The sequence below is a fragment of the Spinacia oleracea genome, chromosome 2 (assembly GCF_020520425.1).
Source record: "Spinacia oleracea cultivar Varoflay chromosome 2, BTI_SOV_V1, whole genome shotgun sequence".
Taxonomy (NCBI): domain Eukaryota; kingdom Viridiplantae; phylum Streptophyta; class Magnoliopsida; order Caryophyllales; family Amaranthaceae; genus Spinacia; species Spinacia oleracea.
The window spans coordinates 9,820,360-9,890,588 of NC_079488.1; the positions used below are offsets into that span (position 1 = coordinate 9,820,360).

The 70,229-nt window shown below is 42.7% G+C and overlaps 6 protein-coding genes across 9 annotated transcripts in view; 1 reads left to right on the top strand and 5 right to left on the bottom strand.

Moving 5' to 3' along the window:
• Positions 1-5,561: 5,561 nt before the first annotated feature.
• Positions 5,562-7,249, bottom strand: LOC130467208 (uncharacterized). Its single transcript, XM_056835646.1, has 4 exons — positions 7,210-7,249; positions 6,865-7,122; positions 6,020-6,180; positions 5,562-5,945 (listed from the first exon to the last, which is right to left on the bottom strand). The coding sequence occupies exons 1-4, from the start codon at positions 7,247-7,249 to the stop codon at positions 5,562-5,564; spliced, it is 843 nt and encodes a 280-aa protein (XP_056691624.1).
• Positions 7,250-14,210: 6,961 nt separating this feature from the next.
• LOC130467209 (uncharacterized) lies at positions 14,211-26,927 on the bottom strand. The gene is made up of 2 exons (XM_056835647.1): positions 26,592-26,927; positions 14,211-14,249 (listed from the first exon to the last, which is right to left on the bottom strand). The coding sequence occupies exons 1-2, from the start codon at positions 26,925-26,927 to the stop codon at positions 14,211-14,213; spliced, it is 375 nt and encodes a 124-aa protein (XP_056691625.1).
• A 2,457-nt stretch (positions 26,928-29,384) lies between these two features.
• Positions 29,385-34,081, top strand: LOC110803506 (12-oxophytodienoate reductase 3). Its single transcript, XM_022009020.2, has 5 exons — positions 29,385-29,542; positions 29,625-29,765; positions 31,548-31,678; positions 32,402-32,584; positions 33,316-34,081. The coding sequence occupies exons 1-5, from the start codon at positions 29,457-29,459 to the stop codon at positions 33,984-33,986; spliced, it is 1,212 nt and encodes a 403-aa protein (XP_021864712.1). The 5' UTR covers positions 29,385-29,456; the 3' UTR covers positions 33,987-34,081.
• Positions 34,082-34,759: 678 nt separating this feature from the next.
• LOC110803504 (B3 domain-containing protein REM-like 1) lies at positions 34,760-40,546 on the bottom strand. 4 transcript variants are annotated; one of them, XM_056835366.1, is made up of 7 exons: positions 40,423-40,546; positions 39,197-39,305; positions 38,239-38,608; positions 37,677-37,816; positions 36,536-36,845; positions 35,877-36,025; positions 34,760-35,297 (listed from the first exon to the last, which is right to left on the bottom strand). In XM_056835366.1, exons 2-7 carry the CDS (start codon positions 39,272-39,274, stop codon positions 34,992-34,994), a joined length of 1,353 nt encoding a protein of 450 aa, XP_056691344.1. In that variant the 5' UTR covers positions 39,275-39,305; positions 40,423-40,546; the 3' UTR covers positions 34,760-34,991. The 4 variants fall into 4 exon arrangements, with proteins under 4 accessions (XP_056691344.1, XP_021864710.2, XP_056691345.1 ...); XM_056835367.1 differs by having other exon boundaries at positions 35,142-35,320; XM_056835368.1 differs by having other exon boundaries at positions 35,174-35,315.
• An 8,202-nt stretch (positions 40,547-48,748) lies between these two features.
• LOC110803510 (B3 domain-containing protein REM10) lies at positions 48,749-53,263 on the bottom strand. The gene is made up of 7 exons (XM_022009023.2): positions 53,107-53,263; positions 51,929-52,020; positions 51,422-51,824; positions 50,982-51,118; positions 50,238-50,526; positions 49,951-50,063; positions 48,749-49,395 (listed from the first exon to the last, which is right to left on the bottom strand). The coding sequence occupies exons 1-7, from the start codon at positions 53,150-53,152 to the stop codon at positions 48,958-48,960; spliced, it is 1,518 nt and encodes a 505-aa protein (XP_021864715.1). The 5' UTR covers positions 53,153-53,263; the 3' UTR covers positions 48,749-48,957.
• Positions 53,264-66,398: 13,135 nt separating this feature from the next.
• The window catches only part of LOC110803512 (uncharacterized), a 3,957-nt gene continuing 126 nt past the window's right edge, over positions 66,399-70,229 (bottom strand). Inside the window, exons 1-8 of the mRNA XM_022009025.2 lie at positions 69,808-70,229; positions 68,386-68,446; positions 67,756-67,837; positions 67,516-67,654; positions 67,263-67,421; positions 67,072-67,192; positions 66,834-66,993; positions 66,399-66,720 (exon numbers count right to left, since the gene is read on the bottom strand). The exon at positions 69,808-70,229 is cut by the window's right edge and continues 126 nt beyond it. Of these exons, the coding sequence (XP_021864717.1) occupies positions 67,169-67,192; positions 67,263-67,421; positions 67,516-67,654; positions 67,756-67,837; positions 68,386-68,446; positions 69,808-69,828 (486 nt within the window). The 5' untranslated portion in view covers positions 69,829-70,229 and the 3' untranslated portion in view covers positions 66,399-66,720; positions 66,834-66,993; positions 67,072-67,168. The remainder of the gene's footprint in view (positions 66,721-66,833; positions 66,994-67,071; positions 67,193-67,262; positions 67,422-67,515; positions 67,655-67,755; positions 67,838-68,385; positions 68,447-69,807) is intronic.

The following is a 70,229-nucleotide window of genomic DNA, read 5'->3' on the forward strand; positions in this document are numbered from 1 at the left end:
TTGTTCAAGATTGCACATTTTCTTCTCTCTCTGCTTTTTCATTGCTTACTACTTTATTTTATGATGTATCTTCTTCATTTAGCATATGTCCTTGAAAATCTGAGGAGTTAGGTGCCTTGTTTTATTACAAAAGGTTTATATATAGTTTTGATTTCAGAATATGTTCTTTTTTGAAATTGATGTATAACTTGTACAAACTGTTGGTTGGTATTGCTGTAATCTGGTTTCTGGTATCTGATAATTCCGTTGCATGACTATGCTGTTTTGTGCATAGCAGCTCTCTTACCTTAAACTTTATCATTGAGAAACTTGGGTTTCCCATCTTGCAGATTGCCACAGTGAAGATGAAGTTTGTTGCTTGCCATAGCTAATGCTTCTACCCACTTGCTTCTCGTTTGTCGATTGCCACAGTGAAGATGAAGTTTTTTTGGTATAAATATGAGCAGCAACCTCTATACTTTGAGGGGCAAGCAAAAAGGATCACATTCGACAGCCATGCTTTATCTTTGTTATTGGTTTTATTTTTTACTTTCTCCTGGTTTAAATTTTAATTAATAAGTTATGTTTCTACTTTATGAAAAACGATGTGGTATTTTCATAGTTGATGTATTGGATATTGACATTTAGACCTGGTGTATGTACTAGAGACATGCTCATTTTGGATTACAGTATTAGATACTCTACAAACAAACTCTCAGTTCCGACTTGTGGAAGTTTTTGTGATGATATTTTATTTACTCGTAGAATTTGCATCTAATCTACAAAATTACAAATGCAAAACGGGTCATTAGATGAAATTCTGATGTCTACAGCAGTCTTCTGAATTCTTTCATATTCTGATGTCAAGATTGCTTTCAAGTGACCCGCTATTGACCCTATTAGCTTTTGGTTATGACCCTGACCCGACCCTGACCCTTATGACCCTGACCCTGACCCTGACCCTGACCCGCTTGTATTTTACTATGACCCGCAAATGACCCGCCCCGCAAATGACCCGCCCCGACCCGCCCAATAACCAGGCCTAGTTCCCGAGTAACCCTAGCACTATAAATAGTGCAAATCCCTAGGTAAAAGGGCATTCAATTCTTGCCCAACCACAAAAAACTTGTCTTTGCTCTGCCTTCTTTCTACAAATCACTTATCTCTCTAGCTTATACTTACTTAAGCATCGGAGGGAATATTCCTACGGGAATATTCTTGTTTTGCAGGTTGCCAGAAGTTCGTGCCAAGTCACACTTGATACCTCCGAGGAGCGCGTGCCACATAAGCACCGTAAAAGTTCCCACAACATTTGGCGCCGTCTGTGGGGAGGTACAGTGTCATGGCCGAACTACACCCTGACAGAGAGCATGCTAGTGAAGAAGAGAGACGGCACATTGAAGAAACGAATCGAATTGCAAACGCAGGGAACACACCAGGACGAATGCAAGCTGAGGTGGTGGTGGAAGAAGAACCAATAACCGAGGCGTCTCCGCCAGGCGGCCATCTAAGCCCTAGCGTCCGAGACGTCGTGTTGGACGAGAATCTAGATTTGCCAGTATCGGTGGGCTCCCTACGCGAGATTTTAACAGGATTCCAACAGCAAATGAATCAGACCTTCCGACAACAGATGAGCACTACACTGCAAGATGAAATTCGGAAGAACATGTTGATCTACTGCGATGAGAGGACGGCTCCGCAGAGGCCCCTCAATCTAGGCGTCAATCGGATAAGCAGAATGCCGCTCAGGTCCAACGTCTGGAGAGCTGGAGAAGGTTCTCGTCCACAAGCAAGCAGAGGAGTTAGTCATGTGCCTGAGCACTCGGAATATGGCCGTGACCCGCCCACCTTCTTACCTCGAACGGACCCGGTCCTACGACCATCACCTAGGGGAAGTCCCCCAGCCGTCCTGCGACCAGCTGCAAGGCGTCAAGAGCACTATGAGGCTGAATCTGAACTGTCAGACACCGGGTCCACCCCTGTGATGGAAGACCCGCCATTTTATCCCACTACACATGGACCAACCCAGATGACGCCCCATAGGGTAAGCATGCGCCCCCGCCTACTATCAAGCCGCCGTGAGCCAACCTATCATATTCAGCAAGGGTTCAACAACCTGACGTTAAGGCACATGAGTACCCCTTTTTCTGACGAGATTATGAACACCCCGAAGGAACCCAAAGTAAAAACCCCTACCATTGAAGCTTATGACGGGACCACTGATCCCGACATGCATCTTGTCGCATACCGCCACCACATGTACGTACAGGGAACCAATGAAGCCACCTGGTGCAAATACTTCCCAGCCACGCTTAAGGGAGTAGCGTCCAAATGGTTTGAACGGCTACCTCCAGGATCAATTGCCTCTTTTAGCGAATTACAGACTTTGTTCTCTACAAGGTTCATGGCACACAAGGAAGAAAGGAAAACTAGTATGCATTTAGGACGGATCCAGCAAGGGAAGGACGAGTCCCTAAGAAGCTACGTGAAGCGTTTCAATCTAGAGGCGTGACAGATCCCAGACTTGCCCGATGGTGTCTCTTTTGATAACTTTATCAGGGGATTAAAGAAGGGCTCCTTCAAGTTTGACCTAGTTAAGAAGAGTGTAAGGACTATGGCAAAGGTCCTGGACGAGGCTGAAGCATTTATCCATGCAACGGAAATATGCAGCGCGTCAAAGGAAGGGAGGATTGGAGAAACAACAGACTCTTCCGGGAAGAAGGGTAAGGTGGACCGAAAACCTCCACGGGTAAATGGCACATGGGCTCTCTCTAAAGAGCATGATACCAACTTTCCGGGGCACAAGAGAGAACGGCCGCAAGAGCGGGAATATTTAGAATACAACACGGACCTTCTCACCATACTAAAAGACGTACGGGCAAAGTACGACCTTGATCGACCCTTCCCCATGAAGTCCCCTGCTGAGACTCGAGATCCCAAGTTATATTGCCAGTTCCATGAAGATATAGGACATAAAACCAAGAACTGTAGAAGCTTGAAGAGGGCTTTAGATGGTCTAGCCTCCAAAGGACATCTCAAGAACTACTTACGGAAGAATGCTCAAGGCTTTGGAAAAAACCAATACAAAAGGAACAAGTCCCCTGCCTCGCCGACTAAGGGACAACATAGCGACGGAGGATTTGTAGCCGTCATATCTGGAGAACCAGCCGCTGGAGGACCTACCATGAGAGGACAGAAGGATTATGCTCGCCGCTTAGGACAGGTGCTGCTCTCAGCCAAAGCGCCCATGGACCCATTCCCAAAGATTGAAATATGTGAATCAGACGGTGGACGGATAGCCACGCCGCATGATGATTCACTCATGGTTGAATACAAGATAGCTAACATGAGAGTTAAGCGCATACTAATAGACACGGGAAGCTCGTCCGGCATAATGAGTCTAGAATGCCTCAATCGCCTAGCACACGATCCCAAAGCCATCGAAAGAATTCACTATCCCATCATTGGTTTTGGAGGGAGTATCATTCATCATGTTGGCGTTATCACTCTACCGGTTCGAATTAGAGATAGACAGAATGGGCGGAAAATGGAAGTAGACTTCTTAATCGTCAAAGACCTAACGGCATATAATGTCATCATGGGACGGCCCACCTTAAACAAGATCAAGGCTGTAGTCGTCACCCATCTGATGCTTCTGAAGTTCGTGTGCGATGATGGAGTCATGGGCACCATACATGGAGACCAACAACAGGCTAGGGATTGTTACCTGACGACCCTCAACCTGTCAGCATGGAAGCAAGATCCTGCTGAAGTCAGAGGAAAACGAAAGCATGAAGATGAATCCCAGGTCACCAAAGAAATTGGACCCGTCCGAGTAGAAGCGGTCAAAGTTGAAGAAGGTGGCTAAAAGTAGAACATCATTAGGGTAACCATTGTACTCAGAGCCTACAAAACGGCCTAGCTATTGTACTCAGAGCCCACAAAACGGCCTAGCTATTGTACTCAGAGCCCACAAAACGGCCTGTAAATACCCGTCCAAGACGCGGTGAATGTAGCAAGCAATTTAGTAAATTACCACTTATCTGACGAATACAAGTCTCTGTTGAAAGAAACTCACCAGAAAACAGTTCCTAAACTGGCGTCCCTATCCGCTAAATAAACAATACCCAGTGCTAATAAACACGAAGGGTTTTGACACCCAGCATGACGCCTTTTCTTTGAAAAGCGCCAAAAAAGACTCAAACAAAGAGCAAAACATTCAGACATAAGACCTCCTCCTTGGATGGCGTCTAAAAAGACTAATCGTTTGACGGCCTGAGAAGTGGCCTAGATTAGCACCTCAAAATAGGCTCGCGAAACATTCAGACAAAAGACCCCCTCCTGGGATGCCGTCTAGAAAAGACTAATCGTTTGACGGCCTGAGAAGTGGCCTAGATTAGCGCCTCAAATTAGGCTGATCACCTAAAACACTGAGGTTTCTGTCCAACATTTGGGCCAAAAGAAATTTTTTTAAGAAATCAGTACCGAACTGATAGAATTAAAATACAGTGCACAACGGCACAGACTGTTTATACATAGCGCCCAAAGCGCAAACAAACCAAATCAAATAAATGCCCGAAGGCACCAAAGTTTTACAAACGCCCACGGCGTCATCTAAACCAATTGCAAAGAAAACCTGCTCAAGGAAGAGGGGCAATGGAACTCCCGTCCTGGACATCCTGGCCTTCAGGGGAGTTCACCTCGTCTTCTTCGACGTCTTCCTCCCCGTCACTAACAAACTCGGGAGGATCTAAGCCCAAGCGCCTAGCCGTCGAAACAGCTATCTGGTGGAGATACGGCGTTTGAACCAGGAAAAATCCTTCCCGTCCATAGACTGATCCCATGCCTTTTGGGCACATTCCAAGATGGACTCCTCGCCCAACTTAAAAGAGCTTGCAGCCTCCTTGCGCACGGCCTCGATCTTCCCCTGCATAGCCTTGAGCTGACCTTCAAGAACGTTCACCTTGGAAGAGAAATTAGTCACTCGCTCCGAGACGGAAGAGTACTCCTCTCTCAGCACGACAAGCCGCTCCTCATGCTCCAGCAACTTCCCTTCATACTTCTCGGCGTCTACTTCGGCCTTCTTCAGCTCTTCTGTCTTCAGGGCAATCTTCTTATCCGCGTCCAAGTTGATCAACCTGGCCGTCTTCTCAGCATATTGCTCATGATTCTCGATCTGGTCCTTGTGCTTGAGCATCTCTTTGTGCATATCAAAGCGGTAGTTCCTACTCTCGGCACAGCGAATGAAAAGCTGCCAAAAAACAATATAGAATTAAAAATAACGTACACATACTCATAAACACAGGAATCCAGGGGTAAGCGTCTCACATCAAGGACGAGAGACTGAATGGACCCAAAGAATCCCAAGTCAATCCCGGGGAGTGACCTCACGTATTCCTCAGGAATGGCCACATACACATCGGCAAGGATTTTATCCTTCGCCTTTGAGCTAAAACCGGCCGAAGGAGGGATGCTCGCCACCTCGGCCCGACGCATCCGCTTGAACATCTCAACTGAACCAAACGCCAAGATTAATAAATATCGTGCAAACCCAACCTGATTATCACAAATTTAAAGAGACGCTAACCAATTGGCGAAGCTGCAAGAGGAGTAGAGGCATTATCAGTAGAAGGAGCCTCGGTCTCCTTGCCTTTACCCTTGTCCTCTCTGGACAAGGCGGGGGCGTCAGCCGCCGCAGTCTGATCGACTGTCGCCTCGTCAGTGTCTGCTCCGGCAGAACCATCCATTTCGGTGTCCATCTGGGATGGAATCTCCTTTTGCTCAGGAGGAGGAATGGGCGTCTGGATAGGAGGAACCTCCCCCTCAGCTGGGGGAGCGGACGGTTTTGGTACCGACGGCTTGGTGACAGCGTCGGCCGGACCCATCTTCTTGAAGAAGGGTCGTTTGGGCTTAGGAGCCTCCGTCGAAGATGCCGGACGCTTCTTAGTAGCCGGCACGATGGGTTCCTAAAAGAAAAAGAAATCAGCGACCAAATCATGACAAAAAAAATATAATAATAATAATATAAAGTATATATTACCTTGGCGACGTCGCCAGAGCCACCCTCACTGGACTTCTTGGAGGAGTCCTTCTTCTTGGCCTCCACAGCCTTGAGAATGTCCTCGGTATATACTTCGGACAGCCAAGCGGGTACTTCCACTACACCCTTGTCTTTGGGAGATAAGCGATCCATGGCAGAACCTACAAAGCCAAGGGTTAGTAAAAAAAAAAAAAATGTCTGAAAATCTACTGGGGAACTACCTCTACTCAAAAAAGAACAAAGACCGACGGCCGAAAGAAAGACTATATTAGTAAACGGCCGACATGGGGAAGCCAAGCATTAGGCACCCAGGCATGGCTTTTTGACGACAGCCGATACATCTCAGCCTGGAACAAGGGCTTCACTAGTCACTCCCTGGACGAGAGGCGAGGGTAGGCGTCAGCTCTGGACAAATAACGGGGCCGGCGGTTCCAACGAGAAAGACGTCTGGAAAGGGAGAGGTCTTCCATTCGGACAACAGACCACTTCTTCCCCAAACCCAACTAGATGTCTTACCCACCACCGTCTTATATCCCCGACGGCTGTAAAGGGTGAACCATCCCTGGGGAGAACGAGAAGAAGGGGCAATAACTACAAGACGAAGGAAAGCAGGAAAGGAAGGGGTGACGCCGCTCAAAGCACACTTGGCAATGAAACCAAAGACATTTGCCCAAGAGTTGGGTGTCAATTGAGCAAGGCCAATGTCATACCCCTCTAAAACGTCCATCACAAAAGGGTGCAATGGAAATCTAAGGCCCAACCTAAAGGCAGCAGTATAAACGGCTACCTCCCCTGGGAGAGTTGGTCCACGGAGTCATGAGGTCAGGGGCTCCTAAGGCTAAAACCTGGAGGCAAGAGCAGAAAAAGCTCAAAATCGCGACCCTGCTCCCTCAGGTACCGCAGCCATTTCATGCTGGGAAAGATGTCCGACGGGAACAGATTGACGTCTTCCTTCCCCCGAACCATAGGAGGAAGATTTTTTGCAAACTCCTCGTCTAAGGAGGTAGAGGAGTCATCTTCAAAATCCTCGCGGGGAATGCGGGGACGGGAAGCCACATTCTTTCTTCTCCTAGGAGAAAGTGCTGTTCTAGTGGCCCTGTCTCCTGTATCATGGGAAGGATAGACTCCACTCCTACTTCCTTGGGACGGGTTCGAAAAAGGAAACCTATCGTCCCCCTCTCGCGGTGCACCCCATGCACGCACGTTAGATGTCTGTCTAATTCGAGCCATACCGTCCTGCATAAGGGACAGGACGTCTGACTTTAGCAAAGAAGGAAAGGGATAGGTGTCATAACCCCCAAGACGCCTCCACAGAATACTATAAACAATAAATGAGAGAGGTTCCACAAACATGCAAACAACAAGGTGTTGATAGAAAACTTACCAGAAAATGATCAAACTGATGAGAAGTCTTGGCAAATCCTCTAAACCCTCAAGAACACTGGACAGCAAATCCAAGAACACTCAAGCGCACGCACCAGCAGATCTTTGGCAGAACAGAATTTACTTTCTCTCTCTAAAAGAAAAAATCGCTCTGAAGTAACAAAAGAAAAATGAAAGAGGAATTGAAGCTTTTAAAGGAAAATCTAAGCTCGGAGAGGCCCTCACACGTGGCGTTCCTCCCTATCAAGCAGCCTACCCCACAGTGACAAGGGGCATCCTCCTTGAGGGGCAAATGATGTGGCCTAAAAGAATGCCACCTAACCGCACTATCAAAACCCAGAAGAAAGAGTCCACAAGCTTGCCTACGGGCATTCTCCCAAAATTTGCACAGAGCCCAGGCCCAAACAATAAAGAGGTCTACATTGGGCCTAAACAAGCCTACAGAACCAAAGGCAAGACACGTGTCCCAATCTTGCGTAAACTCTCAATCATGCGGGACCAGTTCCCGAGTAACCCTAGCACTATAAATAGTGCAAATCCCTAGGTAAAAGGGCATTCAATTCTTGCCCAACCACAAAACACTTGTCTTTGCTCTGCCTTCTTTCTACAAATCACTTATCTCTCTAGCTTATACCTACTTAAGCATCGGAGGGAATATTCCTACGGGAATATTCTTGTTTTGCAGGTTGCCAGAAGTTCGTGCCAAGTCACACTTGATACCTCCGAGGAGCGCGTGCCACATAAGCACCGTAAAAGTTCCCACAACAGTTTTCATTTATTTTGATTCAATTAAAGGCAGAGATAAACTCCAAAGTAAAGAAAAACAAAAATAGAGCATATAAAGATGAGGTAGTTTCTAGTGGTTATTGCGTAGTATTGTTTAGGATCATGTTTTTTTTGTTTTTGTTTTACATAATTAAGGGAAGTTACACCGATTATTGTTTTTAAAAATGTGTTTTTGGAGGGATTTGATTGTTGTTTGAATTAAATAATAAGTTTTGGAGGGAGTGAATGAGAATGCTTAAATGAGGTTTTGGAGGCATCACATAAGCCACTGACATTCTTATTATTATTATATAGGATAGGATAGGATAGGATATTTTAAAATATAGGAAAATTTGTCAAAAAGGACCTTTTAAAACCAAAAAATTGTCAAAAAGGACCTTTTCAAAAAAAAAGTGGTGAAAAAAGGCCCAATTGAGATTTTTTGTTGTCAATAAGGACCAAGAGTGATTTTTCGGTGGTCAACTCTCGGATTCCGGCGTTGACTAACACGTGTCATACACGTGGATTAAAAAAAACTAAAAAAAAAAAATTAAAATTTCCCTCCAATTTACCCCAGCCCTTTACTATTCCCAACTAACCCCAAACCTAAAAAAAAAAAAAACACTCGACATTTTCTCTCTCCTGGCTCTGCTCCTCCTTCCTCACATTAATTGGAATTCAATTCTCCAGTCAGAATGCAATGAATTTGGGTGGTTGAAGACATAATTTAAGCATCTCCTCATTGAATAAGGTATGGCATCTCTCTCCTCTGTCAATTTCACTCGATTTTTTCCCATTGGCATCGAATATTTTCTGATTTTGTCGTCCTTTTTGTCTGCTTCAATGGTGAAAAGGAGTAAAGGAAAGGGAGGGGGGACCAGAAAGTCTAGGGGGAAAAGCAAGCCAGTAATATTCTCGTTCAAAAGGATCCAAAGAACAAGGTCAATAATAGTTGTTTATTCGTTTTTTTGGCTTTTAGGGTTTGTTTAATTGATAGTGGAATAATTAGATTAATTTAAGTGATTAATTAATAAATTAAAGTAATTTGTATGCTAATTAACCTATTTTGTTGAAAAGCCCCAAATTTTTGTCCCCAAATTAATCGAAAGTTGTTTTAGGGTTTATTAATTGTTGTTGTTTATATGCTTGTCATTAGTGTTTAATTCGATTTTTGTGCCTGATTAGTGTTAAAATTGTTGTGAATTAGCTTAATTTGTTTTGTAAGTGGTATTGAAATTATGGGACAATGGGACTGAAATTCTTGCTTGCTTGTTGTTTGGTAATGTGTGTGTAAAACAGAATTAACGGGAGGATACCAGTTGATTATCCCGTATATAGAATGAATGAGCCAATAGACATTAGGCTTTTCCATGGGGGTAAATTTGTGAGTCGTAATGGGAAAACAACGTACGAGAAAGGTGAAAGTAGTAAGTACGGGTTATCATTGCACCCAAATGTCCAAGAAGTTTGTTACTTTGAATTTGTGGGCTGGATTAAGGGGCATTTAGGCTATAAGGATGAGGGGACAATATGGTATAGGGAGCATGGGAAGACTCTGCATACAGGGAGGAAAAAACTTGTGAGTGATGATGACATTCCAGATTTTTTGTTTAGTAAGGAAGCAGATGGGTGGTACCATTTATATGTAATCCATGAGCCTGAGAAAGAAGTGTTTCATAGTTTAAAGTTTGGTCCAGGTGTAACATTTTACACAGATTCAGATAGTGAGAGTGAGCCTAGGGGAAGGGATTTGGGTAGCCTTAATTCTGGTGACTCATCACTGGGTTGTGAGACATCAAAGGGTGAGTCATCAGGGAGCATAAATGAGGGTGGCAGTACTAGTGGGGCCCAACAAGATGCTGGTGACAAAAACCCTAGATCTAACAACCACAACATAACATCTACTTCAGTTATCACACCTCCAAACAACTCAACTACCACCCCTCAAACTCACACAAACACAACCCAAACCTCCCCAGTTTCACTTCCCACCTCACAAATCATCCCACAAACTCACACACACACAACCCAAATCACCTCAGTTTCACTTCCCACCTCACAAACCATCCCACAAACTCACACAAACACAACCAATTCCACCTCAGTTTCACTTCCCACCTCACAAACCATACCAGAAACATCAAAAAACAAATTTGCAGCTTCACAGTCAGCTCAAAACAAAAGGAAATTTGTCAGAAATAAGGCTAGTGTGGGGCTTGATTCAATCCCAGAATCAAGTGAACCAAGTGATTTTGGATCTGAACTGGATTTTGGTTATGACAGTGGGTCTAGCACTGATGAATCTGTGTATTTGAGTGAGGGAGATTATGAGGATGACAGTGATGATGACCTGTTTGCTGAGTTTGTTGACATAGAAGTGAGGGAAGTTGTGGCAAGGGGCTTAGGTGGGGTGGGTGAGCACAGACAGTCAGTAGAGGAGGAGGTACCAGTGGAGGAAGTAGTGGAACCTAATCAAGTTATAGGGGAAGGTGATAATGGGGATGTTCAGTTACAGAGTGATGAGGATCTGAATGACAGTGATGATGAGCTTGATAGTTTAGTGGGATCTGATGATGAGGGGATAAAATATCCAGTCTTCAACCCTGATGTTGACTTTAAGCATAAGATTAAGCTAGCCGTGGGGCTTAAATTTCCTTCCAATAAAGTGTTTAGGAAAGCTTTGAGGCACCATCAGATAGATGCAAGTTATAACTATTATTTCTTGTATAACAAGAGCCACAGAGTGAGTGTGTACTGTAAACAGAGATATGGATGCCCTAGGAAAGCTGGTAGAATACTAAAATGCACTTGCACACAGAAGAGGAAGTGTCCATTTAAGGTTCATTGTAGAAAATTAAAAGGTGAGGATACTGTTCAAATTAAAAGCTGCAACCTAGTGCATATCTGTGGGCATCATCATAACAATGATAAGGTGACTGCTGAGTATTTAGCTGAGAGATACTTAGAAGATTTTAGGGATGAACCTTCAATGAACATGGAGTATTTTATAAAGAGAGTGAGAAGGGAAGTGAAGTCTGATGTGGGGTACTACAAGTGTTACAATGCAAGGAAGTTAGCTAGGGAAATGATTCATGGTAATTATGCTGATGAGTATAAGAGGGTCTGGGATTATGTAGAGGCAATTAGAACACATTATCCAGGTAGCACAGCAGTGGTGAAGCTTGAGAGCATTGAAAACCCTCCTCCCCTGTTCCAAAGGATGTACATTTGCTTGCAGCCTTGTAAAGAAGGTTATAGGGCTGGCTGTAGGCCAATTTTGGGTGTGGACGGGTGTCATCTTAGAGGTCCATACCCAGGAATTTTACTTACTGCTGTGGGGAAGGATGGGAACAACAATATTTTTCCAGTTGCTTGGGTTGTGGTTGAGACAGAGAATTCAGATACATGGGTATGGTTTTTGGAGCTCCTGGTGAAGGACCTTGGTTATGTAGCAGATGCAGTAACATGGGTTCATGAGAAAGATGAAGCAGCAGTGGAAGGAGATGATGATACAGTGGCCTTTATGTCTGATAGGCAGAAGGTATGCAATGCTTTCAAGTTATTGTATTATTTTTGCTAGTATAACACTTGATTTATGTATGTGAGTAATTACTTGTATTATGTTCCCGAGTCTAGCACTTGATTTATGTATGTGAGTAATTACTTGTATTATGTTCCCGAGTCTAGCACTTGGAATCGTTCCCGAGTCTAGCACTTGGAATCGTTCCCGAGTCTAGCACTTGGAATCGTTCCCGAGTCTAACACTTGGAATCGTCCCGAGTCAACTTAGGTCACTAATTATCTATGAAAGTCAACTTAGGTCACTTATTAACAACTGCAAGTCAACTCTGGTGACTTATTAACAACTGGAAGTCAACTTTGGTCACTTAATTATATTCTTTCAAAGTCAACATTGGTAACTTACTAATATTCTGTGAAAGTCAACTTTTGGGCACTTGTATTTAGTTGAAGTCAACTTAGATCAATTGTATTCTGCTGAAGTCAACACAACTATGCTAATGCAATTCTTGGAATATACAGGGGTTGCTTGATGCCTTCAGAACTGTTATCCCCAATGCAGAAACAAGGTTCTGTTGTAGGCATATATGGGCACACTTTAAACTGAAATTCCCGGGGGAGGTTTACAGAGAGTTCTTTTGGAAGGCAGCAAGGTCATCAACCAAGGTAAACTTATTTGACTAGTCACTGTTTTTTCTGAATGTAAGTGAGTGAAGTCTGATTGTTCTATTTCTTTCCTGTTCGTACATCATGAATTCAAAAGTGACATGGTTGAGATTCAGAAGTTGAGTGTTGAGGCATTCAATTACCTCACTGCAATTCCTGTTAGTCAATTGGTCTAGGCATGGTTTTAGTCCTAGGGCCAAATCAGGAATGTTATTGAACAACTGCTGTGAAAGCTTCAACAATGTGTTGAAGGATGCAAGGACAAAACCAATCATGTCCTTGATGGAATGGATCAGAAGGTATGTCATGATGAGATGTTGTGCAAAAAGGCAAGGGTTGAAGAACTTTGAAGGAACAATCATGCCATCTGTGGTGAAGATGATAGAGAGGGGCCAGAAGGAGATATACAACATGAGACTGATCCAAGCCGATCTACATGTGTTTGAGGTTGAGCATGGTGGGGACTACTTTGTGGTGAATCTGGAGAACAAGACATGTGGATGTTATAGGTGGACATTGATGGGGATCCCAGGTTGGCATGCCCTGGCTTGTATAGCCCAACGAAGACTTGACTACGAATACTTTGTTCACCAAGCATATCATGTGGCCACCTATGCTAGAACATATGCCCCAAAATTCAATGCAATGCCAGGACCAAAACAATGGGAAACAACTCCATATCCACAACCTCTCCCCCCAGCTTACAAAGTTATGCGTGGTAGGCCATCAAAAAGGAAGAGAAGGAAGGAGCCAGGGGAGGGAAAGAAGGGAAGCAGTAAGGGAAGCAGTTGGGTGAAGAGACCAAAGAAGCAAAATATGTGCAAGAGGTGTGGTGGACTGGACCACTACCAGAAGAGTTGTACCAGACCCCCTTTGGCTGACATTGGTGTTCAAAAGAAAGGTGGAAGGCCAAGAAAAAGGGCAGCAAACCCTACACAACCACAACCAACACCTTCACAGGCAACCCCTTCACAGCCTGCACTCCATGCACAAACAACACCTTCACAGTCTGCATTCCATGCACAACCAACACCTGCAGTTCAACCAATTCCACCTTCTAGAGCAGAAAAACAGAAGCATGTAGCAGGCAAGAAGAAGGCCCCAGCAGCAACAAAAGGGAAAGCAGCATCAACCACCTCCCAAAACAGAGGAAACACTGCATCTGTTCATGTAAATGAATTCCAAGAGTCACAACCTTCCCAAAAGAGTTGCATCTCTCAAAACAACACCTAAATTTGTAAAAGTCAACTTTGGTTTGTTTGTAACAGTCAACATTTGTCTAATTTTGTGTACTTTTGCTTAGTTTCAAACAATTGACTAGTGTTAGACATGTGGTGGGTCACTTGTAACTCAACTTTGGTAAGTCAATCTATAATTTATGGTGTTCTCGGTTTTTTATATATTTTGTGCTCGTTTTTTTTATTATATTGTTCTCGGTTTTTATATTTTGTGCTCGATTTTTTATTATATTGCATTCTCGGTTTTTTTATGTAGTTCTTGGTTATTTATATATGTTGTGCTCGGGTTTTTATTATATTGTTCTCGGTTTTTTTATGTTTTTCTCGGGTTTTTATCTTGTTCTCGTTTTGTTCACATTGTTATCGGGTTTTTTATATATGCTTTCCCAAGTCCAACTTTTAAATATTTTCCTCGGTTTTTTTACTCTTGCCTAAGTCGTCTCCTCATCGGGTTTTTAAGCAAAGTGATAACACAAGACATATTTTACGATAAATTTTCAACATTTTATTCATCAAACCACAAACGCTTATATAAAGTTATACAACAACTACTACGCACTTCAAGCTACTTCAATCTACGCTTAACCAACAAACTAAAAGAACTACAAACTTCAACCTTTTTACTCAATGCTTAACCAAAAACCTTGGCATACATTACACTGACAACAATTGAAACAATAGCACTAAAACATACAAGAATTAGGACGTGATCATTCCTAATCCCTACCTTCACACCACCTTCTGTCATCTTCTTTGTAGACACCTACTTTTGTCCTCATTCCCGAAAGGGAAGGTTCGATGATGAAAACATAAAATCTCCACTTGACAACGCATCTCCTATAAAATAACGAATCTCAAATCACCCTTCTCGTTTCACCCGAAACCTGCTAAAAATAGTAACTGTCGTAAAGGGTAGCTTCTAAAAGTGGCAAGTCATAAAAGATAGAAACCTGTCAGAATTAGGTGTTGCACTCCAACATAAATCCTAAATGAGATAGAAAACTGCGTGAATCCTATTCCTAATATGATTCGTAAATGAGAGTTACGTATTAATTAAAATCCTAACGAGCCTAGAGTTTGTAACGGGCCCAGACGCATTCCGTCATGAAATTGATACGCACTAAAAGACTCGATTAATTCTCAAACACTACGGATTTCAGGAATCCGAATCTGACTAAGAAAACAGCCCAGACCTTATTTTCCGAAATCTTCGGCGCCCAGGCCTGGGCGTTGGAATTACCTGGGTACGTGTTTTTTCCTAATTCTTTGTGGATTAGGGCTCTGCAATTCTATCTTTCCACAAACTCTTTTCTATAAATATAGCCCAAGTTCGACGTGAAATCACAACACACAATTCATATTCTGAGTATTGACCCTTACCCCTAGCCTAAGCCTCACGCTGCGAAATTGTTCACGCGTTCTGTCGCAATCGATCCATAAATCGAACAGAACGTATCCTGTCCCATAATTTGAGATTCATTAAGTAAAAAGGATAAATAGCAAAGTCAAAGTGGTTAGTTTTCTGAGAACCGTGACGCACCTCTCAAGGGTGCGTCGTAATGTGCCCCTTTTCTATGATTTAATTGCTTTCCTCGCCCTTTTTATGAACTGTTAAACTAATTCAATCTGGTTGTTCTATCACGCCTAATAAATATGATACTTTTGGGAAATTGGATTATCATGCTAGGTCCCTTAATGCAATCTAAATCAGATAATCGCGATCGATCAAGTATTATATGTTGAATATTGCTAAAATCAACTCAGATTAGTTTAATAGTTAACGCATGTCCCTTCAATTATTTATGCTGAGCTAGTAAGGATATCCTGCCTCTGGAGTTATCGACGAGCGAGTACTCCTCTCGGTAGTTACAGTCCCCCGATCCCTCAATCTCTACCTTGCGGGTGTATGTTGAGAGATCCCCACACCAGGGATCACAAGGGAACCTAGGACCGTCGTGGTCAAACATAATTGCACTCCCTTTATGTCACGATAACCGGGTTTTGTGAGTTTTTCTCATTGTCGTTAAAAACTGAATGGCGACTCCTATATTACTAGTCAATTGGGTGTAAACTCACAGGAAATCCAATTACACTTGATTGAATGAAAATAATCGTCACACCCACGAGGGACGAGGTCACGCATTAGCCTCGTGCTTTTTCGACCCCCTCACAGTGGCGACTCCACTGGGGATAGTGAAGGAAATACTCGTGCTTGTAGGTAATCAAAATAGCCGAAGGGTGAAACGATCCTACCCCGCGTTTATTTCCCCATCAAGTTGGGACGACCTGAAAATCAGCATATTAATGTGAACGGGCAGAACAACATAACGAATCTCGGCTCCCTCGGGAGTTGGGACTAAGGATACCTTTTTTCGCCAATAGGGGGGTGCATACGCCGCGCATGTTGCCCACTCGGTACTTGCGCAGGTAGTACACCTATCCCGAACCCAATCGCTCGCTCATTAGGTCCCTCTCGTCTGCATGCCCCCTTGGCTTGCATTTGCGGGTTGGCCTCTTGAGCAAAATTCGTCTGTTGAAGACACTACCTCGACCGGGGCATGTGTTGGATCTACGATAGAAGCGGTACCAAGCCAGGCGCAAATAACTACCCATATAAGCCTATCATAAACTACATGACATGTTATTATCGCCTCATGATGAATGTTAGTTATGTGTAGCGAAATATGTGATTGTGTGTGACAAACTATCCTAGAAAACCAACGACCTTAAAAATTGCCCAAACATTCATAGACTAATTTGCCAAAGTGTTTCCGCAAGCCCGAATGATCTCCACAAAAATAAGCGACGCTCGGGATGGCCTGTAACGAATCCCACAAACGCTGCACAACGCGTAAAGGACGTTATTAGGCAAGCACGCAAATCGAAGTCGCATAAACAAAAGTAGACGCAAACAGAAAACGAGAATCAGCCAGGGACGCATTTTCGACGCCCCTGGCTGGGCGCCAGAATTTCTCACGCCCGACGCTGGGCGCCGAAGTTGCTGCTTGGCCTTCTGGTCAGGCGCAGCAGCCTCAGTGCCCGCACAAAAGAAAAAAACACGTAGCACCAAAAAACGTTCGTAAAAAAGGAATTGCTACGAAGGCGTAAGAAAAAGCATTCGATTCTAGAGGCGACTCAAAAAAACAAATAATAAATAACTCTTTGTATCGTCGACAGGCCTCCTACAACGACAATGTTCGGCACCGAAACCGAACACGCTAATAACTATGAATGTCACACGGGCAAGTGTTTCGAAAATTCAAAGAATGACCAAAAAAAACCAAAAAGTGTACCAATAAAAGAAAGAGCAAAAAAACCAATAGAGAGAGTCGAAGTCTAGACTAAGTAATGCTTGAAACTTTGGGAACCTAAACTTTAGCTTATCTTATGCCTAGGACTGGTCCTGTTACTTGGTGCCGATCAGGGAATCAACGGTTAGTGCGTCTCGGAGATACACCGCCAACATCAGGTTTAGTGACTCCAAGCTCCGTCCGTCATCCCTCATTTCACGGATCTCCGCTTCCCCAACCTCGATTCGCACCTTCAAACATGTCCATCGAAGATTTGCGAGACCAGATGGTCCAAATGACCCAACTTATGGGCCAATTGAAAATGGAAAATGAAGCTTTAGCGGCTGCACAAGCCAAAAATGACCTCGATAACGAGAAGAGGATTGAAAAAAATGGTCCTACAACAAATCATGGGGAGCAAATACTTCTCCCTTGATCCTGAACCTTTTCCTGACAAACTACCAGAAAAGTTCAGTTCATCTGACTTACCAAAGTTCAAGGCCACGGACAATCCTCGTGATCATCTACTGAGCTTTGTGAATGCCATGAACTTGAAAGGCGTGGACAAGTCCATGTATTTACCTGCCTTTCCTTTGTCCTTGGAACCTGTGCCGCTCAAATGGTACTATCACCAGGACCCTAAGCTCTTCCCCACTTGGGAAGACTTTGTCAATGTCTTCATCAAGCAATACTCGTCGAACATGGATTTCCAAGTCACCATGCGCGAGCTAGAAGTTCTCTTCCAAAAGAAAAATGAGGGTTTCACAACCTACTTTGCTAGATGGAGGGACCAGGCGGCCCAGCTAATCAATAGGCCTCCCGAAACAGAATTGGTCCAAAAATTCATTGACAACCTGGACCCGGCTTACAGACAACACCTTAGGTACCTGGGACTTGACACTTTCAAAAGAGTTTATGATGTGGGAATAAAGATCGAGGACGACCTCGCCAAAACCATACAAAGCAAACCCACATATAAAAACAACACCTATAATCGGGGTAACACATCCCAAGCCCAAGAAGTCCATGCTGTAGAAGAGACTCCCGCCCGAAGAAGCCCTGGAAGATGGGTCCGAGACCGAAAGTTTGCCCCACTCGGATCGACTTTGGTACAAGCCTTTGAAAGATTAACCAATCAAGGAAAGTTGAGACCTATAGGCCCCACCCGTGACCCTCCTGTCAAAAGAAAATATTGGGTCGAAGGTACTTACTGCAAATTCCATCAAGGAAATGGGCATGACACTGAAAACTGCTGGAACCTAAAGAATACCATCCAGGACATGATAGAGGATGAAGTGATACCTCTCCCTAACGTTGGAAAACCCAACAACAACAAGAGCCCACTCGGCTCTTGTCACATCTCTCTCGACCAACCAGAAAATGAGAACTTCGACCCTACGGTGTACATTACACCTCAAGGTGCACCACTCGTTGTGGTCCCTATGGATCGAATCGAGAGAGAAGTGTGCGGTGTGTGGGATGATGATGCTGAAGATATCTACCTATCTCAAGTGTCGGGCCAGGACCTCTTTACTGAAACTTGGCCCGGGTATGCTGTCATCGACACCACCACTCAAGAACCCGAAGTCGACAACCTCACCAGATCAGGAAGAATATACCAGCCTGACAGTCGCCCACCTTCTATGGACGATATCCCAGTCAGACAAGCTCCTGAGAATGGACGGCACACCACCGTCGCAGAAGTCATTGAAAATCCTCTTTTGAAACAATTGAAAAGAACCAAGGCCGAAATTACCATCTGGGATCTCATGTGTACCTCAAAAGAACATCGCGAAAAGCTTATTCGCTCACTTGACCTCATCTCAGTGCCTACAGATATCACACCTGACTCATTGGTTAACCACGTCACGAGAGACGCTGGATAAAAGGCCATAGTTTTCACTGACAAAGATTTACCCAGAGAGGGGGGTGCCCATAACAAAGCCCTCTATCTAGTAGTTGGATGTAAAGGGAAAAACATCCCCCTAGCACTCGTAGATAACGGTTCGGCGGTTAACGTTTGCCCATTGCGAACCGCCCATTGCTTGGGACTAGGAAGCGATGACTTCCAAACCTCCACACAAGGGGTACGAGCCTATGATAACTCTCGAAGGCATGTGTTAGGAAAGATCAACCTTACCATACAAACCGGGCATGTGGCACGCACCATGGAGTTTCAAATAATCGACATCAAGCCCACTTTCAACCTCCTATTGGGGCGACCTTGGCTCCATGACTTAGGAGGTGTGGCTTCTACCCTGCACCAAATGGTTAAACTTAACCATAACGGGGTAATACTAGAAATCCGCGCCCCTCCTCTCGACATCAGTTGTCCTATGGTTGTAACGGCTGAAACTGCAGACGACCTTTATGGATTTCAAATGGAAGAAGCAATCCAGTTCATTGAAGACTATGATCCAGCATTCCTAGACCCGCATGCATCCCGGGTCATCCCTAGAATGCTGCTAGCTCAAGGTTATTTCCCAGGCACCCCATTGGGCATAAGGAAGAAGGAATGCACATTCCATCCTTTACCCAACAAATCTACTCCCTTTGGCTTAGGCTATGAACCAACGGAGGAAGATATTGCTGACCGCCTGTTTGGGCTAAGCCTTAACAAAGCCAAACAAACCACCCTCCTTCCCCCGTATCAAAGAACCCTAGCCTTAACGGGATGTTCGTTCGGGAAGGAGAAGAACACCCATGCTGCGATTTCCCTGAACCCTTCGTTCAGGATGGCTTGCTAAAACCCGGATTTGAAATTTTCCATGACTGCCACACCTTGGATGAGGCACCCCACCTCACCAAGACTAAAACAGCTGAAATATTGGACAACCAGGCTCTATGGACATTGTTTAACGAATCGAGGCCTATGGAGGACGAGACTGTGATGACTACCCTAGCTTTACAAGATGAAGGTTTCGATCCAACCCGGTTAATCTCTCCTGCATCAACACTAGAAGAGATCGAGAACGGATGGGTGAAGACATATCAGTGGGTCAATGCAAAAGGAATAGAATTCAAGATGAGTACCGGTGAAGGACCGAAGTTTTATGAGACTAAACCCCAGGCTTGAGCCACATAGAGCACCATTAGTAAAAAGCGCCTAGTAGTTCTTTAGATTGGTAGAAAAAATAATAGAGACTTTAGATGGTCCTAAGGCCCCTTAGAATATAGGTCAGTTTTATTTCAGTGTGTTTTCCTTACTTCCCAAATCAATAAAGGCGTAATAATATTTCTCCTAAAATTTTATTCTAACACTAAATAAGCACCAAATGTACTTGCAAAATACAAAAATACAGAGGCGGCCCACTCTAGGCCCAACAAACAAAGCCCACTTGGTTTTCAAATAGTGCCACGGGAGCCAATTCCCGAAACCCACAAAATAAACCGCACCATCCCATCCCCAAAACATAAAAGTCAACCAGTGTAACCATAAAAATCAACCCATACAACCCAAAGAAGTCAAAGGAAATCAAAATCCAAAACGAAAGCAAATGTTGCTTAAAAGGGGAATTAATAAAATATAACCCCCACCAATCCTTAAAAAACGACACGCACCTCAACTCACCTCAAAAGCCTACACAAAGATCTTCATAACTTCCGCACCCTAACTCCATTTTCAAAACTGGTTCGAGTCACGAATAGAAAAAATTAATCCAGACAAAAATGCATTTCACGCTAACAGTCAAAAAAGCCTCCAAAATAGCCTCAAAACTGACTTTAAATACGAGCAAAAATCAAGGCACAAAAAAGAAATAAATGCAAGAACATGTGAAGCAAAGCGTCAAAAAACGACCGCCAGAAATCATTTTCAGCGCCCAAGGCTGGGCGCCGGAATTTCTGACGCCCCAGCCTGGGCGTTGAAACTCTCTGCCTGCCAAAATTTTCTTTTCAGAAGTGCTCGTCATTTTATCCGCACACAACGGAAAAATAACGAACACTTGGGGGGTACAGTACATATCCAAATAGGCTTACCAAAATATAGCCATACAAATTAGTCGAATTTCATTTTTACGCGACCTATCGCAAAAAAACGGCAGATGAAAATAATGATAATACTTCACTCATTTGACCGATTAAGTAATATGCTTCCACCTCAGGGCATATCTACCGAAATCCGGCATACTAGAACTTATTATAAAGCTAGAACTACGCGCGACCTGATTCTGACAAGATACGTAGGCAATCCTTACCAAGGATTCGGTCCAATAAAAAAAACACATATTCTTTGTGCAAAGTGTTAGACACATAAAAACATAAAAAAGGAGGAGAAACAAGAAATGAAAATGAAAAAATAAAAATACGCCTTTATTGAAAAATAATAGGAAGGAAAACAAAGTGCTAAGAATAAAAAAAAACAAACACAACTGAAATAAATAAAGGGCACCTACACCCTAGCAAGAACTACACTACTCTAGTTCTTCCGGATCATCAAATAAAGTCTTGTAGAGGGCAATGTTCGCAGGATCCACCCCCACAGTCTTCTGCGCTGCCCCAATATCAATCTCCATAAGAACCGGCTCCCGGACACTAACTTCCAAAGATGTCAAGGCTTCAGAAACATTCTCAGTTATAGCCCGCTCAGCCTCAAGGGCACAGACAATGGTGGGAGAAGGATTATTATCATCAACTAGACTAGCCACTGTTTCTACAGGCGGCTGAGCCTTCCTAACCCATACATTGTTCCGGCGACGATCTTCGCGAGAGCTTGCATTTCTTTTAACAACAGAAGGCCCCTTCATGTTAGGCATCTTTTTAGGCCTAAAACTGGAACGGGGATGAACTTCCTTTCGCTTTCGATCAGGACGAGCTTTCACAGTCTTAATACTATAGGTACGAGGTTTGGCAGAATCAGGACCCTCATACTTAACACGAATACGAGGTATCAAAAGCTCAGCCGGTTCCCCATTTCGAGCCTCGGTCCTCACATCTTTATCATCGGAGCTCATCCACAACTTGTAGTTTTCAGAAAGAGCCACAAAGCCATTTGTAGCTACGGCCCAACGCGGGAGACCATCATAATACTTAGCCCATGCTTGAACCCGTGCTTGTGAAAAGGCCGCTACCTTAGGTGGTACCGTATCAGAAAAAGGGATAGTCTGCCTTAAACCATATTGACGCATGACTCGGTAAGGGAAAATATAAATGGGACGAGATAGCCCCAACAAAGAAACATAAACCGATACATCAGAACCCCCTGTCATAGTAGTCAAACCCCACCATGGTACCACCCACTTAATAGAACAAATGCCATAAGTAAAAAAGGAGGTCCATTCGGCCTCGTCCTGGCCTTGGTGCAAGTATTTTCGGTTACCCAAGGCTATAGGGCGATAATGTTTAGGATTGGCAGGAGCTTCCAAAAGTCTAAGCCGTTCGATGAGCCAAATCTGCAAAAAACGGGGACGATCAAAAAAATAATAAAAGAAAACGGTTCCTGGTGCGCAGTTTCAACGCCCAGGACCAGGCGCCGAAAATTCCAGCGCCCAGCCCTGGGCGCTGAAACTCATTGTGTACACAAAAAAAAAACGTGTATACGTGCGCAAGGAAAAATCGATTACCTGCAGTAATAGGGGGCTTCCCTTAAAATGTTCAGATTTGGCATCCTTCTTCAGCTCATCCGCACTCAGCAAAGTCTCGGCAACAACCAATGGCATAATAGAATAGCAACTTTCCATCTGGCTAATCAAGGGGATCAACCTTATGTCACCGAACGCGCCATTGTTATTCGACAGCAAATAGTGATTCAACAAGAAAAATACAAGGGCTCGAATATTCGATTTCTGTTCGGTCATATTATTACTAGGCCTAAAGTGATGTTTTACAAGTTTTGCCAAGTTAACCTCGTCACCTACAACAATTTCAGCAAACATGTTATCATCTAGTCCTAGGAAAGCCCCTATGGTTGTTTTACCCTCTTCAATAGTGCCAGGGGTAGCGGGAGTAGCATTAGTAGGATAACCAAGGATCGCAGCAAATTCATCTGGCAAAGGACATATTTCGTTGCCCCGAAAGGCAAAAACATGATGATCGGAGTCCTAAAAGCTTAGGGCAGCATGCAGAAAGTTATAATCAATATTAATTTGTTGTAAGCCTAAAAGTGCCTCTAAGTGGTATTCTTTTAACAAAGCCTTTTCTGTGAGAGTAAGGGCCCGTAGTCAACGCCTAACAGTCCGTTGGAGTGAGAAAGTAGGGATCGACATGACAAAAGCAATGAGTAATTAAAGCACAGCAAAAAAAGAGAGAAGGAAATTGAGAGTGGTGGAAAATAGGGACGTATCTAGCCCCTATATATAGCTGAACGCACCCAGTGACATCCTGATCCCATTCGGAAACGTGTTAGGAAATCCGAAAGTCAAATATCACCAGGAAAAGACTTCCAGCGCCCATGGCTGGGCGCCGAAATGTTTAACGCCTAGCCTTGGGCGCCGAAAATGCAGCCCAAGGCCCAGATTTCACAAAACGCGGAACAGGAAAGGACTTAAAACCGTGTTGCTAAACACGAGGCCCTATTGCAAGTAGGATCAAGCCCAAAAGCACCTTTAGCTCCCAAATAAGCGAAAATAAACATTAAAACTTGGTCGAAACTTAGACTTGTCTCAGAAAATGCTTATGTACACTTTTCAAATCAAAATAAATATTATGGTCATTCTTCGAAACACCGAAAATGTGTGTCGTTAAGTCGTTGGTTTCCCAAATAAAAAATGTTTGTCTGTCAAAGGATTAATCCGGGCCAAGCTAAAACCGGATGTCGCCTGAAAACCGAAGTCGCACTCAACGGCTTCGCTAAAGTAGCACACTACTATAAAAGGTCGCTCACACATACGAGCATGACCCCAAACATGATTACAAGATGCGAAAAACGACCGACGAGCCCCATTGCTTGGGGACTCGCGAAAAAATATACTCCAACAAGGAGCGCACAATCAAAATCACATTCCCGGACTACGCCATACACCATCTCATGTTTGGATATCTCAAAAAAAAAGCAGGTTCGACCTCAGAGAAAGGTCGTCATTGACACTTGTGCATGGTCCTCTGATCAAAGACCAAGTAGTGGCAAAAATCGAGCCGTAAAGACTAGCTCAAAACCACGAAAGCAGACGGTCGCAAGACAAAGGTCCGTCTAAACCCGTTGTCAACCCACGTTCAGGTTACAACTAAATCCGAGCATTCCTCGAAAGAATTCGCTCTTGCAAGAATGAATAAAAGAAATTCTCAAAAAAAAAAAGAAATCACGAAGAAAAAAGTAGGAGACTTGCCCATCTTAGTGGGCAGGGTCGCGTCACGAACCACGCGAGTCCCAAATTGAAAAACGAATTCAGGGGCGTCCACCCTCAGCGGACAGGGCTCGCCCACCTGCAGCGGGCGGGGTCTGCGTCACTAGCCGCGCAGGTCCTTAGTTTTCGAAAATTAGAATCTTCAAAAACAAAATGAAATAGGCTCGCCATCTTCAGCCGGCGGGGTCTACGGCGCAAACCACGTAGGTCCTTATTTTCAAAAAATAAACATAAGCAAATTTCAAAACAGATTCGTCCACTTCTATCGGACGGGGTGTCCACCCTTAGCGGACAGGCTCGCCATCTTTAGCCGGCGGGGTCTGCGTCACTAACCACGCAGGTCCTTAGTCACTGCAGCGATAACTCTTTTTGTTTTTCCGTTTTTCCCAAAAACGATGTGAGTAGCTTTTGGTTTTCCGTTTTTTCCCAAAAACGATTTGAGTAGCTTTTGGTTTTCCGTTTTTCCAAAAAAGAACGATGTGAGTAGCTTTCCTTTTTCCACAAAAAATTCAAAGAATGGTTTTCCGTTTTTTCCAAAAAAGAACGATGTGCTGGATTTTCCTTCGTTTTACGTCCCATAAAAACAAGGGGGTTTTCTCGTTTAGCTAACCCTAAAAATGAGAATCTTTAAAGACATTTTTACCTCGTGATTGGGCTTGGCCAGGCCCAATTACACTTTACAGCTTTGATTTCGAAAACATCTGTAGCTACTCCCAATGACAAAGTGAGGGAGTTTCTACGCACCTTTAGATCCTTCCAATGACAAAGTGAGGAAGTTTCTATACTATCAGTTGACAAATCCCAATGACACGTGAGGGATATGTCGACACTTCAAAGTGATGACCCTTAAGTCAAATGTTATCACTCGGGGGCTCGTGAGACCCTCGCAAAAAACAGGTCACCATGGCTTGTGTGACGCACTCCGTATAATACTTTGACCATCGTCTTACTCCAAGACTCAGTCAAAGTGGGGGCTAACTGTAGACACCTACTTTTGTCCCCATTCTCGAAAGGGAAGGTTCGATGATGAAAACATAAAATCTCCACTTGACAACGCATCTCCTATAAAATAACGAATCTCAAATCACCCTTCTCGTTTCACCCGAAACCTGCTATTTATGGAAACCTGCTAAAAATAGTAACTGCCGTAAAGGGTAGCTTCTAAAAGTGGCAAGTCATAAAAGATAGAAACCTGTCAGAATTAGGTGTTGCACTCCAACATAAATCCGAAATGAGATAGAAAACTGCGTGAATCTTATTCCTATTATGATTCATAAATGAGAGTTACGTATTAATTAAAATCCTAACGAGCCTAGAGTTCGTAACGGGCCCAGACGCATTCCGTCATGAAATTGGTACGCACTAAAAGACTCGATTAAGTCTCAAACACTACGGATTTCAGGAATCTGAATCTGACTAAGAAAACAGCCCAGACCTTATTTTCAACGCCTGGCTCTGGGCGCCGAAATCTTCGGCGCCCAGGCCTGGGCGCTGGAATTACCTGGGTACGTGTTTTTTCCTAATTCTTTGTGGACTAGAGCTCTGCAATTCTATCTTTCCACAAACTCTTTTCTATAAATATAGCCCAAGTTCGACGTGAAATCACAACACACAATTCATATTCTGAGTATTGACTTCAACCCCTAGCCTAAGCCTCACGCTGCGAAATTGTTCACGCGTTCTGTCGCAATCGATCCATAAATCGAACAGAACGTATCCTGTCCCATAATTTGAGATTCGTTAAATAAAAAGGAGAAATAGCAAAGTCAAAGTGGTTAGTTTTCTGAGAACCGTGACGCACCTCTCAAGGGTGCGTCGTAATGTGCCCCTTTTCTATGATTTAATTGCTTTCCTCGCCCTTTTTATGAACTGTTAAACTAATTCAATCTGATTGTTCTATCACGCCTAATAAATATGATACTTTTGGGAAATTAGATTATCATGCTAGGTCCCTTAATGCAATCTAAATCAAATAATCGCGATCGATCTAGTATTATATGTTGCATATTGCTAAAATCAACTCAGATTAGTTTAATAGTTAACGCATGTCCCTTCAATTATTTATGCTGAGCTAGTAAGGATATCCTGCCTCTGGAGTTATCGACGAGCGAGTACTCCTCTCGGTAGTTACAGTCCCCCGAACCCTCAATCTCTACCTTGCGGGTGTATGTTGAGAGATCCCCACACCAGGGATCACAAGGGAACCTACGGCCGTGTGGTCAAACATAATTGCACTCCCTTTATGTCACGATAACCGAGTTTTGTCAGTTTTTCTCATTGTCGTTAAAAACTGAATGGCGACTCCTATATTATTAGTCAATTGGGTGTAAACTCACAGGAAATCCAATTACACTTGATTGAATGAAAAGAATCGTCACACCCACGAGGGACGAGGTCACGCATTAGCCTCGTGCTTTTTCGACCCCCTCACATTCTTCATCTTGTCATACTTAATCTTCATCTTCTCATGCTCCTCGTGCACTCGATTATTATCACGTTGAATACAATCAATCCTTGCCTCGAGGACTTTCACTTCACCAATCAATCTCTGTTTCTCAGCAATCAGGACATTAGTCACATCTTTCTGCCATTCCAAAATTTCTTCATCCACCCAATCGAACGCATCACTACGAGCCTTACCAATTGAGAAATCATAGAATTTGCAGCCCACGAATTTTCTTCCAGGATTATCATGCGTCCATGAAGTTCTTTGAACAACAGGGAAGCCACATCCACATATCCTAACCTTTCTCTTTGTCACGTTCATCCTCAGGAACCCTAATTTCAGAAGAAGAAAAAAAATTCTCACGAACTCTAATTTCAAGAATCAACATTGTGGAGAAATTCGAGCAAAATAATTAGGGCTTTTAGTGTTACCTCTTAAGGAGTGCGCCGACAAGTGATTTGGTTGAGCGAATTTGGTTGAATTCACCTGAGGAGAAGGATGTCGTGGTTAGGGCTTGAAGATAACAATGGCTGAGGGGAAGCCACTGGCAGGAGAGAGAAAGTCGATTTTTTTTTAAAATAAGTTAATATGTTAGTTAGGGATGGGGTAAATTAGAGGGAAATTTTAATTTTTTTTTTAGTTTTTTTAATCCACGTGTATGACACGTGTTAGTCAACGCCGGAATCCGAGAGTTGACCACCGGAAAATCACTCTTGGTCCTTATTGACAACAAAAAATCTCAATTGGGCCTTTTTTTACCACTTTTTTTAAAAAAAGTCATTTTTGACAATTTTTTGGTTTTAAAATGTCCTTTTTGACAAATTTTCCTAAAATATAATATTTTGCATACTTTAATGCCACATGCCATCTCTTTTTTTATAATGAGCGATTTCCTTCAATATTGCATAAAGATCCAACAATTCCCTAAATACGTTACTTTTTAAGTTATTTCCCACCATACCGTCCACGTAAGCAAGGGAGAAAGAGAAGTAAATTTTTTTTTCCGGTTCAGCATTGAACCGCTATATGAGATAGCGGTTTCGTTTTAAAGCAAACCGCCATCTCAGATGGCGGTTCAATGTTATAAACCGCTATCTCAGATAGCGGTTCAATGTTATAAACCGCTATCTCAGATAGCGGTTTGTATTAAAACAAAACCGCTATCTCAGATGGCGGTTTACTTAATTGTAAATTATTTTTAACATGAATTACAGTTTAAATAGAAATATAATTTAGAAGTAACCTCTTATGACATCAATTGTGTCTGTAGCTCAGTGGATAGAGTGTGTTGTTTCTACGCAGGAGGTCGTGGGTTCAAATCCTACCTGATGTGTTTATTTCTTTTTAACCATTTATTAATATTAATTATAAACATTTCTAAATTTAACCTATCAACATTAGTGTCTGTAGCTCAGCGGATAGAGTGTTTATTTCCTAACCAAAAGGTCGTGGGTTCGACCCCTAGCTGATGCAGTTTTTTTTTAACCATTTATAAATAGTACTACCTACGTGATTATAAACCGCTATCTCAGATAGCGGTTTACTTAAGTCAACCGCTACCTGAGATAGCGGTTTAGTGTCGCTTCGTTAAAAAAAAAAAGACCGGTTTTAATGCTGACGTGGACGGTATGGTGGGAATTAAGTTAAAAAGTGGCGCATTTTGGGAATTTGACGTTTTTTAAACAATATTGAAGGAAATCGCTCTTTTATAATATTTTTTCTCCTTTTTATGAATGTAATTTTCCCTTAAAATTAAGAGGAAAAACACAAAGTCCATATTGCCACTAATGAAACGGAAGGTGAAGTGTACTACCCTTTTGAAAAATTCATACTCCGTAATGTATTCCCAAAATCTGTATCCAAACTAATCAAAAGGTAAAGGTTCATTGAATTCCCACCCATAAACTCATTTTCAATTTCACCCTATAATCTCTAAATTCCATTGTTGTATTCCTAAGTTCTTACGTGAAGATGATGTGGTTCGGGCCAGTCATCAGACCTAGCTCACGGGCTGTGAGACTAAACGGGCTTCGAACTGAGCTCACGAGTCGTGGGCCTAAAAGGGCTTCAGACTAAGCTCACGGGCCGTGTGCCTAAACGAGACCAACCTACGGCAAGCCCGACCACTCTGCATCGTACCGGGTAGAAAATCTCAAAATAGAGCACAGGGCCACGGGCCCTCGTGCCGGACGGGGTCGAGCCGTTGTGCCTAAGCCTAATTTCACTAATTTAGCCTATTTTATCGTGTGGGGCCATATCGTGTCTTATCATTTTTTTAAAATGTGGCCCAATCCATGACCCACGACTTCGTGCTTGTACCGGACCATGGTTTTTTGTATTCATGCCAGTGTTGGGCTTTTCCATATCGGGCTTCGGACGGCCCGGCCCAAACACCTCCTTTACTTATTCGTTTTTCCGAGGGAAATCAAAACCTCCATAGACCATAAACTTTTGAGTTTACTAAAGATGGCACATGCATATTGCGCACAGATATTTTTATCATAAAAGAAAACGCACGTGTCATTGAACAACTAATGCGTGTTGGCCCCCCAACGCAAACAATCTTTAATCCTCTACGACTCCATACACCAATAACATCTCCATCCTCCCAAAAACACCTAAATCTCACCCCTTTAAATTCCTTACAATTAACAAAACCAAATATTAACCGTGTGATTAAACTCCGATCATATCACTAATCTAGTCTCGATTACACCCGATAATTTCCCTCCTCTCCCTCCAATCAAATACGGCTGCTGCTATTTAAACCAATCTACTGTATCAAATTAAACTTCATCTTCTTTATTTCTCTCTCCTCACTGAAAATAATTCATCACTGATCAATCAAAAATGGCGAGCAGCAAAAACGAAGGAAATGAGGCAACTCCCACTCTCTTCTCGCCTTACAAACTCGGCAAATTCTCTCTCTCCCACAGGTTCGGATTTTGATCCCACATTTTTACTTACCTACAAAATTTGAATTTGAATTTGAATAATAATAATGTTAATTGTGTATAGGGTGGTATTGGCGCCGATGACGAGATGTAGGGCGATAAATGAGATACCAAACGAGGCGTTAATGGAGTATTATGTTCAACGATCTACTCCTGGTGGTTTTCTGATTTCCGAGGGCACCCTCATTTCTCCTACTTCTCCTGGGTAATTTTTTGATTTTAATTTTAATTTTATTTTTCTTATACAAAGTACTTACGGAATATATTTTAGTATGATTTATGTGATTATTGATAGTTTTGATTAGAAAATTTCGTGTTTGTGAATGCATTGTGTTTAATTAAGTTCAGAAAAAAGTGAAAATCGAGTGAATAAAATCCGAGTTGATTTCTTGATTGATTTTGGATCAATTTGTTACTGGGAGTGAATTTGGAGTTGAGAAAAGAACTACAAAAAATGTTCTAGTCTTATGAAAAGTTTATAAATTAAACAATTAACTTTGATCGCGTCAAATTTATTTTCAAGTAAAAAAAAGAGTAGAAGTTGGACAATTGGTTTGATTGAAAAGAATATTACTAATGAATTTCACAGTTACAAAAATTAAAAAATAAAAAATAATTCACAGTTTAGTTAATTTAACTGCGGGAAACACGAAATTGGACTATGTTGATGAAATGCTAATTTCGTCATTTGCAGCAAACGCATTTTATATATTTGATATTTCTAATTACATAATAGTAACAATTATAAAATTTAGAGTTGGTACTTGTTAAAAATATTTATTGAGACGAATCAAACAAGATCCAACATGACTATGTTTTTCTTTTATATTGGAAAATTTTTAGAAGATTCTGTTTCATTGTGAATAATATCAAGATTCAAAATTGGAAAAAACTTTGTGGGACGAAGGGAGTATGTTGTTGCGGTGTTGCCTGCTGCCGTAATGCGAATGACAACAACAGAAGGGCAAAGGGCAAACTAGGCTGGTATTGGTATGTATGATGCTTATGTTACTAACTGCTATAGAATAGAATGAACCCTATATTAGTTAGGAAAAGGCGAGAGGGAAATAAAAATATGCAATCTGGTGAACTCAAGTGACTTACATGTGAATTTGCAGGCTTAACTTTGTGCCAGTTTGAATAAATGATTTGCCACAAAGCTGAGCCGGGGAGCAGGATCTAGGAATTTGGAATGGGGGTACGAAATTAGAGTAAAAAAAGTTAAAGATGCAAATTGTACACAATTGCAGTATTACCATCACAAACAGTGAAAAAAGTTCACATTCCTGTTAATTTGCATAAATATTACTCTTTCAACAAATGCACCTTGAGAAATTATCAGTTTACTATGCTTGCATTCGTCAATTTCATTGATCCAACAGTCAGCTAGTCATACTGTTCTGGTTTAAGCAGCGGTTGTAGCCTGTAGGTATATGGTAGTCCCGTCACTTATATTTTATGACTAATTGATACAAATTGTACACAATTGCACAAACAGTGAAAAAAATTTCACATTCCTGTTAATTTGCATAAATATTACTCTTTCAGCAATGCACCTTGAGAAATTATCAGTTTACTACCCCAAACTAGCAGCTTTTTTAGTCCATCAACTGGTTCATGTCCCCTGCTTATGCTTTTCATTCGTCAATTTCATTGATCCAACAGTTAGTTAGTCATACTGTTCTGGTTTTAGTTCATCATCTCTGAACAAAACAGAACTATATTTTATGAGTAATTGATACAAATTGTACACAGTTGCAGGATTACCATCACAAAAAGTAAATTGTTAATTTGCATAAATATTACTCTTTCAGGACTAGCAGCTTTTATAATCCATCAACTGGTTTCATGTTCCCTTTCCTATGCTTGCATTCGTCAATTTCACTGATCCAACATTCAGCTAGTTATACATACTGTTCTGGTTTTAGTTCATCATCTCTGTGTACTTTTGGTGTTTGTCTGACAAAAAACAGAATTAATGTTGCAGGTTTCCCCATTGCCCGGGCATTTACACCAACGAGCAAGTTGAAGCATGGAAGAAAGTGGTTAATGCTGTTCATGCCAAGGGTGCTATCATCTTCTGTCAGTTGTGGCATGTTGGTCGAGCTTCTCATACAGGTTCACTAATCTAATTCTCTATGATTAGTTGATTACAATACGATATTGATTTATACTCCCTCCGTCCCGGAATACTTGAACCGGTTTGACCGGCACAGAATTTAATACAAAATAATTGACTTATTATTTAATTAGATGGTAGTTGATAGTGGAGTATTTTTTAATATAGATAGGGATATGTGTCAACTTTTTAAGGGATGTAGGGGGAGGGTGCTTGGGACCACAAAGTGACATGTGAAGGGGTAATTGATGTAATATTAATAAAACTTTACCATTTATAGAAGCGGTGCAAGTAATCCGGGACGGCTTGTAAGGAAAGCGGTGCAAGTATTCCGGCATGGAGGGAGTACTTACTATGTTCTTATTTACACGACACAATTATTTAGTCACGTTTGCCAAAGCACGATTTTAAACATTAATATCTTCAATTATGGATAATAAAAAATTATAAAAGTTGATATTTAAAATATATTTATTGAGACGAATCTAACAAGACTCTATACGACTATATTTTTTCTCAAGTATAACTTCAAAAGCAAAAGAGCTTGTGTGAATAGTGTCTAAAACTCAATTGTGTCATGTATATAAGACTCGAGCTTCTCGTACAGGTTCACTAATCTAATCCTCTATGATTAGTTGATTACAATACAATATTGATTCATATTTGATTTTGTCTTTCATAATGAATATCATAGACCGTTGATATTATTGCTATATACACAGTGTACCAACCTGGAGGGAAAGCACCAATCTCATCAACAAATAAGCCGATTTCAGACAGATGGAGAATACTAATGCCAAATGGAACTACTGAAAAATACCCTGTACCTCAAGCCTTGGCTTCCCATGAAATACCTCAGGTTGTCGAGCATTACCGCCAGGCTGCCATGAATGCTATCCAAGCAGGTTCGCCTTTCTTTCTGATGATTGTAATGATTGTATCCTATATAAATCCCCTCTTTAGATGGTATTGTGTGTCGGGGATTTTAACAAAAGAGTCCTAGGGTGCTAGACAAATGCTATATAAAAAGATGAGAAAATCCAACCACTATGCTCTCTATGGCCTTGTTATTTGCTAAATTATCTTTAATGTCGAAATATTATACGGGGTAGCATGAGAAAGGTCCCAAAAATGTGACCTTGAGTTAACAATATAGCTTTTACCACTAATCTATTACATGTTTCATGTTATCATTGGAAAAAAAATATATATATGAGTAAATGCGGATGTTATTGATGTAGTAACCTGGGGCAATCTAGTTAGCCACTACAACCTGGAGTGTCTGCTTCTTGTTGATTGTCATGATCTATGTTACCCGGACTCGGATACTCATGTCATGATCTATGTTACCCGGACTCGGATACCCATATCGGACATGGGTATTTGTCCAAGTGTCCGATATGACTATTTTGTGAAAAAAATTGTATGATTTTGGTCCAAAAAGAAGTGTCGAAGTGTCAATACCCATCCGAATGTCGAGGATCCGACACGGGTATTTGAGGTAAAATGAATAGTCCAGGTAACAGAGGTCATGATCTTTGAAGCAGATTTGAAGTGTACAGATTACAACTAGGCAATCCTTGACATTGAACTTACACCAGTTAATCCATTTAATACTATCAACTATTGTTAGCAGGTTTTGATGGGGTGGAGATCCACGGGGCCCACGGCTACCTCATTGACCAATTCCTCAAAGACGGGATCAATGACCGCACAGACGAGTATGGTGGGTCTCTAGCTAACCGTTGTAGACTCTTAGTTCAGGTGGTTCATGCAGTGGCTACAGCCATTGGTGCTGATAGAGTAGCTATAAGGATCTCACCAGCAATAGACCACCTTGATGCCTCAGACTCAAACCCACTTGCAGTCGGCCTAGCCGTGGTCAACTCTCTCAACAAACTCCAGCTAGACTTAAACTCACGGCTAACCTACCTTCATGTAACTCAACCTAGATATGTTGCGTATGGTCAAACCGAGTCTGCTAGACAAGGGAGCGAAGAGCAGGAAACACAGCTTATCCGAACTCTAAGGAAAACATACCAGGGTTCTTTTATGTGCAGTGGTGGGTACACCCGGGAACTCGGGATGGAGGCCGTGGGTCAAGGGGATGCTGATTTGGTTTCTTTCGGGAGGCTTTTTATATCGAACCCTGATTTGGTCGAAAGGTTTAAGGTTAACGGTCCGTTGAATAGGTATGTTCGGAAAACGTTCTATACACAGGATCCTGTTGTGGGTTATACTGATTACCCCTTTCTTGGTAAAGATGGTTCTGATAGTAGTAGTAAGGTAGTACTGGCTCGTCTATAGTGTATTCTCTTGATATTGTTGTATGTTATTTAGACTTGCATATTGGGAAGTCATGCAGAATTGCAGACAAAATAAGATCACATGGGTTTATGTTACTCCCTTTGTCCAATAAATAATAGGCCACAATTATAGCCACTTCGTATTTTACTATTTCTCAAAACAATAGGCGATAACGGAACTTTCCCATATGACCCTAAATCATACGAATATGGTATGTAATTTAGAAGAGTAAGTCTCCTATGAGATCGCTATATGTGTAAGACGGTTGATATCAGCATTAAAAATAAAAAAACTATTTGACTAGAAATTATAATTATTTGATTAGAAAGTAGGATTATTTGATTGAAGAGTATACTATAATTAATAATAGTAGAATATAGCTATTTGATCACATCGCTTACCTATCTGACTAAAAAGTATAACTATTTGGTAAGGAGTTGGTGTTTATAGTCTTATGTAGTAAGTTTTGTAAATTTAGAAATAAGAGGGGGGTTGTTTTCTTGTGTGGTGAAAATGGGAGGGGTTGTTCACTTAATTTTAGACCAGATCAACTTGAGCCCGATCTGCTAGCCCGACCTGACCTGAAATAGCGGTTTGGACAGAATTTTCAGGACCGTTTTCCGGGAGCCCCTCGTGCCATTTAGCTGGTTTTGGGCACACAAAATTGGCCCAAAGTTTGGCCCGAAGTCACAAAATTTTGAAACTTGATTTTAGTCCTTTATCAAGGAGATTAACACAGAAACGAAAAGAAGACGGATGGTAAAGAGGAACACTGATATAGAAATGAAAGTATTTAATTACAGTCGCAATTCGTCTTACAGTAGCAATTAGTCTTACAGTTGGACTGTTAAGAAGTACATGACTACATGTTCTCCATTGGACAAAAAACAAAATCAAAAGCCAGATAAACATGGTTAATTAAGCTCCATTACAAGATAACCATCCAAAATTTTCTAATCTAGTAGTATCACACAGATTGCATCACCATGGCCATGGATCGAGCATTTAGTGAAGCTCGATAACATCCGGCTTTACGATAGGTCCTGTCATTACAGCATGATCGTTCAAGTTACAAGCTTTGATTATTTGCACTTTCATTGTACGGTCACTCACAAACTCGAAAACTAAAGTGTCACCAGCTCGGAACCCGTATGCTTTTGAAAAATCAATCCATCCACGGCCGAATCCCACACGGCCGTCTGTTTGTCTAGTTTTAGCTTCCATTAACCATTTCCTTCCTTGTGGATCACATAGCACTACTATGTCTTTGTGCTGCAGCTTCTGCCTGCTTGCTATTGCTTTCGGAACGTGCTGCACCCGTCAAGGGAGCTAGTCTAAGTACGCAAGCAACAACGATTGCTCAAGTGTTGGTATATATGTTTGATGAGGAGAAAATAAGCCTAAAAGTCCTAAAGATGGTTGTGGGGCCGGCCCAGCCCGAGGTCCGTCGCGAGCATGAAAAAGCATGGCCCTACATGAGGATGGAGTCGTGGGCCGGGCCTGGACCGTATTTTTTTTGAAAAAAGCACGACACAACACGACCCGATTAGACAAAACACACTAAATTTAGTAAAATTAGGCTTAGTCACGACGGCCCGACCAGGCCCGGAACAAGAGCTAGTGGACCAGGGCCATATTTCAAAATGTTTGGCCCGACATGACGCGGTCCGATACCGAGTGGACCAGGCCCGTCCAGGCTCACGGCACGTGGCTCGGCCCGAAGATTGACCCGACCCACATTCATCTTACTAAGACCGATGTCTAGTACCATTAGTTTTCCATCAAAACATATCATCCCAAACCGAAATGTTCACAAATGAAAACATAGCATGCAAAAGATTTTCTGACAAAATGAAGGAGATCGAAAAGGTAAACTGAAAAAGAACTTACCAAATATGAATTATTTTTTGTTTTCTGCTTCCAAGTAAAAGAGAATGAAGGGCTTTGCGATCCAAACGTAACTGGCTCGTATTTACCCACCATTACAGGTGCATTATTATTGATGGTACAGTTAGCAGGAAGCTCCTGATCATTTTCACCTATACACAGACCCATTTCTTAGCTACTAATTAAGGTCTATTTGTTAAGCAGAAAATTTATTTGTCAGAAATTTAACAGATACGCAAATATAACTTCTAGATATCAGGATTCTCAAGGCGAGGTGTTTACTGTCAGAAATTTAACAGACATGATGCAAATATAACTTTTAGATATTAGGATTCTCAAGGCGAGGATGGAGGTTTTTTACTGTCCGAAATTTAACAGACATGTAAATGTAACTTCTAGATATTAGGATTCTCAAGGCGAGGGTGGAGGGTGTTTACTGTCAGAAATTTAACAGACATGTAAATATAACTTCATCATGGAGGTTGTTTATTGTCAGAAATTTAACAGACATCAAAATGTAACTTCTAGATATAAGGATTCTCAAGCAAGGATGGAAGTTGTTTACTGTCAGAAATTTAACAGACATGCAAAATAAAATTTCTAAATATTAGGATTCTCAAGTCGAGGATTGAGGTTAGTTGTTTACTGTAAAATTAACTCACATGCCATGTTATTACGTTCCGTTGGTTCAAGTTTGCAATCTTGTTCTCTTTGGTAAGGATTATGATCAAGTTGAGAAGTCCGTCCCACATGAACTTGAATCACATTGTTCGATACAAACTCAAAGACCAATGTGTCACCGGTTCTTAATTCGTTGTCTTTCACAAAATCCCTCCATCCTTGAGCGAAATCCAAACGACCATCAGGCCTCAGTTTCAGCTCTACTCGCCAGTTCTTTCCTTCTCGGTCCTGGAGTACTACCGCGTCTTTGTCCGAGAATGTCTTTCCTCTCACCATTGCCTTTGGAATTGTCTGCATCTCAACTTCTCTTCAATTATGCTTAATTTCCATTAATCAATTCTTTTTTCATGTTGTTTGTATCGAAATTATGTAGTGATTGTAGTCCCTACATCCCCATTGTGATTTTTCTAGACATTTGGGATCAAGATTACAGATCTAGCTGTATTTCTTTTGCACAATCAATCAATCAATTACTATATACTAAAAGACACACCAAGAATGACACGTGTGTGCATGGTTTGAAAACCATGTCGTTGTGCCTTATCCTATATTGCTCCTACTAAGGTCAATCAAACCTGGCTTAACCGATCGGTTTGTATCGAAATATGTTGGTAATTGTAGCCCTGTAACCCCCCACTATGCCTAATTTTCTAGATACTTTGGATCAAGATTACAGATTTAGGATTAAAGACACACCACGAAGGACACGTGTGTGCATGGTTTGAAAACCACGTGAGTGTGCCGTATCCTATTTTGCTCCTACCAAAGTCAATCAAACATGGCTTAACCGATTGGTTTGTATCGAAATATGTTGGTAATTCTAGTCCCTGTATCCCCCCACTGTAACTAATTTTCTAGACATTTTGGGATCAAGATTACAGATTTAGGATTAAAGACACACCAAGAATGACACGTGTGTACATGGTTTGACAGTGTGCCTTATCCTATATTGAAAACAATCAAACCTAGCTTAACATATTTTTACTCCCTCTTATTCCGACTTTTTTCTACTAGTTATTGACGGTTAACCCCCCTCTTCCCCGATATCACCCAAATAGATTACAAACAAAAAGCATATACGGGGAGGGGACTGATGCAGTTCTAAGATAAAAAACCATTTACCAGATAATAAGTGAAGTGTTTAGCCTTTCTCCAAATCAGAGAGAAACGCAAACCGTGTTTAGTATCTGACACTATACCTCTCTTCCTTTTAATCCAGTCAGTAATGTTCTGCTTCTTCTCATACACTCCATATTGAACAGCTAACAACGTACCGAGACACCAAACATTTTTCAAATCACGTCAAAATCACAACAGGTAAGAAAAAAAAACAAAAAAAAACTAGTGCGGCTCCTTTCAATCTTACTAGCTACCGCGGTTTCAAATGATCTTTACACTTTTCGTTTTAGTCCGTTTCATAATTTTCTTTACGTTGTGCTTTATACTACTTTTTGACATGAAAAATTACTATGTTACCCTTCTTAACCCACAACATTTACAACTTTCCACTCAATTTCTTTTATTTTATTCATTTTTTTTTCACACTCACCCACATTTTTACACATCCTTCTTATTTTATCCATATTTTATTATATTCATCCAACCCTTTTACACACTCTTCATCTCTTGTCTTAATATTTTTGTGCAAATAGTAACTATAAAGACCAGTAATTAATTGACTTACAAGGCGGCATTGTAGGCCATGGACTTGCTTCTCCTTCTTGGTGGACTATCGGAGTTTGTCTTTTAGATTCAAAGGGTCCAACTTCGTACTCAAAAGTTGTCGTTCCTGCTACTGTCGTCTTTTCTGAACCGTCTTTCTCGTAAATTTTCACTTGGAGAATGGATGGTTCTTCAAGCTCAAAGAGCAAGAAGTTTCCAACTTCCAAAGAATTCGCTTTTGCAAAGCAATCAAAACCGCAACTGAGAAACAACCCACCATTTCCATCCTCTTCTATGTCTACTCTCCAACATTTTCTGGTTCCTGCAATCTCTAAGATGAGCCATGGTGGTACGCGTTCTTCAAAGATCTTTGTGAAAGCTTGGGGTATTTGCTACAAGAACAAAATAGTGGCAAATTTGGCAATGTTCAGTCATATAATACAGTTTAATTTGCAGAAACATGTAAATAGAAAGTTTTAGTAAATAGTTGGTTTATGACACTCATGACTATCACTTGTTAGCAGACAGTGGCACGCTGTAGAATAAACGAGTCATTAAACTCAGACTTTAGAATCAGTAAACTTTCAATCAACTCTTCTTTTTGGACAGAGTTCAAAATTCAGAACTAGTACGTAGTATAGCCGTACTAAAATGTGTAATTGAGGGCTTCTAAAAATTCTAAATGCCTGAACTTTGGGATTGCTTTGAGCTACACTAGTAAGTAGTAATTTGTATAAACATTCCAAATAATAGATAATCAACCGGAAATCTTAATTGGCAGAACGGCCTTGTAGGCCCTGTTTTTCCGAGCTTTATTTGGTTGAACTGAACTGAATGAAACTGAAATAAAGTCCAAAAGAACAGGGCCTCTGAGAATTTCATGCGGTATAAGTAAGTCATAATTCTTATGCTGAACATGTAGAGTTAATTCACATGCATTTTAAAATTACTATGGGTGAATATACTGCAAGAGAAAGTACCAGCTTCTTGGTGAATTCGTCCTCGATCACCTTCATAAAGGATGCTCTCTTAAATGAAAGCTCACGCTTGTTGTCCATTGCAGCCTGTGTGGCAACCGCGTTAACCAACCTGGTACATTATCGAGCCATATATACCATTAAACAGATTAGTTGAAACGAAAGGTGGAAGTTTCTTATCTTAGAAGCGTTGAAACTAAATTCAGTAATGCAGTTCTAACAGGTAATGGAAAATAGCCAGCATAAACTAAAGATTCACAATTCACTCGAAATTGTAGTACAGAGTACTTTTTTATAAAAAAAACCCGAAAATGTAGAACTTTGTTGCCCGAATTGAAACAATGTTAATATACTGCTTATAATTGAACCGGTAGTGTGCGCTTGCGCGCGCAAACACACAAAGGTAACAAAGCGGCCAAAGCCTATGTGTTGACATCTATGTTACCGGACTCAGATACCCATGTTGGATATAGGTACGTGTCCAAGTGTCCTACACGACTATTTTGCAAAAATTTGCATGATTTTAGTCCAAAATGAAGTGTCAAAGTGTTCATAAATCATACCCATGTCTAAGTGTCGAGGATCCGACTCGGATATTTGAGATAAAATGAAAAGTCCAGGTAACATAGGTTTACGTGTACAACTTAGCGCAATCTCGCGTGCACACATAGGTAATTAAGCCTATAACTACTGTTTGGCCCGGGGCACCGGACTACTACTTTGAACATCGTATTATTATATCATGTAAAAAGTTAGTTTATAATATTCACTTTGGAGGTTTCAAGTTATATACAAAGTATACTTTTGTGCAATAAAAATCATATCTAGTGGTTGACTTAGATGGTAAAACATTCTCGTTTCGTTTGATAGGTCCTATATTCGAATTCTTATAAACAAAAAAAATACACCCAAGAAGCAAAAAAAGACATTTCTGACATTGCATTTTGTGTTTCATTTTTCTACCAAAAGTTTTTTTTTTTTTTAATTTCTGTAATCTATGAACAAGCTAATTCCTAAATGATTCAGTGATTCTGCATTTCCATGTCAGAATCTCAGAGAAGAACAATTTCTAGACATGTTATTTAACTTGCATGTAAAATTAAACAGGAAAAAACCAAGAAAAATATAACAATAATTAACAACAAAGTCAGACAAATATATAAACACCATAATATCTTTATTAATTAAGTAATTGAAGAAAAATCAATATATTCATACAATTAGCTCACCTGATCGAGCTGTTACAGTTTGCAGTAGCAATGAACCGTGAAAGTTCACTCTCTCTCTCTCTCTCTCTCTCTCTCTAAGTCTCACTCACGGTAATTCTGTAATGTTATTTCTAAGATATGGAAGTTGAGATCTGTCTAATTAAGTGACACCTGTAGGTAACCTAGCTTAATTAATAATGTTTTACTCTAAGCTTTCCCACTAATTAGTTGCTCATGCATGGTTGGTGGTTGGGCTAGACGAACTATATTTCAATCTCAGATATGTTTTGACATTCAGACCAAATTAAGTTCAACTATGGTACTTATAAGTTCAAAAATGATACTTAAAAGCTCAAAAATGGTACTCAGAAGTTTAAAAATAGTACTCATAAGTTTAAAAATTGTACTCATAAGTTCAAAAATGTTATTTAAAAGTTTAAAAATGGTACTTGTTGTGGGATCTTTTACGGTGATGACGTGTCACGCGTTCCTCGGAGGTATCAAGTATGAGCTGGCACGAACTTCTGGCAACCTGCAAAACAAGAATATTCCCGTAGGAATATTCCCTCCGATGCTTAAGTAAGTATAAGCTAGAGAGAGAAGTAATTTGTAGAGAGAAGGCAGAGCAAAGATAGTTTTAGGTTGGTGGGAATGAATTGATTGCTCTTCTACCTAGGGATCTGCACTATTTATAGTGCTAGGGTTTCTCGGGAACTGGTCCTGCATGATTGAGTGTTTACGCAAGATTGGGACACGTGTCCTGCATTGGTTTTGGAGGCTTGTTTAGGACCAATGTGGACCTCTTAATCGCTTGGGCCTGGGCCCTGTGAAGTTGAGAAATGCCCGTAGGCAAGCTTTTGGGCCCTTTTTTCTGGGATTTGATAGTACGGTCATGTGGCATTCTTTTAGGCCACATCATTTGCCCCTCAAGGAGAGTGCCCCTTGTCACTGTGGGGTAGGCTGCTTGATCGGAGGGAGCGCCACGTGTGAGGGCTTTTCAGAGCTTAGATTTTCCTTTAAAAGCTTCAATTCCTCTTTCATTTTTCTTTTGTTACTTCAGAGCGATTTTTCTTTAGAGAGAGAAAGTAAATTTCGTCCTGCCAAAGATCTGCTTGTGCTTGCGCTTGAGTGTCCTTGGATTTGCTGTCCAGTGTTCTTGAGGGTTTAGAGGATTTGCCAAGACTTCTCATCAATTTGATAATTTTCTGGTAAGTTTTCTATCAAAACCTTGTTTTTTGTATGCTTGTGGGACCTCTCTTGTTTATTGTTTATAGTGTTCTGTGGAGGCGTCTTGGGGGTTATGACACCTATCCCTTTCATTCTTTTGCTAAAGTCAGACGTCATGTCCCTTATGCAGGACGGCATGGCTCGAATTAGACAGACAGCCAACGTGCGTGCATGGGCTGCACCGCGAGAGGGGGACGATAGGGTTCCTTTTTCGAACCCGTCCCAAGGAAGTAGGAGTGGAGTCCGTTCCTCCCATAATACAGGAGACGGGGCCATTAGAACGGCACATTCTCCTAGAAGAAGGAAGAATGTGGCTTCCCGTCCCCGCGTTCCACGCGAGGATTTTGAAGATGACTCCTCTAGCTCTTCAGACGAGGAGTTTGCAAAAAATCTTCCTCCTATGGTCCGGGGGAAGGAGGACGTCAATCTGTTTCCGTCGAATATCTTTCCCAGCATGAAATGGCTGCGGTACCTGAGGGAGCAGGGACGTGACTTTGAGCGTTTTCTGCTCTTGCCCCCAGGTTTTAGTCTTAGGAGCCCTCGACCTCATGACTCCGTGGACCAACTCTCCCGAGGAGAGGTAGTCGTTTACACTGCTGCCTTTAGGTTGGGCCTTAGATTTCCATTGCACCCCTTTGTGATGGACGTTTTAGAGGGGTATGACATTGGCCTTGCTCAATTGACGCCCAACTCTTGGGCAAATGTTTTTGGTTTTATCGCCAAGTGTGCTTTGAGCGGCGTCACCCCTTCCTTTCCTGCTTTCCTTCGTCTCGTAGTCATTGCCCCTTCTTCTCGTTCTCCACAGGGGTGGTTCACCCTTTACAGCCGTCGGGGATATAAGACGGTGGTGGGTAAGACCTCTAGTTGGGTTTGGTGGAGGAAGAAGTGGTCTGTTGTTCCAATGGAAGACCTCTCTCTTTCCAGACGTCTTTCTTGGTGGAACAGTCGGCCCCGCTATTTGTCTAGAGCTGACACCTACCCTCGCCTCTCGTCCAGAGAGTGGGGACTAGTGAAGCCCTTGTTCCAGGCTGAGATGTATCGGCTGTCGTCAAAGAGCCATGCCTGGGTGCCTAATGCTTGGCTTCCCCATGTCGGCCATTTTACCAATATAGTCTTTCTTTCGGCCGTTGGTCTTTGTTCCTATTTGAGTAGAGGTAGTTCCCCAATAGATTTTCAAACATTTTTTCTTCATCTTTTTTTTTTTTTTTTTTTACTAACCCTTGGCTTTGTAGGTTTTGCCATGGATCGCTTATCCTCCGAAGACAAGGGTGTAGTGGAAGTACCCGCTTGGCTGTCCGAGGTGTATACCGAGGATATTCTCAAGACCGTGGAGGCCAAGAAGAAGGACTCCTCCAAGAAGTCCAGCGAGGGTGCCTCTGGCGACGTCGCCAAGGTTTTTTTTTTTTTTTTGCCTCTGTTCATTTCTGATCATGATTTGGTCGCTGATTTCCTTTATCTTTAGGAACCCACCTTGCCGGCTACGAAGAAGCGTCCGGCATCTTCGACGGAGGCTCCTAAGCCAAAACGGCCCTTCTTTAAGAAGATGGGTCCGGCCGATGCTGTCACCAAGCCGTCGGTACCAAAACCGTCCGCTCCCCTGGCTGAGGGGGAGGTTCTTCCTACCCAGACGCCCATTCTTCCTCCTGAGCAAAAGGAGGTTCCTTCCCAGGTGGACACCGGAATGGATGGTACTGCCGGAGCAGCTGCTGACCAAGTAGCAGTCGAACAGACTGAGGCGGCTGACGCCACCACCTTGTCCAGAGAGGACAAGGGTAAAGGCAAGGAAACTGAGGCTCCTTCTACTGATAATGCCTCTACTCCTCCTGCAGCCTCGCCAATTGGTTAGCGTCTCTGTACTTTAAATCTGTCATATCAGGTTGGGATTTTGCACGATGTTTGTTAATCTTGGTGTTTGGTTCAGTTGAGATGTTCAAGCGGATGCGTCGGGCCGAGGTGGCGAGCATCCCTCCTTCTGCCGGTTTTAGCTCAGAGGCGAAGGATAAGATCCTTGCAGATGTGTATGCGGCCATCCCTGAGGAATACGTGAGGTCACTCCCCGGGATTGACTTGGGATTCTTTGGGTCAATTCAGTCTCTCGTCCTTGATATGAGACACACCCCGTGGTTATGATTATATGTGTACGCTATTTTTAATTCTATGTTGTCTTTGGCAGCTTTTCATTCGCTGTGCCGAGAGTAGGAACTATCGCTTTGATATGCACAATGAGATGCTCAAGCACAAGGACCAGATCGAGAATCATGAGCAATATGCTGAGAAGACGGCCAGGTTGATCAACTTGGACGCGGACAAGAAGATCGCTCTGAAGACGGAAGAGCTGAAGAAGGCCGAGGAGGACGCTGAGAAATATGAAGAGAAGTTGCTGGAACATGAGGGGCGGCTTGCCGTGCTGAGAAAGGAGTACTCTTCTGTCTCAGAACGGGTGACTGATTTCTCTTCCAAGGTGAACGTTCTGGAAGGTCAGCTCAAGGCCATGCAGGGGAAGATCGAGGTCGTGCGCAAGGAGGCTGCAAGCTCTTTTAAGTTGGGCGAGGAGTCCATCTTGGAGAGTGCCCAAAAGGCGTGGGATCAGTCTATGGACGGGAAGGATTTTTCCTGGTTCAAACGCCGTATCTCCCACCAGATAGCCGTCTCGACGGCTAGGCGCTTAGGCTTAGATCCTCCCGAGTTCGTTAGTGATGGGGAGGAGGATATAGAAGAAGACGAGATGAACTCCCCTGAAGGCCAAGACGTCCAGGACGAGAGTTCTATTGCCCCTCATCCTTGAGCAGTTTTTCTTGCAGTTGGTTTGGATGACGCCGTGGGCGTTTGTAATAACTTTGGTGCCTTCTGGCATTTATTTGATTTGGTTTGTTTGCGCTTTGGGCGCTATGTATAAACAATTTGTGCCGTTGTGCACTGTATTTTATTTTAATTCTATCAGTTTGTTACTGATTTCTTATGAATTCTTTCTTAGGGTCCGATTGTTGGACAGAAACCTCAGTGTTTTAGGTGATCAGCCTAATTTGAGGCGCTAATCTAGGCCACTTCTCAGGTCGTCAAACGATTAGTCTTTTTAGACGCCATCCAAGGAGGAGGTCTTATGTTTGAATGTTTTGCGAGCCTAATTTGAGGCGCTAATCTAGGCCACTTCTCAGGCCGTCAAACGATTAGTCTTTTTAGACGTCATCCAAGGAGGAGGTCTTATGTCTGAATGTTTTGCTCTTGTTTGAGTCTTTCCTTTTTTGGGCGCTTTTCGAAGAAAAGGCGTCATGCTGGATGTCTAAACCCTTTGTGTTTATTAGCACTAGGTATTTTTTATTTAGCGGATATGGACGCCACTTTAGGAATTGTTTTCTGGTGAGTTTCTTTCAACTGAGACTTGTATTCGTCAGATAAGTGTTAATTTATTAAATTGCTTGCTACATTCACCGCGTCTTAGGCGTGCATTTACAGGCCGTTTTGTGGGCTCTGAGTACAATAGCTAGGCCGTTTTGTAGGCTCTGAGTACAATAGTTACCCTAATGATGTTCTACTCTCAGCCACTTTCTTCAATTTTGACCGCTTCTATTTGGACGGGTCCAATTTCTTTGGTGACCTGGGGTTCATCTTCATGCTTTCGTTTTCCTCTGACTTCAGCAGAATCTTGCTTCCATGCTGACGGGTTGAGAGTCGTCAGGTAACAATCCCTAGCCTGTTGTTGATCTCCATGTATGGTGCCTATAACTCCATCATCGCACACGAACTTTAGAAGCATCAGATGGGTGACGACTACAGCCTTGATCTTGTTTAAGGTGAGTCGTCCCAAGATGACATTGTATGCAGTCAGGTCTTTAACAATTAAGAAGTCCACCTCCATATTTCGCCCATTCTTCCTATCTCCCATTCGAACTGGCAGAGTGATGACGCCAACAGGATGAATGATACTCCCTCCAAAACCAATGATGGGATAGTGAATTCTTTCGATGGTTTTGGGATCGTGTGCTAGGCGATTGAGGCATTCTAGACTCATTATGTCGGACGAGCTTCCCGTGTCTATTAGTATGCGTTTAACTCTCATGTTAGCTATCTTGAATTCAACCACAAGGGGATCATCATGCGGCGTGGCTATCCGTCCGCCGTCTGACTCACATATTTCAATCTTTGGGAATGGATCCATGGGCGCTTTGGCTGACAGCAGCACTTGTCCTAAGCGGCGAGCATAATCCTTATGTCCTCTCATGGTAGGTCCTCCAGCGGCCGGTCCTCCAGATATGACGGCTACAAATCCTCCGTCGCTGTGTTGTCCCTTAGTCGGCGAGGCAGGTGACTTGTTCCTTTTGTATTGGTTTTTTCCAAAGCCATGAGCATTCTTCTGTAAGTAGTTCTTGAGATGTCCTTTGGAGGCTAGACCATCTAAAGCCCTCTTCAAGCTTCTACAATTCTTGGTTTCATGTCCTATATCTTCATGGAACTGGCAATATAATTTGGGATCTCGAGTCTCAGCAGGAGACTTCATGGGGAAGGGTCGATCAAGGTCGTACCTTGCCCCCACATCTTTTAGTATGGTGAGAAGGTCTGTGTTGTACTCAAAATATTCCCGTTCTTGCGGTCGTTCTCTCTTGTGCCCAGGAAAGTTGGTATCGTGCTCTTTTGAGAGAGCCCATGTGCCATTTATCCGTGGGGATTTTCGGTCCACCTTATCCTTCTTCCCGGAGGAGTCTGTTGTTTCTCCAATCCTCCCTTCCTTTGACGCGCTGCATATTTTCGTTGCATGGATAAATGCTTCAGCCTCGTCCATGACCTCTGCCATAGTCCTTACACTCTTCTTAACTAGGTCAAACTTGAAAGACCCCTTCTTCAATCCCCTGATAAAATTATCAAAAGAGACACCATCGGGCAAGTCTGGGATCTGTCCTGCTTCCAGATTGAAACGCTTCACGTAGCTTCTTAGGGACTCGTCCTTCCCTTGCTGGATCCGTCCTAAATGCATGCTAGTTTTCCTTTCTTCCTTGTGTGCCATGAACCTCGTAGAGAACAAAGTCTGTAATTCGCTAAAAGAGGAAATTGATCCTGGGGGCAGCCGTTCAAACCATTTAGACGCTACTCCCTTGAGCGTGGCTGGGAATTATTTGCACCAAGTGGCTTCATTGGTTCCCTGAACGTACATGTGATGGCGGTATGCGACAAGATGCATGTCGGGATCGGTGGTCCCGTCATAAGCTTCAATGGTAGGAGTTTTTACTTTGGGTTCCTTCGAGGCATTCATGATCTCGTCAGAGAAAGGGGTACTCATGTGCCTTAACGCCAGGTTGTTGAGTCCTTGCTGAATATGATAAGTTGGTTCACGGCGGTTTGATAGCAGGCGGGGGCGCATGCTTACCCTATGGGGCGTCATCTGGGTCGGTCCACGTGTAGTGGGATAAAATGGCGGGTCTTCCATTACAGGAGTGGACCCGGTGTCTGATAGTTCAGATTCAGCCTCATAATGTTCTTGACGCCTTGAAGCTGGTCGCAAGATGGCTGCGGGGCTTCCCCTAGATGATGGTCGTATGACCGGGTCCCTTCGAGGTAAGAAGGTGGGTGGGTCACAACCATCTTCCGAGTGCTCAGGCACAGGGCTAACTCCCCTGCTTGCTTGTGGACGAGAACCTTCTCCAGCTCTCCAGACGTTGGACCTGAGCGGCATTCTGCTTATCCGATTGACGCCTAGACTGAGGGGCCTCTGCGGAGCCGTCCTCTCAGCGCAGTAGATCAGCATATTTTTCCGAATTTCTTCTTGCAATGTAGTGCTCATCTGTTGTCGAAAAGTCTGATTCATTTGCTGTTGGAATCCTGTTAAGATCTCGCGTAGGGAGCCCACCGATACTGGTAAATCTAGATTCTCATCCAACACGACGTCTCGGACGCTGGGGCTTAGATGGCCGCCTGGCGGAGACGCCTCGGTTATTGGTTCTTCTTCTACCACCACCTCCGTTTGCATTCGTTCTGGTGTGTTCCCTGCATTTGCAATTCGATTGGCCTCTTCAATGTGTCGTCTCTCTTCTTCTCCACCAGCGTGCTCTGTGTCAGAGTGTAGTTCGGCCATGCCACTGTACCTCCCCACAGACGGCGCCAAATGTTGTGGGATCTTTTACGGTGATGACGTGTCACGCGTTCCTCGGAGGTATCAAGTATGAGCTGGCACGAACTTCTGGCAACCTGCAAAACAAGAATATTCCCGTAGGAATATTCCCTCCGATGCTTAAGTAAGTATAAGCTAGAGAGAGAAGTAATTTGTAGAGAGAAGGCAGAGCAAAGATAGTTTTAGGTTGGTGGGAATGAATTGATTGCTCTTCTACCTAGGGATCTGCACTATTTATAGTGGTAGGGTTTCTCGGGAACTGGTCCTGCATGATTGAGTGTTTACGCAAGATTGGGACACGTGTCCTGCATTGGTTTTGGAGGCTTGTTTAGGACCAATGTGGACCTCTTAATCGCTTGGGCCTGGGCCCTGTGAAGTTGAGAAATGCCCGTAGGCAAGCTTTTGGGCCCTTTTTTCTAGGATTTGATAGTACGGTCAGGTGGCATTCTTTTAGGCCACATCAGTACTCATAAACTTAAAAAATGGTGTTCATTTTTCAAATATGGTACTCAAAAGTTTCTAAAATGATGGTGTAATTACCATCGTGCCCTCATATATGATATGGGTCTCTCTGCCATTTGTTAAACTATGTTCTCTTCGCCGAAATAAGGTGTTTTGATCTAATCCTTAAAGTTGTCGTCTGTCTTAGTTTAAATCGGCACAGTTCGATTTGATGTCCTAGTGTAACTTAACTTTGACCATATTTTAACTCTAGTTTAGACTCTGTTCTTTAACTTAACTTTGACCATATTTTAACTCTAATTTAGACTCTGATCTTTAACTTCAATTTGACCATATTTTAACCATATTTTAACTCTAGTTTAGACTCTGTTCTTTTCGACGAAATAATTGGCACAGTGTAGTTTGGTTTAGTTCGATTTGATGTCCTAGTGTAATTGATATTAAAGTTTCATAAACCCTGCATCACACAGGTGTTACCCTCGTTCAATAAATGCTGCCATGTCCTACTTTAGAGGGTTTTACTGATAAATAGTACTTCAGTAAAAAAAACAGATCTGGTGAAGAAAACCTGACCTCTTCATAAGCTAAAACTTAGAGAATTATAGTATTACATTTATATATATACACAAGTTCTAACTAAAAAGTTCAGATCCTCACTGAAAAGTTCATCTGCCAATGCCCATTTATCAAGCTTTTTCACAAGAAGAGACATGAAACCAAAACAATATAGGCATGAAACCGAAACCAAAACCAAAGAAGAGACTTAATTAGTAGATAATGTCGTTTACTTCAGGTTGATTAGTGGTGGTTGCTGCAGCAAATTCTTCCTGCATAACAACTGCTTCTTCTGTTGGCTGAATCGCAGCATCGAATTCTTCCCGTGTGATGACTGCGCCTGGCTCGATAGCAAGAGCTTCCTCGTTATAGCAGACGACAGCGTCTTCAACATCGGGTTCTAATGGTGTCATTGTACTTGGTTTTATATTCAGATGAATTAGGTACTCTGAAGCAAACTTGAATTCTAACAAGTCACCATTTGATATTCCATATCCTTTCCAGAATTCAGCCCAGCCTCTCGCTACAACGATACGGTCACCTGTTATTTTTTTAACTTCGAGAGGCCAGCACTTCCCTTCCGGATCGCGGAGCACCACGCTCTCTTTGTTCTTCATGTTCTGGGCTCGAACAACCGACTTCGGCATGTACTGAAAGTTCAAAAGGGAAAAGCAAATGAGTTTCTTAATTAGGCCAATATTACTCGGATTTATAGCCGCCTGTGCATAAGATGGTTGTGGGCCGGTCCGGGCCACGGGTCGTGGCCTGAACGGGCCCACCCCATGCCGAACCCACTTTGCATTTGGTTGTGCTGTGTCAGGCCAAAAAATCAAGATAGGGCCCAGGCCCATGGGCCCTCGTGTCGGCCCATCAAGGGCATAAAAAAACACAGTCCGACACGAGCACGAAGTATAGGGGTCTGAATACTTAAATCCATGACCCCATGAGGTGGCAAAAAAAGTGAACCGCTTTTTCAGAAGGTAAAGATTAAGGACCCGAACTGGTACCCTCGCACGGGTGTTTCCAGCCAGCTTTGTAGGTTAGACTCATTGGAAGTGAGGGAAGATTATAGTGGAAATCCTCACATCCAAAGAGCCCCTAGTGGGGTGTGATCCCGTAACCTTGAGGTTATGAAGTCAAGCCTTGTTTGGTTAGAAAACCTTGATTATGATCAAGATAAAGGAAAAAGAAAGAGAATAACATACCAGATACGATCTATTACAGGCCTCCTTCCATATCAAAGAAAACGAAGTTCCAGACTCGCTGGAATTTTTCTTAGCACTCATTCTAGCTTCAATTGGCTTATCATTATGTTTACCTACATACACGAAGATGGAAATGCTTAAAATCAATCAAATAAATTTCTGAAAGGCCTTCCTAGCCCGGGGTATATTTCTCATAGTAAAAGCAACTTATCAGGAATCTAGTATGAAAATTAACATCATTGTGAGACGCAAAAGGGGAATCAAATATGTTGATATTTATGACTTACTATCCATATTCAAGGATCCGGTTTCTTCATCGGACTGGTGTTTATCAGCCTCCGAGGCCTTTGTCACATGAAAGCGAACTAGCTCATCTGACACGAACTCAAATTGTACCTTATCCCCGTGTGAGATCTTGTTTTCTTTCATGAATTCCTTCCACCCGTGACAAAGAATTGCACGACCATCCCTTCTATGTCCAAGGGTCACGGTCCAGCATTTCCCTTCGGCATCCTGGAATTTCAGATCATCTCTGCTCGGTAACTTCATCTTTAGTGAAACTATCTTTGGAATAGTCTGCAGATTGTTTTCTCCAAGTTAGCTTACCATAACAATCCGCCAACATATTAAAACCAAATCGTCAATAATTAAGATTTGTATTAAGAATTTTTTAAATATAAACATGGACATAATCAGGCCCAATGGCCATTAGCAGTGTTACCTAATTCTCTAATCACCCCCACGAACCGAAAAGGCGAATTATAACATGAAAATGATACACTTTTGGTCTAATTTAGCAAATTAGGTAGCGAATTGCGTACCCGTACCCAATCTTGTACCAGCAAATCAGGTAACAGTGGCCATTAATTAGCATATAATGCAAGAAAACATTTGAGCTGAAAGAATAATTTTGCTAGAACTGAAGAGTCATGGAGAATTAGTCGAAATACTCGAATAATTTTGAAGAGAAATTATTAAAGAATTACCAAGATAAAAATAAGATCAAACTAGTAAAAAGAAGATAGATTTACCAGCTGGTAAAATTGGTGGTTCTTCGAGTAGTGAATTATAATTGAGAAAGACAAATTCTTTTCACTAAGCGACACTTGGGCTGTCCTCCTATACGGCCTAGGAACTCCGAGCTTCTTCTTATATATGCCCCTTCCATCTAGAAATACGGAGTATAATTTAGCATACAATTATTTGATCAAAACAATAGATTGAAAAGAGCAGTGGCGGATCTTGGACACTTTTACGAGGGGGACTGGTAGAAAATTAAGCAATATAGTACCACGTATGCAATTTATACAATTATACACAAACTTAAGGGGGGGCGTAACTAAAAGTACACCGTGAAATTTTCAGCCTGGGGGATCGGGTCCCACCTGAGCCATATAAAACATCCGCCACTGGAAAAGTAAAATCAATAAGCTAAAGTAGTTAGTAAAAGATCGAAAAGAACATGACTTACATTTCCTTGGCGCCAATCTTGATGGTTTTTTACGATGACATTTCTCTAGTACCGGTTCATATTCCAAGGCTTCACTTTCCTCTCCATCATCGACATCGATAGGTTTTGGGGGCTGACTCTGACCTCCTTTATTATTATCCGCCGTTATAGTCCTTTCACACCCGTTACGCCCATATATTCTCGCCTGGAAAATTGATTGTTCTTCGTACTCAAAGAGCAAGAAGTTGCCAACTCCTAAAGAATGTGCTTCCACGAAATCAGCCCAACCATCTCGGAAATACATCCTCCCATCTTCGTCCTTTTCCACTTCCACCCTCCAGCATTTCCTTGTCATACCACTTTCGATGATGAATCGATGAGGAACATAGCCGTTCATGTTTGCAGTAAATTCTTCGGGTAGTTGCTAAAAAGATTCAAACAGAAAGTAAATTTGACATAGGTAATCTTGTGAAGAGAAAAATTTATCATCAATAAAAAGATACAAGGAAGTAAGAGTGATATATATACCAATTGTTTGGCGAAGTCACGACCAAGAACCTTAATGAACGAAGCTTTATTGCTTGAATGCTTCGGCTTATTGCCCATTTCACTCCTGGTTACTGTGTTTGAAGCAAAGGAGTAACAAATGTTTTTAGTAATCTATGTAGAATTAGTTTCGGCTTTTAGTGTTACTAATATAAATTACCACTTTCAGCTTTGTAAGAACAATCACATATTCACATCACATGCCTATCAGTTTCGGTTCAAATAAGTTCCAATAAGTTCAATTCAGATAAATCAGGTCAGATAAGTTGAATAAAACGCACCCTAAGTCATCATACATGGAGTATATTTTACCTTTTAGAGCATTTTCGAAGGAGTGATCAACTACAAGACTAGCTACTAATTAATAAATCATCTTACTTATCTCTAATTAGATAAATGAGGTGTTTTTCTACAGCAAGGAGTGATCACCTTTTTTGTAAAAGGCTACGAATCGAACTCCCAACAAATTGGTTAGTGATCAACCACTAGTCCACTATGCCAAGACTAACTCATCCCCAAATTACATGATCCGAAATTGAAACTGAAATTGAAATTGAAATTGACTTGACCAGAAAATTAATGTATCTAATCTTGAAAGCTTTATCAAAATAAACTAGTAATAATTGATAATTGATCCGAACATGATGAACTCAAATTAGAGCTGAATCGCAATTTGTTGGAAATTCTTGATTGAGAAAACAAAAAAACAATTGTTCATCCTATTGTTCATCAAATTATTCGCAACATCGAGATAGGTTTATTCTAATTGTTTTAATTGCAACACAATTAATTTGGTACAAACCCCTTTGATTAAACATTTTACATTTAACAAGAATAACCGTAAGTTTAAGCAGATAATTAACTGAGCATAATGTGAAGTACATTGTACAATAAATAAGATGTCTACATTGCAAACCCAAATACCCAATACATACAAGATGAAATCTAAACGAAAAAACATAGCAAAATAAATGAATTAGTAACTCACTAATTTGTCGAAATGTCATTGATTTAAATCAATCAATTTCACCCCAATTATCAAATATATTAAGCAAATTTAGTGAATTACTCAAGAATTAGACGTGCATGCATGAAAATTACTCAAGAATTAGGAGTAATCGGAAGTTAATTTGATGATTTTTAACAAGAAATTAAATTACCTGAGCTTGGTTTGTTGAGCTGCTTGTGAGATCCGTCACTTTCCATTTTTCTTTCTCTGTGTTTCTCTCTCCTCCTTCAGTCCTTTGTTTGAGAGTGTAAACTGCAGTGTTCAACTTATTGGAACTGTAAAAAAAGAATATTTACTACTCTCAATTCAGGTGGTAAATCCACGTGGCAACAATCTGGCTAGATAAATGTGAACCACGTAACTTGTTACTCGGTATATAGTTGGGATTCAATTCAACTTATGTCCATTAATTTCGCAGAATTTCCGCAGAAATATTGGCCATTTCAAACAACTATGGTTAAAGATGGATGTGGGACGGGCCAAGTCCAGTTAGATTTGGGCCGGATTCACCTACTCTCGTGCCGGGCGTTTATGATTGTTTGGGCTCCCAATTGATTCTCAATTGGGCCACTAAGTCCAAAGCCCAATGGCTCTAAACAAACAGCATCAAACCTACCAATGGCTAGTCAGTCATCCATCAAGGCCCAAGGCCCAATAGCAATAAATGACCTATGGGCATTTATTATGCAAACACTATAAATAGGCCGCCAAGGCTCACACCTCAAGGTACGTCCAATTTATCGCCTTAAGACTACTCTTCTAGAGAACTTCTCTCTAGAATCCGAGCATCGTTCTTACTTAGGCATCGGAGGGGCTTTCCTCGGAAACACCCCCGAGGCTAGTGACTTTGCTCTTGTGCAGGTGAATTCGGACTCGACTCATTCAAGCAAGCAAGATCTTCAACACATACGAAAGGGCCTTCATTCGAAGCCCATTGTTTCCATCTTTACAACACCGGAACAATTTGGCGCCGTCTGTGGGGAAGAACACTTCAAAGCCTTTTGAAAGACATTAACCACCTCTTTCTGCAAAATGGTTAATGATGTTATCAACAACGATGATGACGATATGATAGTGCGGTCAGATTCGGAATCTGACGAAGAGGAGCACCCTCAATCGATGGCGAGGTCACAGCCAAGCAGAGCTACGACCGCCACAAACGCAGGACCTCCGATTCCAACTAGGGAAGAGCTCACTGCGGCCATGACCATCATGCAAAACTTCCTCTTCAATGAGAAGCAGCAAGGATTGGCAAAAGACCGCAGAGAAGAGAGGAGGACTAGGCGAAGGCTGAACGAGCAGCCCAGTGTAGAGGTGTCCAGACCCGAACGAGAGCTCCTCCCCTTGACAGGAACACACCTGACGTCGAGATGGATGGAAAGCACGTGGGACACCCAAAAAAGGGCACAACAACAACCAGATTGGTTTGCAAAACCATCGCCTACTCCAACAGCTCTCCAAAGCGAATCGACTACTCGTAACACTCGGATCCGAAGCTTGGTGCTCAGCAGGTTGAGGCCATCGGTCCACTCAAGGCTAAGACCCTCGATCCATACGAGACTCGGGGTAGGCGAATCAAGCAGATCTGGCGAACGACCCGAGGTCAGTAGCCGAGAAAGAAGAAGAGACAGGAGGCATGATCGAACCCCTAGCCCCCATCGTACGCCCGAACGTTCTAATCACAGAACCTCGGCGAACGAGGGCATCAGGGCTAGACTCGGGAAAAGAATCATGACTCCCACGTCATCCCCTTTCTCGGACGAGCTGATCAGGGAAGAGATACCAAAGGTAAGACTGCCAGCACACCTGACGTATAGCGGAATCACTGATCCAAGGGATCATGTCATCTCCTACGAGCAACAAATGTTCTTGAGCCCCTACTCCGAAGCATGTTGGTGTAAATATTTCCCAACCACGCTAACCGGAGTGGCGGGAGAATGGTTTAGATCGCTGCCGAAGGGATCGATCAAAAGCTGGAAGAAGCTGAAAAAGAGATTCTGCACACAGTTCGTGAGCAACAATCGCCCCGAGCGAACCACGGCAGAACTGACCTCGATTCAACAAGAAAAAGACGAAAGTCTAAGAGAGTTCATGGCCAGATTCATGAAGGAATCAACAAGCATACCAAACTTGCAGCCAGATGTGGCCATCTTCGCCTTGAAACACGCGCTCCAGGAGGGGAAATTCCGTGATAAGCTCTCGATGAAAAACCCCTCCAAAATAGCCGACGTGCTCCAAATGGCTGATGCGTTCATCAGAACCGAAGAGTTCAACAAAGCCGCCGCAAGGTTGAAAGGATCGTCGGATCCGAGAGAAGGAAAAAATACCCAGAGCAAGCCCGAGGGCGGCTCAAGGAAAGGGAAGGAGAAAGTAGGAGTTTGAGAGACGAGCCCGAAGAAAGACGGGAGAAGGGGTGAACTTCAACCCAGATACACTAACTACACTCCACTAACTCTGCCCCGAAAAGAAATCTTTAGCCTCAACAGAAATGATGAAAAGTGGAAACTACCTGGGAAGCTCAAGTCCAACCCAGCTCGGAGAAACAAGAACAAATGGTGCGAGTTTCATGATGACTTCGGTCACCACACCGAAGAATGCAACTCGCTGAAAGACAACATTGAGGACCTCGTTCGCCGAGACTACCTGAAACAGTACTTGTTAGACCGAAGGGAGGAAAAAGAAAAGGCCGCGAGTGGCAAACAACACGAGCAACCCCAGAAAAGGGTCTACGAAGCAACAGGGCACAAGAAGAATGACATCCTAGTGGTGTTCGGGGGACAGAAGTCTGGCCAGGCCAGCAAGAAACACCTAAGAGCTCTCTCCCATCGAGTCAACTTCAGCACGGTGGGAGACAACCAACCACACCCCCCGAACATGACCTTCACTGCCGATGATTGCTTCGGAGTCCAGTACAAACACGACGATCCTCTAGTCATTTCTATGGACCTCAATAACCACAACGTACACCGAGTTTTGGTCGACGGAGGAAGTGCCGTCAATATCATCTTCAGAAACTGCTTCGAACAACTGATCCTCGAAGAGTCAGAGGAAGCATTGACGAAAGTCAGTTACCCCCTGATCGGATTCAACGGATCCGCAGCTATCCCTCGAGGAAAGATCACCTTGCCAGTCACAGTGGGCGAAGGCCAAGCAGCAAAAACCCTTCGGGACGAATTTCTGGTGATGGACTGCGATTCCGTATACAACGTAATCATGGGAAGAACCATGATTCACAAGATGCAAGCAGCTGATGATATACGTCTCGGATGCAGGATTCGCCGAACGAATTAGAGGTGATCAAGAGGTTGCGAGAAGAACCTGCCACACCGCCGTTCGAAAGCCCAAATTAGGAGACGGTTCGGAGGCGGAGAAAGACGCTCCAGGAGAGGAGAGTGAGGCAAAAAGGAGGAAAGCAGGCATGAGCAGCTTATCTCCCGCAGAGGTCGATGCCCGCCCCGAAACCCTGTCTCCTGAACCAGATCAGGAAATGGAGGATATCTTCCTCGAAGAGGGTTCAGACAGGAGCGTCCGAATAGGCAAGGGCCTAAGCTCGGGGCTCCGAATCGATTTGATCCAACTACTCAGGGATCACAAAGACATTTTTGCATGGTCGGCAGCAGACATGCCAGGGATAAATCCGAAGCTGATTTGTCACAAGCTGGACGTCAACGCCGAATCTCGGCCAATCAAACAAAAGAAGAGGAATTACTCCTCGGAGAAAAACAGAGACATCGCCGAAGAGGTGAAAAAGTTGCAAGAGGCCGGATTCATCGAGCCATGCATGTACCCAAAATGGTTGGCCAACGTGGTGATGGTCAAGAAAGAGAACGGCTCCTGGCGAATGTGCGTGGATTTCACAGATCTGAACCGAGCCTGCCCCAAAGACTGCTATCCCCTGCCAAGGATAGATCAATTGGTTGACTCCACCAGCGGCCATGCACTGCTCAGCTTCATGGATGCCTTTTCAGGCTACCACCAAGTGTTCATGCACCCCGACGACAGGGCAAAGACAGCATTCATCACAAGCGCAGGAGTGTTCAACTACAAAATGATGCCTTTCGGCTTGAAAAATGCCGGAGCCACCTACCAGAGGCTAGTTGATCACGTCTTCGCCGACCAGAAAGGGAGGAATGTCGAGGTCTATGTGGATGACTCCATCGTAAAAAGCATCAAGGAGGAAGACCATGTCAAAGACTTGGCAGAGACCTTCGGAAATCTGAGGAAATACAGCATGAAGCTGAACCCAAAAAAATGTGTCTTCGGGGTGAAGTCAGGGAAGTTACTCGGATTCATGGTGAGCGAAAGAGGAATCGATGCGAACCCAGACAAAGTCCAAGCGGCATTGGATTTACCCGAGCCGAAGACCAAGAGAGATGTGCAGAGGCTAACCGGCAGGTTAGCCGCATTAACAAGGTTCATATCAAAAGTCTCGGACAAGGGAGCCCCCTTCTTCAAAGCACTGAAACCAAAGAGCCTCCCCGGGGGAGAAGCAGAGCCAGTCAAGAAAAAGGGGGTCCCGAGGAAGGTGGATCCCGAACTGATATGGGAACAGGAGCAAAAAGAAGCTTTTCAGCAACTCAGAGCCCACCTAGCTCAACTGCCGACACTGGCCAGACCAAAGGAGGGGGAAACCCTGTACCTATATGTCGCAGTCAGCCCTGGAACCGTCAGCGCAGTGCTTCTTCGGGAAGAAGAGAAGAAGCAACAGCCAATCTACTTCACCAGCCGAACACTCACAGGGGCCGAAACTCGGTACCCGCTCATCGAGAAAGTCGCATATGCAGTAGTGGTAGCTGCACGAAAGCTGAGGCCATACTTCGACTCCCACCAGATCACAGTACTAACTGACCAACCGCTCGAGAAAGTACTCGACAAAATAGAGAGGTCAGGAAGATTGGCTGCCTGGGCCTTCGAACTATCAGAGTTCGGCATCAAATATCAGCCGAGGACCGCAATCAAAGCACAGGCGTTGGCAGACTTCTTGGCCGAGTGCTCATACCAGGAAATGCTAGATGATACGAAAAGCACTTGGGATGTCTTCACTGACGGATCTTCCACAATAAACGGCTCAGGAGCAGGAGTTGTACTAATCCCCCCGACGGGGAAAAGCATAGAGTATGCATTGAAGTTCGGCTTCAAAGCAACTAACAACGAGGCCGAATATGAGGCCGCAATCGCAGGGATAGAGCTTTGTTTATCCCTGGAGGCCGAGCATGTTTGCCTCAAAACTGATTCCCAGCTTGTAGCCAACCAGATCCGAGGGGAGTATGAGGCCAAGTGGCCCAGCATGACAGCTTACTTGGAAAAAATTAAATCCTTAACGTCAAAGTTAAGATCCTTTGAAATCATCCTCATCCACCGAGGACAAAACACGCAAGCAGACGCACTGTCAAAACTCGCAAGCTCAACACTCATCGACCTAAACAGGTCGGTCCACGTGGAAGTTCACCAAGAGAGAAGCATTGACTTGCTACCCACCACAGTATGCAGTTTACGTACCGAACTCAGCTGGATGGACGCAGTAGTTGCATACAAAGAAAGGGGAGAACTTCCCGAAGATAAGCTGCAGGCGAGAAAACTGAAAAGATTCAACAGGTGGTTCATCATCAGCGCCGAAGGAGAGCTAATGAGGAAATCATTCTCCGCTCCACTGCTAAAATGTGTGGGTCCAACAGACGCTGACTACATCCTAAGAGAAATCCACCTCGGGATATGCGGAAACCACATCGGAGGCAGGACATTGGCACATAAAGCCCTTCGGGCCGGATACTGGTGGCCCACTATGGTTTCCGAGGCAAAGCAGATGGCAAGGAAATGCGAGAAATGCCAAAAGTTCGCACCAGCCATCCATCAACCAGCTCAAACCCTACAATCAACACTGTATCCCTTACCATTCGCACAGTGGGGGTTAGACATCATTGGTCCCTTCCCCTCAGCTACGAACCAGAAGAAGTGGTTGATTGTAGGAGTCGACTATTTTAGCAAATGGATCGAAGCTGAAGCTGTCTCCTCCATCACCGAACCTCAGGTCCGCAAGTTCATATGGCAGAACATCATCACAAGGTTCGGCATACCAAGACTGATGGTCTTCGACCACGGGAAACAGTTCGACAACACCCCGTTGCAAAAATGGTGCAAACAGTTCGGCATACACCTAGCTTACTCGGCAGTTTGCCACCCACAAAGCAACGGGCAAGCCGAAGCTGCTAACAAACTCATCCTCAATGCACTCAAGAAAAGAGTCGAGGATGACAAAAACAAATGGTTAGAAGAGCTACCCGGAACGCTATGGTCCCTTCGGACCACTGAGAAAGAAGCTACCGGGCAAACACCGTTCCACCTTGTATATGGATCCGAAGCTGTCATCCCTGTGGAAATCGGAACAGAAAGCTTGAGGATCCAGGCATACAACAGGTATGATGGGCTCCAAGGAGAAAGCAACAACCAACTTCTGTCCGAAGCTCTCGATCTACTGGACGAAGCTCGGAACGATGCGAGGACACTCAACGCAGCTTATTTGCAGAGGGTCAACAAGCATTACAACCGAAGAGTCAACGCCAGACCCCTAAAAGTCGGTGATCTAGTGCTCAGAAACGCCGCCTCGGTTCAGAAAGGACGGATCCATGGCAAACTCTCAGCCACTTGGGAAGGACCATACATCATCCATTCCGAAAAAAGGCCAGGCACGTTTATGCTGAAACCGTTAGATGGAACAATCTTGAAGAACCATTGGAATACCGATGTTCTCAAGAAATATTTTGTATGATCTCTGTCTGTAAGCCAAGTAAGTTGTTTAATGAGAAGAGGAAAGCCGTTGGCACCATGTGTTTCATTAAACCTATCTCTATATTTATTGTCCCTTTATATATACATGCAGCCTCGGATCTGATCAATCCGAGACTTAAAGCAGGTTGACTTTGCCCATTCCTTGATAAAATGCAAGAAATGACCAAATCACACACTTCGGGGAATCGTCCAGAATCCTCGGATTCGCGATACCTCGATAAAACTTGTTCGCAACAAACAGTCGCTCAAATCAAGTTATAAAACTTCGGCTCAGATCCACGGATCGCCAAAGTCATAACTGAGAGGCAGACTAGCGATCTCTTGCCCAGGTTTCCGAACCACAAGAGATCGGAAGAACAATCCAGACCTCTGAGCAGATCGACGGATTTGAAGAGTCTGGAAATAAAAGAGTCTCTTAGCAGATCTACGGATTTGAAGAACTCGCAAAATTAAAGAGTCTCTTAGCTGAAGAACTCGCAATATTAAAGAGTCTCTTAGCAGATCTACGGATTTGAAGAACTCGCAATATTAAAGAGTCTCTTAGCAGATCTACGGATTTGAAGAACTCGCAAATTAAAGAATCTCTTAGCAGATCTACGGATTGGAAGAACTCGCAAATTAAAAAGTCTCTTAACAGATCTACGGATTTGAAGAGCTCGCAAGATCAAAGGGTTTTTAGCAAGTCTACAGAAAGAAGAGCTCGAAAATCTACGGATTCAAAGACTTAAAATTGCGGAAGTACAAAAAATTTGAAAAGAGGCAGCCAAGTAACAAACATTCATTTTTCATTCAATATCTAGGGGAAGTACAAATACATCAAACAGCTCGATACATACCCGAGGACCCTCAAAAATTGAAAACAAAATGAAACAGTTAAAATCGGCAGCCATCAACAGACAATACCGGCCTACCGAAGTACTAAGAAAGCAAAAAGAAACAAGTACAACGCAGCGCCGAGGCAAAAGGGGGAAAGGCAAGCACACATTCGGAAGTCCTCAACTGGAACCGACCGACTCTGAAGAAGACGACTGCCCGAATCCCTAACTCTTGGGAGTCTCAGGAGCAGCCCCTAGGGGAGCATCCTTCGAAGAACCCCCAGCAGTAGTGTCACCTTCGGAAGTCGCCTTCTGGGCCCGAGCCTCTGCAAGAGCAGCTTGGCGTTCAGCTTCAGCTTCGTCCCGATCAGCCTGGCACTCCACCAAGTGATCCTGGGCCCTCATCCAGAGAGGAACTTTCTCATTTCAAGGGAAATGAGGCATATGCTTCGCAAACATGCGCCGAGCACCCAGGATGCCATTCCAGTACTGCTCTTTACACTGATCGGCAGTGTAGAGGTCAACTCGCTCTTGCTCCAACTTCCGAATGGCCGCATCCTTCTCTCGGATCTTCAGCTGGAGAACAGGCACCTTGTCAGCTTGATTCCGAATAATCTCCCGGTGCTTGACAAACTGCTGAAGCCTCGCCTCCGCTTCCTGGCTCTGCTTAACGGCCCCCTCAAATTTAGACGTCATCTCCTTGAGAAGACTGTCTTTTTCTTCAAGTTCGCTCGCAAACTTGGCGGCCATTTCTTTCCTCTCCTTGTCGAAGGAAGCTATCTTTTCAGCATCCTCTTCGACTTGGAAAGTGAGCTTCCCAACTTCGGCCCCGATCTGTTCAGCCGATGCTCTAGCCTCACGACTGTACTGAAGGTACAGTTGCTTGACCTCCACCAGCTCGGAGAAGAGCTGCCCAGCCTTCTGGTCCAAAATAGGGATATCACGAGCATAAGCCTCCTGATATCTCCTCAGTTGTCTCTCCTCAACCGAGCTACACTCGGAAGCAAACGAGGACCAGAAAACAGCCTGGGAGAGAAGGAAGGATGAGGAAAAGTAGGAAAAACATAAAACAAAAACGCAACTCAAAAGAGAAAATCCAACACTTACCTCATTCAGATAGTACTGGGCCATCATAGCCGGGTTCCTCTCTTCAGCTCCAGGAACCCTCCACTGCGGGTTGGCCCGAAGAAGATTCTCCCGAGCAGCTTCGGGACCCACCAAAGATCCCACATGAGCCATGGGGTTCTCCCCCAAAACCGGAGCCCTAGCATAGCGAGCCATCGCCTCCCTTACCTCCTCGGGGATCCGTTTCAGCGGAACATCCGAGCAAGGGTCAGCGTGGATCAATCTATCCAAAGCCGAGGTCGAAGTAGAGCCCAAGGTCGAGTGGCGCCTCTTCCTCGTCAGACCCTGTTCGGGCTGCTCCTCCTCAGCAGAAGGGACCTCCTTCTCAGCTTCGGGAACCTCAATGTGTGCTTCGGTGAGGTCCACCATCTCCTTATCTGGACTTTTCTCTCTTTCGAGAGAAACGTCAGCAGATTCCCTCTTCTGCTCGGCCACAATAGGGGCATCCGAGCCAGGAACAAGGTCGGCTTCAATCGCCTCCATCACCTTGGTGATATCCTGAATCTCGATCCCTAAAGCAGCAGACGGCTTCAGCGGAGAGGGGATGGTATCTTCCTCAGCCAACGGTTGATCCACGGGCGGCGGTTCCGCAACCACCACACTCTTTAACTTCTGCCCTGGCAAGGGCATGAAGTGAAGGAGATTCTTGGGAGGAGGCATGTCTTCCGAAACCGTTTCCTACAAAACAAGCATTCAAAGGTCAGCTTCGGAAAAGGGAAGGACGAACTACAAGAAAACTCCAAGTCAGAACAAATACCTTCTCCGAGGACTGAGAAGCCTTCGCCTTCTTCGGATGCGTGGAAGACCTCAGAAGAGTGCTACCCTTCCTTTTCTTTTGATCCTAAAAAGGAAACCAAGGGTCAATAAATTTAAAAAGAAGACAAAGGAAGAAATTAAAAAAAAAAAAAAAAAAAGGTGAAGTACCCGGTTCCTAGATAAAGAGATATCTATCCGAGCCGGAGAAGAAACCGAAGGAACGGCACGTGGCACAGCGTCAGTCCCCGGACCCTAAAAAGATGGTCCAGGACCAAGACGTTAGCCGACGGCCAACCAAAAAGAGAGACAAACAAAAAGGCGAAGGCTGATAGATACACTCACCGGATCTGAAGTTGTCCTCAAATCAGGAAGCATGACCTTCACTGGAACAGCTTCGGGAGAGGAGGCAGAATCCCACGGATCAGCTCGAACTTCGGATATCCGAGCAACACCCGAAGGAGACAACACATAATCCTTCAAGCGAGGATTACGAGGATTCTCTTTCCCGAACTTGTAGTCAGGAGCCGAGTCGTGAATAGTCTTCAGATCCAAAGAGATGCCCAAAACCACAGGATCAAGGCAGCTAAAGCCGTACTCTGCAGAAACAAAACACAAAAACGAGTCAGTAAAACGAGACAAAAAAGAGGAGGACAAACTCACTGAAACACGGTCCCAGCCGAAAGACACCTACCCCTGTCAAAAATCCTGCTGAGACCGGCAACAGCAAGAATGTCCTCCCGCAAGATATAGTTGAGGTTCGGGAGCCAGCTAGACGGCAGTTTGTAGTTGTCCTCCCGAGCCAAAAACCACTGGAGGAGATCCACGTAGTGGTGATGGTTCCGATCCGGAGCAGCCACGCTTCCCATATCAGGATCAGGAGTCACAAACCACTTCGGAGGGCGATAAAAATTGGGATGCTTCGGATCCGTCGGCACGCGAACGAGCAACCACTCCGTCTTCCAATTATGGTCAGAACTGAGGTAAGGATATGCCGTAATATAGTTCGGCTCCCCTTTTCTTCGGGACTTTTTGTTGATGATGGTCCACCAACCATACCCATCCCCCTTTGAAGCGTGATTGAAAGACAGATCGTGGAGATCCCGAAAAACGGCGACAGAGCAGGGAAAGTTAACAAAATCGCACACCCATCTAAATCCGATGATGTGCCTCATAGATTTGGGTGTAAGTTGGGCCAAACTGATGTTGTACGACACCAGGAGCTCGGAAATGAACGGATCCAAGGGAAAACGGAGACCGTTCTCCAAGTGATGAGTATACACAGAGATGAACCCCCTCGGCGGATGAGTCACCCGAGGACGCTCCTGATCGGGAAGCTCGCACCAGTACCCCAAGGCGTGCTGGATTCCGTATAGCTCCTCGGCCCTCCGATGGTAGTTCCCCAGCTTCGCCTCCACCAACCAGTCACCACTGACCGATTTCTCCAACGGACCATCGATCTTAGTGGTCTCATGCAAGATCGGGGCATACTTGCCCTGCGGATCAGCTTCAGTCCAATGAACTGGAAACTCAGGGTAAGGACGGCGTACACCCGAAGAACCAGCTTTCTTTCCAGAAGTTGCGCGTTCAGACACGCTAGACCCGCCAACAACATCATCTTTGGAAGCATCCCAACCAGTCGAACGCCTCTCCACCGGCCTCTCCGAAGGCCGACCCCTTGAAGTTTTCTGTACCCTTCCCGAAGGCACATTCTCCCTCTCACTAGAGGAGCCAACGACGAACTTACTTTTGCCCCTATTCTTTGCCATGGTCGCGAATTCTCGGTCTAGGGTTTAGATTGAGGAGTAGAAGGAAGAACGAAGAAGTAAGGAGAATTCAGAAACAAATTACCTTTTTCCGAAGCGGAATTCGCCGATAAAACGAACAACACAAGTTCCCGAAGTCTAAAGCTGGCCGAATTTCGTAGATCTGAAGAAACTCGAAAACCGCGATCGCCGGGAAAAGAGAAGAAGTTTGTCCAAAAGAGAGAGAAAGTAAAGTTTGAAGGAAGTTTAGCGCCCGGTATTTATAGAAAAGGGAAGCGTATCAACTTCCTTTCGACCCACGATCTCCACGACACAATACAACTCCCAACACTTGTCATCAATGCAAATCATCCCTTTTCAAAAAAAAAGAGGGAACTTTTGGACTTCTGACAACTGGAAACCCACCCATTTAATTCTAAATGGAGCGGATCTGGGGGGCATGTTGTTTGGGCTCCCAATTGATTCTCAATTGGGCCACTAAGTCCAAAGCCCAATGGCTCTAAACAAACAGCATCAAACCTACCAATGGCTAGTCAGCCATCCATCAAGGCCCAAGGCCCAATAGCAATAAATGACCTATGGGCATTTATTATGCAAACACTATAAATAGGCCGCAAAGGCTCACACCTCAAGGTACGTCCAATTTATCGCCTTAAGACTACTCTTCTAGAGAACTTCTCTCTAGAATCCGAGCATCGTTCTTACTTAGGCATCGGAGGGGCTTTCCTCGGAAACACCCCCGAGGCTAGTGACTTTGCTCTTGTGCAGGTGAATTCGGACTCGACTCATTCAAGCAAGCAAGATCTTCAACACATACGAAAGGGCCTTCATTCGAAGCCCATTGTTTCCATCTTTACAACACCGGAACAATGATTAATTGTTATTTTACTTAAGTTAAACATGTTTTGTCTTGTCATGTTATGCCGTGCTTTTTTCAAAAGATACGGTCCAAGTCTTGTTCACAACCCGCGATTTTGGGGTCGTGCCTCGGGTAGGCCCGCTACATCTATCTCTAATTAAAAGTGCTTAAGGGCACTGAAGAGTAGGGATGGCAATTTCATCCGAGTTCGACGGCTATCTGAACCACCCGAACCGAATATATGGATGCACAACCGATAAAACACATATGCTAAACAGGTGGCGGGTGGATCAGGTAATAGGTCTGGTCGGATTCGGGTGGAGGTTCATCCAAACCGTCACCCAATCTCATCCGATCCATCCATCCATCCGTTAAAGTTATTAATTTTTTTACTAAAATTACTTAATTATTAATATAATCTTGTATGTTTTACCTAATAATTTTTTATTATTAGCATTTTAGGTAGTAAATGTGGGATTATTATAAAAATATGTGCTAAGTGAGCTTAATAAAAGAAAATCGGCAAAAGGTTGGATTAATATTACCAAATTTTCCTATTTTAAGTACTAATTAAGTAATTATCTATGAAAAGTTGTTTACCACATACACCGTTTTATACAGTCAAATCAGCTAATATAGATATCTAACAATGAAAATTATTAGATACACCCGGGTGCACCGTGCACCCAAGTGTATATTTATGCCTATTGATGGTCCCCACTACATTTTCTCCTCGCATATAAGGAGAAAATGGGAGAGGATGCACCGTGCACCCGGATGCATGTAATATGTTCTAATCTAACAACTTGTAACATCTACTACGTAGCCGCTAAAAACTTATTATACCCAAACAGGGTCGTTGTTTTGTTGCATCTACAAGTAAAATATAATAAATGATAACAAAATAAATACAAACTATTTTAATAAAACTAGTCGTCTGACCCATGCAAGGCACGGGCTAATCTTAAAATTTAGGATTTTTGTATTTGTGTGTTCTTTTTATTATTTGGGTGGTTGGTGACTGTTATGTTTTTTTTGGGCTGGGTGTACATTTTAATCCTTAAATACGGTTAGATGAAACAAATGATACTGATTTCCGTATTCGCTTAAACCTACAGCAATTTCAATCCTTTTTGTTAATTGATGAAGTGCAACTGACCACTGTGTTATTGTAGCGTATATCTTAGCATCAGCATATCTTGAATTCTGGCTTACATAAGGATGTCATTAATAGTAGTAAACACTTTGATTAACTTGTCTTTAACGATTTTTTTTGTATCCCCCGAGATTTGCGTTCATCATATCCCCTGAAAGTCAATCTTTATTAAAAATTCTGAACTTCTATGGAACTGCAATCTTTTTGATTGAAAGTGTCAACTGTTATTTTATTTCTTTGTTTTCTTTACAGATCAATATCCCAAAAGGGAAAAACAGAACACAAAACACATAAATGTACACCTCTTAACATTGTTTTAAAATATAAAAAAGTACGGAGTAGTATCCCCTTTATAGGAAGAACCCATGTAATGCACAAGACCAAGTTGGCTCATATTTCAGGAGTTTGGTCCGTCGTCCGTTAGCTGGGTTGGGTCTTGGTTTGTAGTTGGGGTTGTGCTTGTTGTGGGTATATCCTTTGTTGTTGTGATGGTGTTGTTGTATAACTGTATTGTTGTAACATGTTAGTATAACAATTCTCAAATAGTACATGCGTAATATTGACACTGTATATGTTTTTTTAATGTCTATTTGATTTGGGTTTTGATAAGGTCATTACCTATTGATTTTGTATTTTTTGTTTGACTGGCCCTCCTTTTTTATTTCTTTTAGTATCTCAGCTCTTGTATGTATCCTTTCTTGTTGACTTTGAGCTTGAGCGTATATGTCTTCCCAATGCATTGTTGCAGCTCCTTTGAGATCTTCTCTGCTCCATTTTCCTACATTTGCATTGGATTTATGGTATATTTCATTGCATTTGGTTTTCTTTCTTTGTGTAGTTAGTTGAATTGTATTACCTGGTCATAAATCTTCATCATTGATGTTATTGGTTTGCCAATAATTTTTTCCACGTCTTTGTCAAAAATCCCCACAGTCATCGTTGCGTTTCCGTCATCAATTGTGGAAATGATTCGGTACCTACAATAGTTGATATTAGATATTTTGATTATATTGTGGTATAATGTAGTAATGTGTTTGGGTACTGCACCTGTCGATTGGGAATTCTGGGACGACTTGACATTTTGTTGTAGTATTGATTCGCATCTACCCTTGATTTGCAATTGTTACATGAAGTGTACATCCAGCCATACTCTTGGTCGTGGATGAATGAAATTTGTGCCACACAAGTGTAAGTGTCTTTGAAATCCTGCATGTATAAAATGTAGATTTAATTTTCATCTTGCTTACCTTTGTGACCCTTCTGTTTTGGTGTTTTTTATGTGTAGTAAGAAGGTTTCTACCTTATTTTCTTCTTCTTCTTCCATGTATAGGTGTTGTAGTTCTTTGATTGTTTTACGATTCTTGGTCATCGCCTCCTCTAAACTCTCTGGTTGGGTGACTTCTATCCGGACTATTGCTTGTAGCGGCACATCAACCATGCTTTATGAAAAGGTACAATGGGCAATTAGTAATGGGGGAAGTATTAGTTTTAGTTGGTAATTGTTGGTTGTTTAGACATTTGAGCATAGTGGATTTCTTACTCTTTCTTGAAATGTTGTACTTCAGGGATGTCTAGGTTGATGTAGATCTTAGTTCCTCCAGTAGAATTGAGTTGATAGTTCCCTGCAACATCATCATTAATTTATTAGTACATGTTTAAAGTAGATGATGTTAAAGCTGGTGTGTTTGTCTATATTATTGTGTTGGCATTTACCGTTGAACATTGTTACTCGTGTAGCTGTGATTATTACTATATGTGGTTGTGCTCCATTTTTAACAAGTGAATGATTTATATACCTTAATGCTTCTGCATTACAAATACTCTAATTATCAAAAAGACAAATCATAATCGAGGGGACAAACATACATTTACCCTTTTAACACAACCAGATCCTAATCTTCTCTCTTAAACCTCAGTTATATGCCATTGGGGAGTCCATTAATCCTTTTAACACAATCAGATCCCAAACCTTTAAACTCAACAAACGAAATCACCCGGTTAAAATTTAATATTCTTTCTTTGTTAAGTCCCAACTACTCAACAATATCCACATTACCAATTAAGATCATTCACATAAGATGGAATAGACCCGTAATGATTATGAAAACATATAGAACAACACACTAATTCCTTTGAGAATTTAGGAAAGGAAGTAGAGAAAAGGGTTCACCTTTGTAGGGACTTGAACCCTCTAGAACACCAGAAAAATGAAATAATCCCAAGAATAGCACCTGTATCCACAAACAATTTCAAAACCACTATTAGATAGTGGGAAGGGGAAAACTATAGAGTAGCGTAATTTAGGTGTGGGGGGGGGGGGGGGGGGATTATATTTGATTATACTCCTACACTCCAAATAGAAGGTACAACTTCAGATTATGTAAAAGGCAAATGCAATACAACAATACTAGCTACATTTAAAATAGTTCATCAGTCTCGGGTTGTGACATTAGGGACGAGGTTTGTGCAACAATGTCACAACTTGCATCGATAGCAAGTACACTCATTTAGGTTCACCCTGGGAAAATGGCAAACATATTGTCTTTTCCGGAATAACCCAATAACCCAATGTTCAATACAGGTTTCACCAATTCTCATATGATGGATTATTTACCAAACTTGGGGTTAAGCTTCAACTACCTTCACATTGTTGATTATACAGATTTCTATAACTGAAACATAGTTAGAAACACGATACTATCAGGGTGCTTCGTTCACAGGAAACATGGAAGCTATTGTACCTGTAAATAATTACCAAATACGAAGTATATCTTTAGTTTTCGCTTTCATTTATGTGTATTTGTTAGTAATATTTTACCTTCTGGGGCCAACTACTATAAAACAAAGTGGTATACTTCACGCATACTCATTCTCAGATTCTTAAGAATGGTCTCCCCAATGACATAAAACTGAGGTTTAAGAGAGAAAATGTAGGCTCCTCTATTGCTTTCTATGTGAGGCAGTTCGAATTAAGTCCATCACAAACACAAGTTTATTCCTACATGCTTTCTGATCAATGATATTCATGATGACAGTAATGTCAGTTCACTCCATAGGCTTGTACCCCATGAATCCAACTAACGCCTCTTATTTCTAAATGTTATGTGGATATCAGTATTTTGAACCTCAAAGCCTAATGACAGTAATCTATTTGTCTACAACTATGATGGAAATATGGAAAGGAAGTTCAAAGTCATAGGTTGGTACCCCATGATCCAACTAATACCAATTGTTTCTAATTATCGTGTGATTATCAATATTTTGAACCTCAAATCCTGATATTCAGTACTTATATCATCCATGGCTACAATCAAGCCTAAGCTAAAACCAACAACTTACAACACGGTATATGCAATACAACAACCTCCCCAATTATGATCCGGGCAATATCAAACCAAAATCCAAACTCCAAAACCCAATTCCTAGCAAAAAAATAAATTCAAAATTTACCACTACGGTATTGCAAATTAGGATAAAATCAGCTCAGAAATGATCAAAATACCCTATTACCGAACAATTCAAGAATTATAAACTGTAAATTAAAACAATGAAACCAATTAAAAACAGACACAAAAAAGAGACGGAATCATACCTGTTTGCAGCTCACGATCATATTATCCTTAGGACGCAACTAACTATGTTAAATAGAGTTAGGATAGGATTAAGAGATGAGAGTTGGACTATCAATAACCATTTTCCCAAAGTAAGCGTAACCGACATTCTTTAAGAAATTATTAATGTTTTGGGAGGAAATTAATTTGTAAATGGAGGCTTTTAAAGTTAGGGAGAAGATGGTGGGATTTAATTGAAGGTGAAATAGTAGTTTGATCCTAGTTCGATGTGGGATCTCTTGAATTGTAATGCAAACACAAGATTAGCTAATTACAATTTAAGTTGAAACTGGTGACGATTGAAATGCAAGGTTCGTGAATTGTAACAGAAATTGTTAATCAATTTGAATTGAATGATGATTAATAGCGAGGAGGATGAGTCGGAGATTAACATGAATGCTGA

Excerpts from the sequence above, each read along its gene's own strand:
- LOC110803510 (XM_022009023.2), bottom strand. The coding sequence starts at position 53,152 with ATGGAAAGTGACGGATCTCACAAGCAGCTCAACAAACCAAGCTCAG. Across the intron at positions 51,119-51,421 it reads AAGATTGGCGCCAAGGAAAT|ATGGAAGGGGCATATATAAG; the intron begins GTAAGTCATGTT and ends CCGTATTTCTAG. Across the intron at positions 50,527-50,981 it reads ACCACCAATTTTACCAGCTG|ACTATTCCAAAGATAGTTTC; the intron begins GTAAATCTATCT and ends AACAATCTGCAG.
- LOC110803504 (XM_056835366.1), bottom strand. The coding sequence starts at position 39,274 with ATGGACAACAAGCGTGAGCTTTCATTTAAGAGAGCATCCTTTATGAAG. Across the intron at positions 36,846-37,676 it reads AACACTTCACTTATTATCTG|ACAATTCCAAAGGCAATGGT; the intron begins GTAAATGGTTTT and ends GTTGAGATGCAG. Across the intron at positions 35,298-35,876 it reads CAAAAAATAATTCATATTTG|CACGTTCCGAAAGCAATAGC; the intron begins GTAAGTTCTTTT and ends TGACGGGTGCAG.
- LOC130467209 (XM_056835647.1), bottom strand. The coding sequence starts at position 26,927 with ATGAACGTGACAAAGAGAAAGGTTAGGATATGTGGATGTGGCTTCCCT. Across the intron at positions 14,250-26,591 it reads AGTATGACAAGATGAAGAAT|TGTAATGTATGCCAAGGTTT; the intron begins GTGAGGGGGTCG and ends AATTGTTGTCAG.
- LOC130467208 (XM_056835646.1), bottom strand. The coding sequence starts at position 7,249 with ATGGCTCGAATTAGACAGACATCTAACGTGCGTGCATGGG. Across the intron at positions 7,123-7,209 it reads ATCTAACGTGCGTGCATGGG|GAGACAGGGCCACTAGAACA; the intron begins GTGCACCGCGAG and ends CCCATGATACAG. Across the intron at positions 6,181-6,864 it reads TTTTCTGCTCTTGCCTCCAG|GTTCTGCCATGGATCGCTTA; the intron begins GTTTTAGCCTTA and ends TTGGCTTTGTAG.
- LOC110803506 (XM_022009020.2), top strand. The coding sequence starts at position 29,457 with ATGGCGAGCAGCAAAAACGAAGGAAATGAGGCAACTCCCACTCTCTTC. Across the intron at positions 29,543-29,624 it reads AAATTCTCTCTCTCCCACAG|GGTGGTATTGGCGCCGATGA; the intron begins GTTCGGATTTTG and ends AATTGTGTATAG. Across the intron at positions 31,679-32,401 it reads TGGTCGAGCTTCTCATACAG|TGTACCAACCTGGAGGGAAA; the intron begins GTTCACTAATCT and ends CTATATACACAG.